Here is a 71,562-nt window from a genome sequence, read left to right as displayed (position 1 = left end):
ATAAGATACCCAGTATTAAATTTTCTTATCATAGACAATATATTTTTCAAGCGAATGCAGTTCACTATTTGGTAAGCACATAGTTCTCCAAAATCCCCATTGGGTCACTTTGGTGTTTCTGACAGCCTGGAGCAGAGGCTTGAGCTATGTTTAATGTGTATTTACACTGACCTGTAGACTTTGCAGTTCTTGCAAAATCTATTGTGTTCACCTTCCCCCCCCCCCCCCCCCCCCCGATTCACGGAGGTAGAAGGCATAATGTCCAACCTGGCTTCCAAAGTTTCTCACCTAATTTCTGCTCCTTGGTGGAGCCGCAGCAGTTGCAGCGGAGTGCTGTAAGAGAAAGTGAGCGGGGTTTAAGTGTTGGGTGATCTGGGTCAAGGTATGTACCTTCTGAACAGAAACGGCAGGTGCAGGAAGCATTAGCTCAAGTAACTCTACAGGCCTTAGCTTGTGTTCAGCCTAAGACACTATGAATTAATCTATGTGTATAGCTGCAGAAGGATCTGTGCTTTAGCCTGGCACAGGCAGCATCAGCGAAAAGGTCAGCCGGTGGTCAGCATCACGCTTCACTCGTTCATCAGCGCAAAGCCGAATGCTTCCAGAGACTGAACTTTCATGCCCCAAGGAGCATTTTTAAGGTATGTGTTATCTATTTGTGAAATCCAGTTTTCAAAAGGCAAAATAGACATTTCTGAAGCATTTCTTCCTAGCCACGGTAATTTAACATTCCTGCGACTCAGTTCAGAGTTGTGAGTGCACCGAGCGGAGCGAACACAGCTTGGTGCTTGGGCTGTGCCGTTGGCAGCTGAAATCATCTAGTCATGACTTGCAAACTAAGTGTTATGAAATCACAGATACTGGATAAACACGAAACATCTGGCTTTCATCCCTTAAAACACCACCTTTTTGACTGTAAGGAAGCGCTCGCAGTAACACTGATTTGAACTGAAGATCGTGAAGTGAACGTACGAGTGTGTAAAGATGCTTACGGACCTCTGCGCTCGAGGCATCGGCAGGTAATCACCCCAAGACACAGGCGATCCCTCCAGAAATCGCAGAACTGACGCAGAGCCACGATTTGTGCTCGGACACTCACCCAGCTAATGGGATTATTGTCAAGCCAGGGACAAATGTCATGCACTTCAGGAGCTGGTCTTCGGTAACGCGGCGAGGAATCTGCTGGAACAAGCACTGCAATGTCAGGGTGTAACCGTACACGAAAGAAAAGTCAAACTAATGGCTTGTTGATGCTGAAAAGGGACCGTCCTGTCACTCAGCCGCTCGCTCCTGATGCTTCCCTTGAACTCGCACTCAACTGACCTTGCCCTGGGCCAGGCTGCAGAGCAAAACAGGAATTAAAAACAACTCCACATACACAGAGAATAGATTTTTTGGCAGTTTGCTCCCTCACTGGAGTTTCCCCAAATGCTTTGTTTTTACAGCTGATGATTTTTGGGTTTGAAATATGTGTGAGTGTCTTTGGGACCACGCGTTGGATGTGGTCCTGCCCTCATTTCAGCTCGTAGCAAAAGCCACATGAACTGCAGCAAGAACAGGCTTGTTTTATGGCTTACAGCCTGGAAATACTGTACTCAACACAGCATGACTTTCCAAAACTGGATGTGATCGACAGCACCGCCGTAGCATTTGGTTGGGTTAGATGGCCAAATAATCTGTGGAGAAGCCAAATACAGACATGTTTTCTTTATAGTTAGTAAAAATGCTTGGAAAAAAAACCTGGTGAAGAGCTGACAAATTTTTGGAACTCAGAACGTAATGCACATGCAGTAGAGTCAACTGTCTACTGGCATAAAGGGGTGAAATACTCTCAAAGTGAATAGAAATATTTCAGATAACAATAGCAGGGAATTTGCCCAGCTGTGTTTCAGCTGCTGCCACGCAAACCCCCAGTGAATCGGGCTTTCTCCAAAGACACTGTCCAAGCTCTGCAGTGTCCATAAGTAGGAATACCTATTTATTCTATCTTGAAACGAAAAGTGCATGGGACTTAGACGAACAAATTACTGTGCTTAGTGAATGTGAGCAGAATGTTTTGAAGTTACTTACTCCGGCTGGACTTGTAGATGAAGCAGGAGAAAACCCACCTTGGCTTAAAACTCAAGGAAAAGTACCTATCTTTTTATTTATTTCACCTTGCAACTCTGATGGACTTAAAAACAAACCTCTGGTAATGTCTTTGGGTATTTGTCTAAGCCCATAAAAATAATCTTAGCCCTAGAGGGCTTACAGTCAAAATGGTTACCTTGCAGCTAGCTGCCTGCGCACATACGAACTGGTGCGTAGCGCCAGCTGAAACGGTGTGATAGTTCACCTCTGCGTGTATTCGCAGGGCTGATGTCTTAAAAAAACCAGCCAGGTATGGATAATAAAATCTGTCACTGCTGTGGGGTTTGTAGGAAGGTCTGTTTCAAAATCCTTTTACCACCTGCACCTGTAATCACAGAAGAATCTTTTAGTAATGCATCTTCAGACAAATGCAGGGAATGGAGAAGCGCACCCAGCAAGACAGCTCTATCTGATCCCGTTCCTCCCTGAGCAGTCAGCTGACAAGCTTTCTCACACTTGTGTGAAATGGTAATGTGGAAGGGGGATACTGTGGCTCCAGTCCCTCCTGACATTTTCAATGCATTTCCCAGTCCTGCTTTTCCATCCTGCAGTGTAAAATTAATTTTGGCAAAATCTTGAATGAATTAAACTGCAACACAGCGATCTCCTTGCTCAACTCATATTTGCTGTCTGCCTGATTTATGTTGAAAAGAGGCACTTGGGCATGCCAATTATCCTGTCTTTTATTTGCCTTGTGCATTGAGCCTTTGGCTACTAGAATTAAACTGGAAAATGCAATTAAAAGCATTAGCTGTAGCAAACATACCACAAAATATCATTATATGCTTGACAATGTTCTTCTTCATATTGTTAATCCCTGCAGATCTACCTGTGCTATTAGATTTCATATATGGATTTTATTTTTCTCAAAAGACTACATTAATTGGAATGAGCAAGTTGCATGCCTAATTGCAGAAGAAGAGAAATGGAAGATGTCGCTATACTGGAAAACCTCACCTGACTTTTCTTGGTGAATATTGCCTGAACTTGAATTGAGCAAACATTATTCAAGCTTCAAAATGTTTGCAGATACCTAGACAATGTTATTAGATAAATAAACGTTTGGCTGGGTGCACATGGAAATAATTGCATATAAACAAAGCTCTCTTCAGCTGTGCTGAAAAGTACAGAGGGGAAGCTCAGGTGATGGTGATCTGGGCAGATCCTTCCTGTCGCACACCTCAGCGGGGAGCACGGGCTCGTGAGCCACGCTGGTCATACCCGCTGAGGAGCAACATCAGATAAGGGGAGTGCAAATGTCCCTCGCTCTTCATTCTCAAGTTAAAATAAATGATCAAAGAAAAGGAAAATCCTAAGACAGAATGTGGTTACAGTAAGTTGGAAAGCCAGGAAATGCAGCCCTCTTCAACACAGCACGCAGATTCCTGTGGCTATTTCCCTGTGGAAGCATTTGGGAGGAAAAAAAAAGATGAAAGAGACAGGGATGGTATTAACCCTGCAAACTCAGGTTACTTGCCTTACCAGCGAGTCTGAGAATCCAAGAATGCCTAATGCTAACGCCTCTAAACGCACTGAGCTTTATGGCCTTCTTTATGGTGAGAACATACATTAGAGTCGTATGAATTGCTCACAAAACACTTTAAAAATACGTCTCTCGACCTCTGGTAGAAACACACCATTGCGAGAGAGACTCGTTGCCTCTTTATTGATAAGGCCTCACAGAAACCCCTGTCACCCTCGGTTTAAACCTTCTCTCCACCTGTGGCTGCCACCAAGAAAGTGTTTTCACAGAAGACAACCATCTAAAGCACGAAGAGGTACATGCAGGAGAAATAAACGGGTAAGAAAGAAAGATGAATCTGCAGAAGTCAAGCTCTGTGGTGACATATCTGCATCTCCAGTTAGGTGATGCAAGGCAGGTAGGCTGGCACCTCTGCAGAGTTTAAACAGATCCGGCTGGAAAAAGGGGATTTTTTTAATTAGCCAGGGCCTGCATTGCCAGCCCTGCATGCCATGCTGCATGCAAACCTGTTAAATACCTGATGCACTGAATCCCAACAAAAATAAAAAGCTGAAATTACAGGCATACAGCGGAAGAACACTGTTTTTAAGAATGGTAGTGTCAGGAGCGGTGGTATCTCTGTGAGTGATTTGATTGCAACATTTTACCCCTTGTTAGTCCTGATAAGGATTGTAAAAGAGCTGTATAAACCCAGGCAACCTTGCCGAGCTGAACTCGTTTCGCTTAATGATTATTGCTCAAGACGGATCAGAGAGAAAACGTAAACAAAACTTTCTACACTCAGGGCAAATGAAACTTCAGATACACACAGTACTCCAAAGCAGCTGAAAGTACTCTTTTCCTTAATGGTAAGAGATTCGATTTGAGCTGGGGAAAGCTGGATTCCTCCAGCAAGGTTTTGAAGAGCAAAACTGTCCTGATTTGCACAAGTTCCTAACATTTCCCAAGACTTCTTTCTGCTGGTTTTGTAGGAGCGATGCTGACCTCTCCCTTACGGCAGCTCCAGAAGGGCACGGCAGCTCAGGCTGAGTCAGAAAACAGAGTATTTGGGTCAACCTCCTTCCTTACGAGCAGCAGACTCGTTTAATGTTTGAAGCACTCTTTACTGAAAGCACACTGGCTTATTTCTTCTCAAACATTTCAGGGAGCGGGAAACAAATCGAGTGATGGGGTGGAGTCGATAAGGTGCAGCAGTCCCGTGTTCTTCTTTCCTTGGCTGATTAATTTATCGATCTTGCAGTAAGCACCAAGTCTGAAAGATTTGACCTTACCTACCTGTGTTACAGATTGCCTGTTTGAAAGAGAACGGTAAAATCCCATTTATGCCAGGTTGGTTTGTTCCGGCTACTACTCTCCTTGCTCTGGTGTCAAGAGAGACTCCCTCACCAGCCCGTTAGATAAAACAACTATAAATACATGGGAAAAAGTTTTATAAAGCCTCGCCTGAGTTAGTTGCATCCCTAGTCAAACCCGACTGCGACAAAGCTCAAGACATGCCGGGTGCTCACGGAACCTTATGGCTGGGGCTGCGGCAACCCGCCGCGGGGGTCTTGGGGCTCCCTCTCCGTCAGCCACGGGCCCAGAGCTCCCTAGGACAACATCCGTCTCTCTGTTGGCTACAGCAGACTCTAGCTACGGTCCTAAAATGCCAATATGTCAGCTAATTTCTTCCTTATTAAATAGCTAAGCCTCCTCAGTTGCTGTCAGGAATATAATATTTTCAGAGGACTCCCCACGCTCCCAAGCCTGCAGCAGCTTGGGTGTTGTAGGACGTTGCTCAGGAAGACCACAGCAGGCCTGCCCAGTCGGCGCGGGTGCCAGCTCACGATGGTGTGTTTGTGTACTAAAATCCTGGCCTGAATAAACACTGCTGACGCTCAGGTGAACTGCTGAGGTGTGCAGTGCCTTGCACAGGCGAGCTGTAGAAGTCATACAGCTGAAGCGAAACGCGTGCAGCTGAGCACCGGGCTCGTCGTGATTCCCGGCCTTAGGCTGCTCCAGCTCCATTCGGGAGTGGAAGAGGGGCTCCCCAGGCTAAAAACTAGCAGTTTCGATTAAACTCACAATCTCTTCCTGCAAGGCTTGATGAGTAAACGCCCTCATTGTTTTGTCTCGCTGTTTATGAAGAGCTGGCGCACGCCCAGGCGCTGCTCAGGAGGGAACGGAGAAGTGACACAAGCGGTGGAATTCCCCACCGTCCTACCTGGGAGCCAACAGCCGCCACGGGAGAGCTGCTGCTGCCAGCCCAGCTGGTCCCCAACCCTTACTGGTTGTGTTGTTTTTCAAACTTTCCTCCCCCTCCAAATGCCCTTCTTCCCACGTCGCAAAGATCCCCTGGCTCCTGAGACAGTACTTAGGGCAAGGATGAGGTATTAACAGGAAAAGCACCTTCTGCTTTAACTTGTTTTTCATCTGGAAAATAAGTGACTGCAAAACTCTGTTACGGCCCTTGGCACATATTAGCTTTTAATGATTTCTGTGCCCTGATTGATTTGGGAGTGGAAAGGTTTTGCTCCCAACTCCAGCTCTGGAAACTGAGATTGGGTCAAGCTGAGTTACTTGCACTCCTGCAAGTAAAAGGCCCCAAAGAGGAGGAGGTGCTGAGCCAACCCTGCTGCCCTTCGCTGGTTACAGGTTGGTAAACAAGTCTGCTGAGGAAGTTTTAGGAGGAAGAGCACTCAGCTGTGTTGGCTCTGCTGGGTTAATATGCAAACAGTAAACGACTTTTCACAGCTCAGGAGATGTGCCACGGTAAGAATAAACTCTACTCAGGATAAAGTTGCATTTGAAGGCGACGCTGAAAAGCAAGTTGAAACGGGGATTTACATTTTGAGGTAAAGGCCCAAAGAGACAGGATGGGTGGCTGATGTAAGTAAGCATGTGCATCCGCCTCAAGGTGACAGGTTAGCAGAACTTTTTAGTTCTTGCTTAAACTCAGGCACTCCCTTGGAAGCTCAATCAGGTGAAAAGATCACCGGCCGCGAAATCAAAATGATGACACTCATCAAAATAGAAGGCCTGAGCCCAAATTCACGCCAATAGCATAATTTTAGTCTGAGTAAAAAGAACATTACAAGCCTAGAGTCAGTCTGTAATCTTAACGAAGTGGTTCTAGGTTTGTACTATTGCAACATATATATGCATATACATATGTGTGTATAAATAAATATTAACAGAATTTATAATGAGCAGTTCCTAAGAGTGTGCTTAAAAATATACCTTGGCTCAGGCTAAAAGCTTCTGTTTCACCAGCTTCACCGTATCGCTCAGGGCGAGCCATGCCATCGCATAGGCCATTTTCACATTTATAGCCCTGTCTTTGATTTTCATAACTCTGCTGTGGAGTTGGACAACACCCGAGGAAGTCTACGTCTGTGTCCAGAGAGAGTCCTGTCGGTATGCTAACCGCTGTGGGGTTTAACATTACATACAAATCCACGATGCACTCTCTGATTAATCGCCTGGAATCTGAGCAGATCGTACAGGACTTGAACTAAGCAGCTGGCTCTTCGTGCTCAAAACCAGGCTTAGACTGTGCTGCAATGCTTTGCGATGACTGTAAACGAACTAATAGCATCTTCCCTCCCTTGACCGTCCACGCACACGATCAAAAGCAGGATTTGAGATGTAATGGTATGATATTTTATCTGGTAAGCTCTGTTCTACTTCTCCAGATAAAATGGCAATGCAAAATGGGAATGCAAAAGGAAATACAGAAGTTTTTGGAGCCCCGGCGCTGGGCACAGCCCCTGACCCCTCAGACTCAGCCTCTCTGGCTGCGGCAGGGAGGTGAGATGGCGTTTCTGACTCCTTTGCATGCTTTTCAGCATAGGATTTTCTTTGGGGGGGAGGGAAAACCCCCTCAGAAGTAGATACAGTCATACTGAACGTATGCTGCTGCCTTGCTGTGCCGTTTCATAATGGGAACTTTCCTGTTTCATAACGGGATGTTTGCATCGCAGGGATGAAAGCGCTGGAGCAGATGATGCGATGGCAGCTAACTCAGCGTGGCGCATGTGCATGTGGCCAGACGGTGCAAAACATCAAAGGTAACCTCATCTGATGGCTAAAATAACCCAAACCTCAACTGCTGCCCATGCCAAGTAACGCTGGCTCCCAGGGGCCCCAGAGCAGAGCATTGGGGCTGCTTTGCCAGCGGGGCTCTCGGAGAGGCCCTCTCCTCCTCCCAGCATCAGGAGCAGGGTGTACAAGACCCATAAAAATCGCCTTTTTCTTCCAAGGACTTGCCTGATGCACCATTAAAAGAGCAGAAATGCCATGGCACAAGGGCAGAAACCCCCCATTTCTCCAGGTATTACCCTTGGGGGGTTGAAATGAACCATTTCCATGGGCGCTCACAGCTCTCTGTAGATTTTTGGAGATGCTGCTATGCCTCCACGCGTCCCTCGGTGACAAAGCCAGATGTATAAGAAAGCAACAGAGTTAGTTCTGAAAATGCAGGCCCCCCCCAACCACGTAGCCGTGCCCTGGGCACAGCGAGGCAGACTTCTCCTCCATGTGCTCCCTCACCCTTTCGCTTCTGCAGACCAGACGCCTGCAGCGAGACCCGAATAACCTCACACACCCAAGCGGTTTGAAAAATTCAAACTAATAGCAGCTAGATCGCCTGAAAAAAATCCTTATGACGTGCCAAGGACTGAAAGTGATTCATGTGGAACCAGAGGAACGGTTCTGGGGTGGGTTTTTATTGCAAGAAATGTGAGTAATTTCCCATTAGCGTGAGCTTTATGCCTTGTCCATGCATGAATTCACAAGCCAGGGGCTGGGTTGCCACAAATGTTTTGCTGCAGTTCCCGCGATAATGCTTTCGGTTTTACGGTGTGTTTTTAGAAACGTGCTGGACCTTTTCAAACGAGCCCTTGTTTTAAATGCTCCCTCTGCTGGATAGAGTGTGAATTATTACATTTTAATTAAAAACCTCAGACTAAAATTCGGTTGTAATGGAATTACTAGGTTGAGAGTAAAAATTCCCTTTCCTTATTCCTCCACCATACTCCGAATCCCACATCTCGATGGCACTGAGCGTACTGCACCTGCCCGAATATCGGCACAGTGTTTGTGGGAGAAGTTGTTTTCTATAACACCAATTATTATTGCTTTTTAAAATCTCTTATATAAAATACATTCTCTCCTTTAACAAACTCTGCCTCTCCTCTATCCCTAGACTGTCTTATCATGGGCAGTGCTGCTGTTTAGGAGATTCTCCTTCAGAAAAGAACAAGGGTTGTGATGGAAATATTTAGTGTTCTCTTGCTTACACAAAGCCAGAAAGAGTTATTCAAAATCTAGTTTCTGTAAAAACAAGTTTTAAAGGAGCCATTGCAGGGTTTCTTTTTTGTTTTCTTTTGCCTGTCTTCCTGATGAAGAGTAGATAAACACTTTAAAATGCTGCAGAAAATCATTGTGAAAAATTATTAAATTTATGTTAGGGGCAAAACTTAGCCTTATATTAATGATGCGCTGCCAACTATTTAAACAACATTTATAAAAGAAAGGAATGGATTGGTGCCAGAAAAAAAATGGAATTAAGAACAAGGACAAAACGTGTGCCTCTTCTGGGGATGAGCAAAATACAACGTGGCCCAGCTCCAAAGAGTTTTCCAAGTGCGAGGAGAGGAGCAGCGCCCGGCCGGGAGGGATGGAGGCGAAGGGCAGGGTCAGCAGGCCGCGGGGTGCTGAGGCGGGTGGCTGTATGGATGTGGAGACGCGGGGCCGTGCGGGCTGTCGGGCCGTGGGGTGGAGGGACACCTGGGTCACAGCCCCCCCCGAACCGCTGCTGCTCCCGACCCACGGTCGAGGGTAGGGGCTGGGAAACGGGGTGCTGCAGGGGGAACAGGGAACGGCGGCTCCGGCGGCAGCGAGGGCTCCAGGGCCGTCAGGGATGCACTGGGCACCAAGCTTGTCTCTCCCGTGAGTTTTGACGTGTCAGCCAGCCCCTCGTGCGTGTCTCGTACTCAACAGCACCGCAGTTCTGCAAACAAAGTGTGCTGCACCTCTGGATTAATGCTTGAGTTGAGATGCCTCGCGCGCTCATCTAACGCCGTCTGCGGGTGTGGTTCATTGAGGATTTTGTGCCAGACGCGTTGCCGGTCCTCAGGAGGCAGCTCAGTGCCTGCGGACGCGCCGCACAGATGGCAGCGAGTCCTTCAGCGGGTGCTCGCTGTGCATCCTCCCGCAACGGCTCCCGGCACGGGCATCGCCCTCGTCTTGCCAAGCCATGTACAGTCAGACTTTTTACTAAACCTAAGAAAACGTGACTGGAAAAAAAGGTTCTATGAGGCCCAGCCTGTTTTTAATGCGTTCAGTTTAATGCGTGACTCCTGCTGACTTGAAAATGGGCTTTGCAGTCTTGTGAAGCTTTTTTCCCCAGCGCTTTTTTCAGCAGGAGGGAAGCTTTACGCTCCGTGAAAGTCACAGGACCCTGCTGGACAAAGCGGCAGACCCCCACCATTAGGATATTTCCACAGTAATGCTGCTATGACCACTAATACATGAGAGAGCAGGGGAAGAAAATGAGTGACAGTTCGGAAGGAAAGAATGTGAAAGGCAGGCAAATAGGAATGGAAGCAGAACTAGGACTTCCACTGGCTAAACCAGATTCCAAACATACGAACAATCTGTAAATGTGTTTATAGATCAGAACGGAGAACACGAGCTCCACTGTCTTATGTTGAAAGAGAGGAACAGCAGCAGGGCAGGCATCGTCCACTGTTCAGCACCAGCGAACGCGGTCACCATTAATCATTTGACCGACATGAAGTCAGAGGAGGTGACCCTCTCAGCGCACGGGCAAGCTTTCCTGCCTTGAAAACAACCACCTTGGCTTTGGTTCAGCGTTTCTTCAGGAATTCTGAGGTCTCCCGTTTTCTTTCACTGACCTCTGCTAAGTGAAAACTCAAATTGGGAATGTTTTACATTGGAAAATAAAATCAGCGGTCCTGGGGAAACAAACAAACAAACAAAATCACAGATATATTTCACTTTATTTATTTGTTCTTCATTTTGATAGCACATCTCCATCACAGTTGCCAATTAGATCTTTCCCCTGCACTGGGAAAGAAGCAAAAATGGTCACGCATAAGATGTTGAATGCATTCCCATCAAGTACGTTGTACTTTGGTTTTTTGAACATCATAAATAAGAGAACATGAAACCAGCTGGTTTTGGATTTTTTTAACAACAACATCGTTGTTACAGATCATAGCAGCTTAAAAGGTTTGACACAGGCTAACCTACTTCTAATATTTTTATTTGAAAAATATTCTAATAAAATTTGGTAAGAGATTAAACAAAATACAGAGGCCCAAACACTACAAAATAACATTTTAAAGATCAAAGTATTTCTTTTTAGTTTGTAGGGCTTAAAACCCACAATGGCCTTTCTGCTTTGGCTAGGGAAGCGATTTTGGATTTACTTAGATGAAAGTTAGGAAATTCAACTTGTGATAATTTTTTTTATGCACCATGAAACATCTTTAAATGAGTCGGGCTTTCAGAAATGCCAAACACCCATCCCTTAAGAGGGAGACAAAACCTCCATTTATTCCTGCAAATATTGGTGAAAATTCTGGGGACCTGCTAATATAGTTCCCAGGTCTATGAAAACAGAATACAAATGACTATAGGTTCTGTTATGTGAGCTTTTTGGTTTTTTTTTAAAGCTTACATTTGAATGCTTTGAAGGCCGTCAGGAAGAAGATATTCTTGCAATGGATGAAGTCTAATTGTAGGAGGAGGACAAAAAAAAAAGCAATCTTCAAAAAAGTAGTTAGCCATGCTTGTTGATTTAATGAAAAGATAAGTAGACAAATTTATTGACTATCTTCTTTTAGAAGACTGACTGTTACTGTGCACAGGTGAAATATTGTTACAAATACTTGATCTGATCCTAAAATGTGCAAAGTGCCCTACGCTGTTTTGTGAAACAACCAAGGAATGAAGGTGTTGGCTATGCCCGAGGAGACACTTTAGGAGATGTAGGACATAAAGAAATTGGGGTGTTGTAACGTGCATTAACCTTAATCTCTTGCTAGCAGGCACCAGCGCTGTGTAACCGTGCCTGCCGGCCCCGGCTCAGCTCTCAGCTGCGCTAGCAGGACCTCAGCTCAGCTGGAAACAACCCAAAACTTTCAACTTTATGTGCAAAAGAGAACAAAGTAGGGGAAAGCTGATTTTGGACTAACATTTACTTCAAGGTTCACACTGAATATTAATCAAGTGTCTTGTGCGGCTATATACTAAAAGGTCTTTTCATATGTTGTAGGATCCATCATGTATCTTTGCAGCTATCGTGCTTAGACCATATAGCTGTATGATAAAAGTGGTCGAGATATTTTGACAGAACTAGTTAATACTGTCACATCTCATCCAAGTTGTGCTGCGACCTTGGATGTCACGTCAAGCTGGTGATGACTTAGTAAACACATTGAGTCCAGTTATATACTTACTACCACTTCTTGTGCCAAGACTGTAATGTGCTTCAGTGCATGAAGGAAATTTACAGCTGACTCCATGAATATATATTCCAGCTCTCCATTTCATTTCAGTTAAAAAAACCCAGCAGTAATTATATTATAGCTTCACAGCAGATATTTGTAACTTAGATATGAACAAATGCTGATCTAAAGCTTTGCAGACAGCTCTCAGGCAAACTTAATTGTTACAGAATTTATAGGAATATTAACCACCTTTTTTCCAGTATGACAGCTACTACTATCTTTTAATGACTGCAGAAGGATATAAATTACGTCTTCTCCGACATGAATTTACTCTTTAAGTGGGAAAGCCAGTACGAAGCTTGTTGTTATGACTGAGTGTAATGATTTTTTTTTTTTTTTTTGACTCTCTAAGTCACAGTTTAAAGTCAGGGAAATAGAGCTGTCTCCATACAGTGGAAAGGGCTCCGGAGCAGATTAGTAATTTGTGTTTTGCATGGACATAACTTTGGTTGCTATCTGTTTTAAGTGTAAATTATACCTACTGAAGTTGTGTTTATGGAGCAAGGGAGGAAAGAGGGTTTAAATCCAGAAAAAAAAATTTGAATTGTTCTGCAGTGTTAATTGGATATCTTCACCAAAATTTATTCTGATTCAGATTGTCACTCGGCTGCTCTAATTCCACCAAGTCTTTGTAACGATCTAGATGGAAGACGACTCTAAGCCACTGCTGAAAAAGCTTTGGCTTGTGACCTCCATGTGAACTTATGCCCAGAAATGAGTTTCAGCCAGCACGACTGAGCCAACTTTGAGGCTGAATTCAACAAAGCCATTCTCTTATTTAATTTAAATACCAGTGAAAGCGGACTGTTCTGTAAATATTTTAAATGACTGAAGGCAGTCTGATCTACCCGTACCTTGTGCTTTTTTAAAAGAACTTTTCAGAATCCCACCGTAAGAAACCCTTTAATGAAGTTGCCTTTGTCATGACGTCCCAGTGGCCAAGAAGCCTCACCTAACAGTACAGGAGCCAGGACCGTGATGAGCTAACTGCCCAGGAGGACCCATCGTGGGCCAGGCTGCTCTGAGCCAGCTATTAGAGAAGGACGGAAAGTCAAAAGCTATGGGAGCTGTTCAGTGCCTGCCAGCCACCATCCCATCCCTGTGCTTCAACGCCTGTGAATTCAGCTTCACAGCTCCTTTGTGAGGTAGGAAATTACTGCTCCCTCGCTTGCAGAAGAAAGTGGGGCATAAGGAGATGAAGTTGTTCTACTGGGGTCCCACAAGAAGTCTGTGGTAAAACCGACAATGAATTTAATCCACTAATTCTCTCTTCTTTACTAGAAACACTGGGCTTTTGACACAACCTTCCTTTCTGCAAGCAGTAACCATCCTGGACAACACACACTGTTGCAAGTGGTTTCACTTCCCCGTCCTTCCTGTCTGGCTCAAACTGTTGATACTTGTTGCACAACAGTGACATCATCTTACCTAGCATTTTGGGTCAGTCTACAAGACAGATAAAGTTCAACTGCAAAGCTCAGATTTAAATCTTCTGTATAGATTAGAGCCCACTTCTATTTGCTTGCTTCCCTCCTTCCAGGAAGCATGAAATATAATAAACACTATAAGCACAAAAGAAAAGTAAATAAACAAAACCCACTATTAATTACAAACATTAGTGCAAACCACACAGTAGATTTTTGTTTTTTTAGTATGCTCAGTATTTTCTGTAAGGAGGTCATGAAGCTGAGGTTTTAAATGTTCTTTAGCCAAATAAGTAGTCAGCTTTGAAACTCACATAAACAATCTGGATTCTGCTGCTACGCACAGTATTTTATCCTATATATTTGTATGTATGCTGTAATACTTTTTATTGAAAATATATTTAGTCCTGTGCTTTTATAAAATATAAATAACTAAAAAGCAATAAACACTGAATTCCAAAGCTGAATTACATGTTTGGCTAGGAGACTTGTCTAGCATCATCTTAACTGCCTAGAAGAGGCTTTTTTTAAAAAAAAAAAAACCAAACAAAAAACCCCGAGCCATTTGTCTATGTGCCAAAAAGCCAACACCTAAATCCATGCTTGACATTCAAATGCATGGCTCTGCTGTCAAGGTGAGAGTGCTCACACTCACACTGTCTTTGACATCAAGTGCTCAGCACTGTTGAAAAGCAGCTCCCATTTTTACATATTCAGATGTAGGTGTTTTGGCTTTACCTCACATCATTTGAAAATTGTGGCCTTTGTGCCTAATGAAGAGTCAAAGATTGAAAGTCATGGCCAGTTAAGAATGCTACAGGAATGCTGATCTCCCTGCTCAAATGTGCTCAACATTTGTTACATTTGACAATAGTCATCTGAAAGAAGGAGGGGGGGTGTGGAAATCAAAGTTTGAAAAAAGTGTTTCTTTGCTGAGCAAGGCCAGTCAAGCTAGTAAATGCTGTAATTAGTGGTCTGTAACCCCCAGCAGCTGCAGCTGAAGGGATGAAGTCTGAATTTGGAAAAGTGCACTTTTTGTTTGCTCTTCAGCAAGAACAGACACCAGAGTCGAGCACCCCGTGTCTTCTTAGAGAGACTCTCTGTTCAGAGGTTTTCATCCAGCCATTTGATATAGCTGTTTCTGGTCTGAACGCCCGCGGAGAAATCAGTAGGCCAAATGGTGAATATCATACAGCCATGAAAGCAGTCATCGAAGTGATCGAGCGTGACTTCCACGCCGGCGTTCTCCAAGCGCTTGGCGTACATCACCCCGTCGTCTCGCAGGACGTCATTCTCGCAGGTCAGGATGTAAGTCTTTGGCTGCAGCTGCAGAGTTTCATTTTCCGCGAGGAGTGGGACTGCTCGTACATCAAGCAGCGCTGGTATCTCCTGGATGATTTCAGCCTTGCCTGTGGTTTGTATTACAGGCTTGTAGTTCTTTTTGAATGATGAAGGCAGTAGAGATGTCCAGTTCAGACGTCCTCTGAAAGAGAGAGCTTGGCCAACGTCAAGAGCAGTGTGGTTGTTAATCAGCAGTGAGTGAGCCAAGTCGTAATTACCATTGAAATAATCTATCCAGTAGTTGATCATGACATAACGAGGAAGAACGGGCATATTCATGTTCTGCTGATAAGAAGGTGTATTGAAGTCAAATGCCTGAAGGACTGGATAAATCAGAGCCTGCAGTTTCGGTTTGATGGTCAGTTGCTCATCTTTGCTAAGCTGTGGGAAAAATACAGGATAGAATTCGAATTATAAAGAAAAGAAACATTACAGTATCAACCTTGAACTTCACACAAGCAATCATTTGACACTTTTAGGCCAAATTCTGCTCTTACGCAGATAATGTTGCTCTTTTGTCTGAAATATTAGCAGCCTGATCTTTTTCTTCTCTTGTAAGGATGGCCATTGGGGCAGAGCCAGTATCCCATCTCCAATAGAAATCAGTGGCAGCAGTTTATTGAAGGGCGTAAGAAGAAAAAAAAGGTGTAGAGTGGCATTTTTCTAACACAGTTCCCAGTTTAACAATTTGCAACTGAGCGACTTCCTGAATCAAAGGAGCTATTCTTGCTTTTAACAGTTTTTCGTGGGTATTTCTCTTCGATGAATTTATAAAATTATTTTTTCAGCATCTACAAACTGTTGGCATCCAGAGTTTTCTCTAGCAAAGGCTCACTGTGTGCAGAAGCACCTCTCTGTGAACCTGCCATCCGCATTTGATTTCAGCCTACCAACTGTACATTTGGTGTCCCCTAATTCTTTTACTGGAAGAATCAGCAAACACTTGTTTTGCTTCATCTTATGCACAAGATAAAGAGTTCTCTATCATATCTCATATTGTCTGCCTCTTTTTCAGGCTGAAGAATCTTTCTGTATTTAACCTCTCCCTGAAAGAGTCCTACATCACTGATTTAAAAAGAATTATGCATCAGGGAAACAAATTAGGATTGCTGTTTCCAAAACATGGATCTATCATGTTTATCAATATTGAAGTTTTTAGTGTAATTGTCCCTTATTAATTGTTTCACCCGAATTCAGTATTGCAAGGTTGTCATGATAATCAGTTGCCTGGATGCAGTATCCGCTTTCTTATCACCAATGGTTATGGCAATACGAAAAAGCTAATAATAATATTTCACTCAACTGTGAAAAATATTATTACTTGCCCCAGGCTGCCTTTAAAATCTTTACTAGATTAAATTCAGATTACATTTAAACTGCAGATACACAAAAGAAATTTCCTTAAAATTGTGAAATGCTACAGGAAGACAATTTAACAGAAGAATTAAGCTTCATTTATTATAGATTTTGTCCTTCATTTGTATGTGAAAGAAATAAAAACATATCTTCAGAGACAAGCATCTGAAAACAGGAAGCTAAATTGACAAATTACACATGTACCTAGTTACCTACTTAGAAAAATAAAAAAATTCACCAGCAAAAAGGGGTAAAAATGTCATTTAGCTGCTTGCTCTTAAAATCTGGCCCATAACAACTCGTAACTGTAGTAAGACATCGCAAGCTATATGAATTATGTTCCAATTGACTCGTTTTTCTTCTGCAAAGTGACTAGATGCTGGCTTTCTACCATTCTTTAGGGTTGGCACATCACCTTGTGATGACACGGCACAAAGAATCCGTCAACCTACGTGCATCACTGAATTGGGGACTGTCGCAGTGTACTACGTGACAGACACTGGAGGTTACCTGCTGACACACAGCAGCTGCCAAATTTCCTCCTGCACTATCGCCAGAAATTGCAATTCGACTTGGGTCAACTGAATACTCAGCTAAGACGTCAGGCTGCAAAAAATGCTTAGTAGCACGAAGAGCATCATGGAATTGCTCGGGGAAGCACACCTCTGGTACCAGCCTGTATCTGCAAAAGAAAAGAGGTGAGAAACAAGTATTACCGTGAGTGTATCTCTCAGGCTTAATAGGCACTATCAGGTATTCCTTAATGGCAAATAACTATTTCATTAGGGTAAGTTCTATGGGAAAAATAGGAGGTGTGTAATACTTATGTAAGACTTAATCTTATAATTAATACTTTAATTCTGAAAGATTAATGGAAACCTACTAGATATGAATAATTCCAAGATGTATGAAATTGTGCAGCACTTTCTAGGATTTCCCAATGGAGAATTTCATCATACATTATAAAAATGAATGAATATTTAAATCACCCTTGGCAAGGGAGTTATTATAATCAGACTGTTTTTAATCCAAATCCCCACCTTAACTAGTACCAGGGACAATGTCATATATGCCCAACAGATTCTGCTGAACCTAAGCAGTTCTGTTCCCCCAATTTCTACCAGTGCTCAGAAGAGAACGAACCTTGCTATACATTTGTGCAGCGAAAAGAACAATAGCCAAGGAGGGAAGTAATACCAATTTGCTCCAATGCAACAGATTGAATAATTCCCCTCCTTTATCGAGGAGTGGAGCAGGAATATACCCATCTGCACAGGTGGAGAGACTGAAGTGCAGAGAGCAAACAGTCTGCCCAGGAACAGTCAGCAGCTGAATCCCATTCATGAGAATTTCTCAGTTTCTAAATAACAGTGCAGGAGAAGTCTGTTCATATTTACTGAATAATTTGCAGTCTGAGAGTTGTTACTGGGCCTTATGGTACAGCACATATCTTCTGTTTGTAGCTTTTCAATCAACAGATTTTACATATTCTCAGTAGAGCCGAGCAAAACAAGCAAAACAAAATCCAGTTTTCTGATGCAAAACATTTCCTTCAGAATCTAAGCTAAAAAAAAAAGTCATATGCAGAATAAATTTTAAACTTAGGTTACACAAAAAGTGTTTCAAGCTCCAAATCTGACCTGCTTTCAGAAAGCAATCTATATATTGCATCAACTATAAAGGAGTATGAGGGAGTCCTGTGGGAACTCCTTGCAAAACTAGGTAACAGACCATCCATATATCATGAAAGCGCGATGTGCAATTAAACAAATGACAAATCTAATTAGACTTTACTAATTGAATACAAATGCCTTGACTGAGAGATATAATGGCTAAGGAGAAGAGGTAAACAATAACTCAGAGAAAAAAGGCAGAATCATACCACCATAAATCAGAAAAGGAATAACAAGGGACTTTTCAATACTGTGATTGCTGCTCGTCTGAAATAACCAACAACTTTTCATTGTTTCTACTAATAAACCACAAACTAGTAAAAAAAGCAACCCTTTAAAGTATGCTGTAATAAGTATTGAATGAGTAACATCAACTCCGTATAATTAAGTTGCAATTAGATTGCAGAGCTTGGTATGTAATCAACTGCAGGTGAGAAACTTGAGTAGTTATATCAAGTGATTTGGTTTGCAAAAGAAAATATTGAAGTTGACAATAAGGATGGGAAAAGTACCAATTGGGGTGGAGTCACCTAGGTAATGTCGTTAGCTAGTCAAGAGGTTTGTTTACCTTGCAATTGCTCAGCGAGTTAAAAAAGCAGCCCTGCTTCTCTGTTGTCTGGCACCCTGGCAGTCATCTGCTCCTGAGTGGAGCACAGGGCTTAAATGAGATGACTGGAGCAGCGGGAGATTGAGGGAGCAGCAGGGAACTGCCAGACTCCACGGTGTACTCTGCTTTAATGAGCAACGGTAAAACGATTTGATAATTTTTATGTTGCAGACCCTTGCTCAATATGACTTAGAAACTGTTGTTTATAGACAGACTTGAGGGGGTTCCAATGTATATATTTTATTATTTAATAGTGTTTATTATTTTAGCATGTTAAATATTGTGTATTAAATATTATCTTATTTATATAAAAATACACCTTGCAGCAGTGGGAGTGGCCACTGAGGATGGGAAAAATCCCTCTTGCTACATGGGGAGGCACAGAGATATGGTTCAGCCTTCCTTCACATATATATCTTATCCAAATGTGCTTGGGTTTTTTGTTTGGTTTTGTTTGTTTTTAAAGTTGACAAGAAGTTGCACTTGGGGGATCTCAGGTTTTCACTGCATTCCTTACATGTAGATACAATTGCAAGATGCACTAAAATTTGCATTTTAGTCTTTGTCCAACTGGATTAAGTGCTACTCTCATTTCCCACATTTCTGCCTTCTAAAATAATTAAAAACCCAAATGCATTTTTGATATTATTCCAATTTTTTGTAATTTTAAAAGGATAAAAACATAAGACTAGTAAAATAATTATTGTTCAAATAAAAGCCTTACACACAAGCCAATAACAAGGGAGAAGCTAAAAGAACGTTACCTATTTCTAATACCTTAAGATTACTTGATCAGTTTTAGATTACTCACTCAACTGAGACAATGACAGCGTTGAGAGATTCGGCCATGATTCTGCAGAGATTGTTATAAAGGCTTGTTCCTGGAACGAAAGGACATGGTGTTAGGGACATATGAGTCCATTTATGTCAATAGTCAGAGCTGTACGTAAGCCTTCTCAGAAAATATAAAGGCACGATACAAATATAAGCAAAGTAAATGAGATCAGCTTGCAATAGATGAAGTGCCAAATACATATTGTAGCAGAAGGAGCATAATTCATGCCTTGAGACGTCCTGCAGCCTAATGCTTTCTTTCTCATCTGTTTCTTGGTGACTCGGGGCATGTCATTTCATCCACCCATCACAATTCTCTCGGTTGGGCAAAATTTAAGGTATCCAGTGGCTTGGGGGCATTAGCAGCCAGAGACAGTTATCACTGCATGAGTCACTGCTTGTTGTTCATTTTGTTATAGCATTTATTGCTCAGATTCAAATGAGCTGCCTTATTAACGTCAACTGAACTACTCATTTAAGGGAGGATTAATCACAGCTATCCTATTTATCAATGGACTGATTTTCTTTAATTTTATTCCTTTCCAGTTACTTAATTGTTGGTTCCCGGTACTATAAAATATACTAAGACACTAAGCGTTTTCTAAAGTATCTAGTCTTAGAATTTAATATTTAGCTGTAATGTTTGTGCCATTAACTTCTGCATCTTGGACTTGAGGATATAGCATCTGACATTGCTAAATTATAGTCATCCAAACAAAGAGTAGTAATTTAATATAAACTTTTTGCACAGCAAGAGTCACATGCAAACTGTTACAAAACAAATGCGGTAGGCAGGAGACTAATAAACATCTCTTAGGCCTAAGAAAACCCATCTCAAAGCACAATTCCTCTGTAGGAAGAGGAGAAAAATTTTAAACTGCTATAGGACGACACGACAAAGAGACTGGGATTTCCAAAGGCACGTGAAAGTCAGATTTAAGTTATTTAGGAATCTAAATCTCACTGAAATCCTGGTCTAAGTGACTTATGCATGCACAGTCCAAATGCAATGAATACAGTCTTTGTTTTGGAACATTTCAGAAAACCCCATTAATGTTTTTTTTTTTTCTACAGATGAAGCCATAGAACGTATCAGGGCTGTATGGACTGTCACGGGAGCAATGGGGAAGGAAAAGGAGGAAGACTCCCGTCTGATCTGGATCTTGAAGCAGCCATGAGAACCACACGCCCTTTCTCCTCCCCAGGCTTTTCTCCTGTACGATGTGGAAGGATCAGCGGTTAGCTTATCGCTGTTGATAGCTATACCTTACTTTCTCTGATCACGTTTGTGGCTTCCAAGTTAACTGGCATAAATAGCATTAATTTCCAAGGCAATTTCTGCTGGTGGTGGCAGTGATCCCCTAAGGGAGGGGGCCAGACCATGGGATGGGAACCCACCTCTACCCATTTCCTTCATCACGCTGCCTGTTGTCTGTGACCAGCTGCATGCATTCACAAATATGAGTTATTTAAGAGCCAAACGTTAGCAATGCTGTTACATGCAGTGTTGTTCAGCTCGCTCTTCTGCCAATTATTCTGTGAAAATGGGGAAAAGTCCCTACATGTAGTCACTGGATGCTGATCACCAAGAATCAACATTTGCACATGACCGTAGAAAACAGGAGACTGGCCGAAACAGCCCATCCAGGCATCTCAGGAATTCAAACAATAAGCTATTTTTTCCTCTCAGGATGTAACAAAATGAACTTTTTTCTCCTTTTACAGCTCATGTGCAGATAAGATATGTATTTTTGCTGAGTGTTCATGATATTTTTCTCCCCTCTCTCCTTAGAGCTGATCCACCAGAGTGGAGACAGTTACTACTGAATTCAGGTACGTCTTAGAAAAATTGTCATCCCCAGCAGGAAAAAGAGCTTTTGGCTTTTCCTGCTAGGGGAAAACTAGACCAGAATCTTATTTAATTACTGGTAGACACATACTTGCACTTGCCAAGGCCCAGCCCCCTCCATGGATGTAAACAACGCTGCGCTTGAGCCTTTCATCTCGCTTCGCAGGAGGTGCAAACACTCTGACTTCCACACTGTCAAAAACAGCATCCGTGATGTTAATGTCTTCAGAGGAGACAGACTTCAGCTTGTCAAAGGTAGAAATCAAATAATTCAGAACTATCAAGTGATGGCTGAGTCTCAGATAGTGAATCAGGTGACACTAGACAAAAAAAAGAAAAAAGGAGATTTCTGTTACTTCAGAGCATATCATACGCTACTGCATTAATGCTTAATGCAACCGTCTTCAAAGGGCAGATCTTATATGAAAATGAATACAGATTCTTAGAATATTCACCAGAAAATGAATGATTATCAAAGACCTCTAATGCTTTTCAAGCTGTATCAAAACAAAACCCTGTCCATAAAAGATTCTCTGTTGTCAAAATAAATCAAACCACGAGCACTACATGGATTAAGACAACTGTGAATGAGCACTCAGCTCCTTGCCTTTGAAAGACACCTCCCAAAGGAGATGAACCTCACCATCATGCTCCACTACGGGACCTGTGAAGCTCCTCAGACCGGTGCCAGCAGAAGGCAATACCAGACAGGCAAAGTTTTTGTGGTGGTATCAAAAATGCAAAGTATTCCTCTTGTTGCACCCCAACAAGTAAGTCTTTCCACTTCCAAATTAAGAAAGTTCTCAAGGATTGCAAAGAAATTTGAAAACAGGAATGGTCTTAAAGGAATATAATGTTTGTTTATTGGCTTGTCCTGGATTTACCTGCTGAATTGGGAAGGATCTGAAAGGCTATCTAACAACCATGGCAGGTTAGGGACTTTTTTTTCTAACTCCAGAGACTAAAGTGCATTACTTTTTTTGTGGGGATGTATAAAACACTACAAAAATGAAGAATGATCTGATCTTTGTCCTCTTTAATTACTGGCAGTCACATTCTTGCCCTTGCCAAGGCGCAGCCTCCTCTGTGGATGCAAACATCAGTGGTTTGAGCCTTAAAACACTCAAGGGGTTGTGTGTGGACAAGCCCCATGGCACCTAACAGTACACTGTTTAATCCAAGTGTTTGGTACCCATATGTAAAATAAAAGGTCACAGCTGACAGTTCAAAGGACAGGTCCTATATGAAAATGAATACAGATTCTTAGAATATTCACCAGAAAATGAATTATTATCAAAGACCTCTAATGCTTTTAAAGCTATATTAAAATGAAACCCTGTCCATAGAAGATTCTCTGTTGTCAAAATAAATCAAACCATGAGCACTACATGGATCAAGACAACTGTGAATAAGCACTCAGATCCTTGCCCCTTTGGCTATCCATGGTTTTTGTTGTTATAATGTTTATTTTTTTAAACTTTGCCCTGAATAGATTAAAAACCTGTTTCTCTCGGCAAACAGTACTGGGATCCAAAGCACTCCTCCAGCCTAAACGGTGATGACCTGCTCCCCATGGATCACCTGCAGACTGTTGGTAGTACATACTTGTTCCCATTCCCTAGGTGGTGCAAACGGGGCGGCAAAGGGTAAGCCAAGGACTGCAGGGACTACTGCCATGTCCCGACTGGCCATTAAAAAGTAGTGGAGGGTCTTTCCCTTTCCATAAAGTTAATCTCTATCCTAGTGATAAAGGCTGGAAAGTGGATAATCAGCTAAGCCTTTTGTAAAACTTCCTCAGCCAGGGCACTGGAGTTGGGAGGTAAAATTAATACATATACCTAATGTACACCTGCAGGACCACTACCATAAGGAAAACTGTCAGCTGTGACCTTTTATTTTACGTACAGGTACCAAATACTTGGCATAAAAGGTGCCATGGGGCTTGTCTACACACCATCACTTTACTGTTTCAATTTTGCCAGTACCACTACTGTGGTGCAAAATGGCTAGCATGAATTAAAGATGCTGACACCTGCGAGCGAGCGCGGTCACCCAGGTACCGGTCTAACCACGTCCACGTTGTGAAGAACGGATACTTGCCATCGTTTAACCTGCACAAAAAACTAAGTGGAAGCCAAGTCTAGTTTCTCGTGACAGACATGATTTTGCAAATAAGAGTTTCACAGTCCCTTTCTGGTTTCTATTGACTGGTCGCAAGGACAGCTACTTCATTTTCTTGACCGAGGTTTCTTTACCGTACTTGTGCAGTACTGTTTTCACAGCCGCTTTCCGTGCCAAGTTTCAGCTGCTCTGCCAGGAGCGTCTGCTCACGGCGAAGGAAGGGCTAATGGAGGCAAACACACCCCTCCGGAGGAAAAGCAAATTTTGAAGCATTCAGCAGTATCCATGCCAAAGAAGATTTGTCTCCCTAGGACTAAAGCCCCAGCTCCTCACGTGACAATCTGTCATCATTAGTTTGAATGTAAAAAAGATTAAATACCGGCTTTCAGTTAGGTGCTATATAGACAGGGCCCTGCACAGCCCCACTTCCAGTGCAGATTGCTGTAGAAAAAAATACAAGCTTTGACATTTAAAAAAAAAAAAATCTATGCCAAATATAATGGGCTGCTATGCAAGCAGGGAGAGGAATCCACTTCCAAACCAAGAATTTACAAAAATTACTTTCTTTTCTTGCTTTAGCTTGTGGTAATGTCACCCTGCTGAGATAGTTTGGTGGGAGTCCAAATTTTAAAATGTTTGCTGCTTTTTGGATGGAATATCATTTCTTTAGACTGCGAGGCTTTTCTCTGGGAGAAGAAACACGAAGTATCCACCCGGCGGGAGGAGATGCCGAACTCACAAGGCTGTTTGTATTTTTGAGTTTCCGATCATGCTTTTCTCCCACTGCTACTTAAAAATTCCCACAGGAAAACCCAGTTTGTGCTTGAAAACGGAAGAGAAATACATCCATTCATAACTGGGCAGACAATCTGTTGGGCTGCCACTGATGTAACCAGCTACAGATCTGATCCTCTCTGTGTCCTGTGGAGGCTCCTGAGGAAGGTAACCGCTGGGAATCAATTTTAGAAATACCACCAGGGAAAACAACATTTTTTTGTAGATATTTTTTTTTAGCCTGACTGTGTTGCAATAGACATCCCAATTTAGTTTCCTCCCACTTTAATTCACATTCTTTGTAGACGAGATTACCACGTGTTCCCTGGAATCAGAAATGTTTTATTTTCAAGGCTAGTTAGTGCTGTTTACCGAGAAGTGTTTTGCTCTGTTCTTTAAACCCCAGGGCACCGTGGCCATCTGCAGATTATCACATGCTTTTATGCCTTTTATTTTCCTATAAGAGACAACTCTTTCCAAGAAACCAAAAAACCCAAAAGCCTGGAAGAGATGCTTTGTACACTGGGGCACAAAGGCAACAGTCCTAATTTTTTTAGTAGGCATAGGCAGTTTTTTGCCAAGCACTTATCAGACAGATTCTTTGGAAGTATATCTGTCTAATCAGCGTATTTGGTTGTCATTTATAAGGATTGCACTTTTTGCTGGCAAAGAGCTAGTCTTGTCCAAAGTTCTTACAAATAAAGTTCTTCTATATTTTTTTCTCTATAAATAAATATTTAAAATAGATATCTAATATCTTATCTCTCTGTACTGTAACTACTGGCAGAAGAAGACGTGTTTAATGGTTGGCTAACTCCCTTCTAGGACTACGATGCCACTCAAGGGCAGACCTGCCCATCCTGTTGTGCATGCTTCCCTGGCACTTTCTGGTGTTGGCATTAACAAATGTGAAGCCTCAGAGTATCATCTTGCTGCACCACCTCAATATGAGCCCAGCAAAAACACGACAAGCAACATTAAACTTCAGCCAGATCACCATCTTACTGATAACCCAAGACAAGAAAGAGGGAGTCGGGGGAAGGACGGGACCAGCCCTTTTGGCAGGAGTCCGCAGCTGGGTTGGCTTAAACCCATCATAAAAACTGTATTTCGTCATCTCATGTGAGCAATAATGGGTTTGATCTTTGCTGATATTGCTGTGACAACATGCAGGACTGTTGCAGGTCAAATATAGGACTTAAATATATGGGAATTATGTGTGCATGTATATGCATGTGGAAGAGAAGAGAGAAACAGTGATGTCCTCTGGTGAAAAGGAAGAGAAGACAGTGCTGCAGTAATAAAACCTAGTGAAAACAAAGAGAAGGCAGAAGGACAAGGGGGAAGTTAAGAAATTAAGAGACTACAGAAAAAAGACAAATTCACAGAAAAAAGGAGGCAGTATAAAGATGAAAGTCCTGTGGGCAATTAGCTCAGCCACAGGCACGGCGCATCACTCAGTCTGGGTGTTTTGTCTAGCCCCAAGTTTTCCCACGTAACGACTGGTTTTCTGCATCCGTCTGAATACACGTTTGTTTTCTGAACAGGTAACTCTGGGGAAACACGGCCGGTGAACATCACGGCATTATAGGCCGGACCGAGTAATGGACACGCACTGAGAGCTCGCTGCTGGGGAGCAGGAGGACCCCAAGAGGGGAGTGCTACCGAGGCAAATGTTGAGTATTTTGCTGGCGTTTGAGCCAATTCAGCAAATCATCACCGTGGACGTACTACAGTAGCCCTACTGACAATCTATTGGTCTTTTCTGATTGTGGCTTTTTGGGGCCGTTGGCTCCCCGTGACCCACGGGTGCCTCGGCAGCACTGTGATTTGCACTCACACTGTAATGCTCCCCAGCTCTCCAACAAGTCAGGCAAAGCAACCACTACAGCCATGTCTCCTCCTCTTTTACCAGGACATCCCCATAACAGGGGTTTTGAGGTAGGGACAACCTAGGGACCCCCTCGAGACTAAACTGTTCAAAGCTGCCACCTTCCTCCTGGTAAACTCTTCGGTGAGGGGTACCAGATATTGATTTAATTGATGTACGAGAAAATTTTCAACAAGTGAAGAAAGGAGTCAGGGTTGTGATTAAAATCAGACAGAATGAGCAGAGAACTGCTCTAGAGAGGCACCATTACTTCACCTTTAATCACCAATATCTGTCCCTAAACTATCAGGACTCTTCTATTGGCTCCTCAGCTGGTAATTTACTGAAGGATCTTGAACGCTCACTGCTTTTATGCTTAGCTCCCTCATGGACTTGTACACCATATTTGTCATACATTCTGTATTACAAAGAAAAAATATTCAAAGAAGTTTTTCTGCTGCTACTGTCTATTAACCTCTAACAGCACCCAGCACGTTGCGATTCTTTGTCCTCGCATGACTTCTGTAGCTGACACCATCTGGCTTCACATCTCTGACCTTTAGCCATGAAATTATTGCAACAGGTCGCATTCAGACGGCGCACAAAGGCAGCGTGCCTCCGAAGACAAGCCGAATGCATCAGCTGCTTCCTCTGCTGCCTGCGCGGCTGGTCAGCCCCAAGGTCCTGCACTGACCTTTCCGGCCTCGGCAGGATCGGTAATTAAGCAAACAGCTAAAGCTCTTTTTTCATACAACGCTACTCGGGACTAAGCCAAATCTCACTCATGACTCAAATGAGTAATGATGCTGGAATTGGGCAACTGAACTGTCCTACCTTAAAAGATGCAGACACTATTGTCAATTCTGGCATCACTTTGCAAAACACATTTCTATAAAATTAGAGTCCAAAATGCCAACTACAATATCTGTAGTCAATAACAGAGATTAGTGAAAAATAAACAAGAGCATTTCCCCATTTACCTGGGTGCAGAACATATTGTTTTGTGTGTATTTCAGGCAGTTTATCCTGTTTAAAGGTGAATGTCTATTTTTTTTATTTTATAGAACCACTTCTCCATGCAGATGCATTATTGCCCAGTAAAGAATATGTATTTTTAACGGTTATATAAAGACAGCCCTCAAAGACAAGTGTTCTTAGTTTTATGAATTTCCTTTAGAACTGAAAAGAAACCAAGATGACTGTTATACAGTTTATTAATTACAAGCAGAAACTAGATTACATTTTAGTGTAAGGTTTTGTGCATATACCTATTCACCTGTGATGATCTGCTTCTATACTAGAGAGAGGCAAAAATTATCTGCTACTGCAAACAGGACTTCCAGTGTGGTTCAGTTTCTGCTCAGGTGCCACTGCTGTGAGACCTACCTGCCACAACTGACAACTTGGTTTACCGTAAACCAATTCCAAGACTGTGTTCGTGCATCAACAACTTACTTGGCTGGCTACAACTATGATTTACGTGTGTCCAGAAGTCACATACTCTGAGATATATAAGTAGAGAGATAGTAAAACGTTAGAAACGACTAATTACTGTTTTCTTTAATCCTGAACATTGATGCCCCATGTCCCAGATTTTATTCTGAAAGCGAGTGGCAGAGAAGCATGAAGGAATCACTTGGCTGATAAGGACAAATATGAGGATAGTTTTCTCCCCTGTACAGCTGCCTATCTTCTTCCATACATGTCTATCTGATGGCCTCTACGCCAATCCATTTGTCCTTCCAAACCTCTGCTAACAGCTGTCCCAGTTCCAAAAAATCCCTTCTTCCTTGCCATGCACCAGAATGGCAAGTATCTTGATAGCGATGTTCAGAAATAGCTTACTTCAAAGGGCTTATTAAATAAACATATGCTGTTCTCTTTACTCCGGTAAGGGAGAGTGGTTAGAGGAAGAAGTGAGAAACGTCTGTATCAATCCTGCAGTTCACAGCAGAATTATGAAATGTTGATTTAGACACTTCTTGACAGATGTCACGTAAAACAATAACTATGGTTTAATCTATGGCTCAATCCCATAATTAATTTTATATGGTTGTCCAAATTTCAGTGAAGCTGAGTTCTGACATACCTGTATACATATGCATGTATACAGTTTTTAATTTCTGATCTAAAATTGTGTTGTAACACAGATTTCTGTAGAAATGTTACCAAGTCCCATTGAGACATACGAGAGGGGCAAATTACTCTCATTCTCAGTTAAGTACTTTCATATCAAGTCATTAATATTATTAAAGTCTAATTTTCTCTGGTTTCATTCATCAATTTAAGATCAGGATAACAGTATCAGTCCCCTTCTGTAGTATGTTTTGAAACCTACTTACAGAAACTACCCTATAAGCATTATGCATTTTTTTAACCATGTTATTATACTTGAACGTTTGTTGGACTGTCTCATGCTGAGCCAAGACACTGAGTCAGTCCCAAGCTTGTAAAAAAAAGTTTGTAGCTGACTGGGACAAAACTCTACATGGAAATGCAAAACCTTATCATTAGTACCCTGAAAGCCAGTGACAGCCTTATTATGTTTTATTGGTAGTGATTATTAATGCACTGAGAAAACAAACACAAATTATCCCCAAGATGAAGTTGTCATGCTTAATTGTCAGTCTTCACAAATCTATTGCAAAATAAACAAAAGACAATTAATTGTATTTGAAGCACATGAAGTTTGTTTCATGGTCTCGGAAAAAAAGGATTATGGTGTATTTCAGAGATTTTAAAATCAGAAATGTACTTCTGTCTGCTATCAAACCTACAAAGGAAAGTAATAAATAGCAAGCTGAAAATACATTCAGAAGTGGGTGAAAGTTCAATGGTCACATTTAGAGAACTGCTAAACCATTTGGTCTTGCAATAGCCGGTAGAGGAAGCAAGGAAAAAGCTGAGCTCTACCAAAGGACATACACTTTACTTTATATATACACACGAAAGCTGTCTAACAAAGTAAACACTCGTGCTTAACTTTTACAACCCTAGCTTCAGTTCTCACAGTTCTTTCTTAACGGCAGTCATTCATTTCTGACTTTGTGTTGTCTCTCAGCGGTGGAAAGACTTCTGAACACTTGGAAAGCACTTTCTCTTGGGAAAGAAATGCCCCAAGGCTCACCTGGCGTGTGATTCAGGGCACCTCTAACACCTCGCTTCTTCATGCTTCCGTGTAAAACTCACTTGTTTCTTCCTTTGGTTTGTAAGCTACATTACAAGAACTGTTACTTGTTTAGCAATTTTTCTCACTATTGAAGTTTTATTTCTAAGGCCAGAGATGTAAACAACTAAGAAATTACCACTTGTCCCTAACAGAGACTTGCCCACCCCAGAGAGGAGGGACAGATGTGGGCCCCTCCGCCCTGCCTGCCAGTTTGTCCAGCTGCCAGGCTGTGTCCTGCCAGCTCCTCTTGGGATCATGACCTCTAGAATATCCTAAAAGAGAAACCTTTCAGCCTCCAAGCTGAAGAATTCATCTGACTATGCCCGACATACCACATAAACAAACTGAATGTGCACATAGGCCAGTAGCAATATAGCCACAGTCATATAATCTTCTAAAGATAGGTCTCCTTCAGCTAGAGGTTATGGCCTTGATTCAGGTGTTCTGGCTGAAACTGCGACAATGTGTTTTGCAAGCAGTGTGTCGGGGGGCATCATGGCCTTTCCATCCATGCTTATCAATGATTTTGGGCAGGCTGAGCACTTGCTGTTCAGTTACTTGAGTTCACTGGAGCAAGTGAACGGCAAGCCATAGATTTTACTGAAGAATGAAGCTATTGTAGGTCGTATCTGCATAATTCTCATAGCAGACACAGGGGAGGGTATGCAAGCAAACAGATTTTATCTTTTCATCTTAGAGATATGCTTTGATTCAGCAATACATTTGGACCATGAGAAGATGCTCCAGTGGCTCAGACAAGTGGTCTATCTACTCCCAGACTCCAACAGCGGCAACTGAAGAAGCTATTCAGGCAGAATATACAAGTCTGGACCCTGTGCGGTCCACTCTCCTCATGCTTCCCAGCATCTGCAACTACTGTATTAGGAACGTAGAAGGTACATTCCCATATAGTCCTTCTGAACTTAGGAGCCCTCTGTCCATTCATTCATTTGATCCCTTTTTGAGTTGATGTCCTCATCCACTCAAAGTACAAGTTTTTGCACATTTCAGAACCAACTTAGTAAACTGAAATGCTGCCAGGAAATAAAAGAAATAAAAATAAAAAAGACAAACCCTCCAGCCTTTCACATACATAGTACCTTACAGCAGGCCTGACCATGACAGATCAGTCCTTGTAAAACACAAGACCATCCTAGAAGAAAGTGAAGTTCACAGCTAAAGCCAATATCAGAAAGTTTGTGGTGTCTGATCTGTTTCACCTCGGCAGAAAATGAGGGAGACATCGTGAAGTGACATAACTGTCATGTGTGTTTTGTGACGAAATCAAGCATTCAGAGAGTTTTGTTTAGTAATACAATTCCAAATCAAGGCAGTTTAACATTTGAAAGAGCTTCCCTATGTCTTCTTTTCCTAAGGCATACTTAATGTATCAGAATAAACCCCTTTTTTTTTTTTTTTTGACCAAAAGCCTGCAAGTTGGAAACCAGACTAAACCACATCTAATAAGCTCTGCACCATCAAACCCAAAGCGAAGACTGGATGCCAGCTTTACTGAAATGCACACGCTCGATTTACTGACCAGGACGAAACCACGAGCAGCCTGGGGCCACCCTGCCCGGAGCTGCTGCTGCTGGTTCCACCTCGGCAGGCAGAGCACCGCATCCGAACCCAACGCCATTGCCTGCTCCCGCCTGCGGTACCGACCGGCTACCCGGAGACCGGCCCCAGCTCCCGCCCGCCGCCGACGCGGATGCCAATGATGCGGCGAGTCCCCCCCAACGCGGATCTCCGGATGTGGCGGCTCCCCCTCGGGCCCCGGGGACCCCGGGACCGGGCTGCGGGGTGCGGAACCTCCCGCCTCCGGCACTGGGGCGCGCACCGAGCGCGGCGGGGGAGGGGGGGGAGGGTGTCTGTCCGCCTCTCTAGAGCCGGGGCCGTAACGCCGGCGGGGCCGGGCGCCGCCTTACCGTCTGCTGCACTGCCCGGAAGGTGGCATCCAGCAGCATCAGCTTCCAGGGGTCCGACACGGTGCCGGGCAGCGGCAGGTACACGTAGTAGGCAGACAGGGCGGCCAGCGCCGTCAGCAGCACCCAGGCGGCCCGCATCGCGACCGCGGCCACCCCCCGCGCTGCGCGGGGCCGGCTCCCCGCGGGGAGCTCGCCTCCTCAGGACCGGCCTCCCTCAGAGGAAGTGCCGGCGTTTCCGTCCCCGCCGCCCCGGCCCGCCGGCTGTGTGCCAGCACCGGGTGGCGGCCGCCTTATCTGCGCCTCGCCTCCGCGCCCGCGCAGCGCCGCCCCGCCCGCCCGCCGAGGAGGCCGCACCGCGGAGCTGGCAGCTCCTCTCGGCGGGGGACGCCTCGCTTCTGGGCCCCTGAGGGAAGCGCCGGCCGGGGGTCCCTCAGGGGAAGAGGCTGGCCTCGCCCGCCGATCCACGCGTGGATGCCTTGCCCACGGCCGTGGGCTGGCGGAGCCCCTCCGTGCCGCGCTAGGCCGCCAAAGGCCGCCCGGATCTGCAGTGCCTCCTCTGCCTCCCCGTGCCCACACCCAGGCCCGCGTCCCTGCCCCGCCGTGGGCTGGCAAAAGCGTCTGTGGTGGTGAGTGGGGCCACGGCCCGCGGGCACGCCCCACGGGTTCTCATTCTCAGGTGGCCACGCCAGAAGATGGGCACGACGGCATCTCCTTCCCGGCAGAAAACGGGAACATCGTGTCCAGGCAGAGTTTGCCCTTCTCCCCTGAGCCCGAGGCTGTGGAGGCGAGATGAAGGCTGTAGTGGGATCAACTCCAGTCGATCCAGGAGGATCACAGATCCACTGTGTTTCTGGGAGGAACTCGGGGACACACTTATTTTAGCTGAAGAAACCGTACTGTTTCCCATTTAACACCGGAAAACAATTTCAGAAGGGAGATTATTATTTTTTTAAAGTATGTTTATTTTGTGATTCTATTTTGGACTGGGAATTTGCGGGGTTTTTCTACCCTAGGCCAGTAACAAATTTTGGTTTAAGGCAAAGTACCTAAGAGAAGAAAATTCTCTAAATAAGTCTCTTTCATCCCCAACATGCAGGAAATATAAACATTATAAAGTTCAGCCTTGACACAAATGACTACTTAATTCTTAGTCACAGAGCTATCTTCAGCAAATTCAAATATTTATTTAAATAGCCAGATTCACATGCACTATGAATCTAATGCAGAAAAAAGAATGAGCACTAATTTTAACAATAACATTACTTTAAAAAATGAACACATAATACCAAAAAGTCACATAGAAATATAAATAGAGTCCTGGAAAGGACAAGTTTCCTTTAAAAATGGACATGAAAAGGTAATAAAAGAAAAATATGTTTCCAAGAAGTGAAAGGTCAGCTTTTAAGCCAGCTTTATGGGAACTGAAGTCAAACCTTGCTGATTCTAAAGGCTGCAGAAGAAGGTTTCTGCACTTTGTGAGGAAATAAGACTCTCAAGCATCTTTAACCTTTTTTCATAACGGCAGCAGATGGAATTTCTGTAATTTTCACAGTCAGTTTTGAGTAGCATATGGATGTGAAAGGGCTGTTAGGAAACAAGCTTTGTCAAGAAAGCAGCACAAGGTGAGGTTCCTGAGGTCTCAACCCTTTTTTTTTGTGCTCGCACCTTCTCTTTTACTTTGCCCCCTGCTCCCTGCCTCCTTTCCTTTGCATACTCCCGTTCCCTTGCTTTCCCAAGCATCTGCCCCTGAACTCCGCACCCGGGATCCTTCAGTGTCATAATTTGTACCTGTCTCTTTCAACAAAAATCATTGCTCCCAAACCTCTGACAAATCTGGGTCTAGTCCCACTCCTCTCATCTACTTGTCTCTTCAAAAAATGGCTGGATGGATTTTTTCTGATGTTTCTCATGTTCCCACTGACTCCCACATACATTTTGTGCTTGATCTCCCCCCCTTCCTCACATTTTGAAAGCTCCTGCTCTGGCTAAACTGAATCAATAGCTCTTTGAGGAATCTCTTTTTTTTTCCAGCTGCTCATAAAGAAGTCGGTTGAAAAAAAAACCCCACTATTGTCTGAGAAAGATTCCCTTCTTAAAAAAAAAACAAACCAAAACCAACACAAAGCCACAACAAATTAGATAAATTAAAATCCAAAATGCTTGAAAAATATCTAGGGGACAAGCAGTCTGTGTGTAAACTCACACCCTGAAGCCGAGAAATGGTTGCTAGACAGCCAAACTCCAGAGCCAACGAGGGCACCAAGGTCTTTTTCAGGCCTCTCGGGCTTCCATCAGCATCTTCTCCTCTTTAATCTCCTGGGTGTTACTGCAAGAGAAAACTGTTTATTAAGTAAGTGTTATACTCTTGGGTTACCAGTGTCTAGATAACTGGAAGGAACAGCAAGTTTTGACTGTGTGTTACATTTTACACCACAAAAAATAATAGGTGTTTATTTCAGAGGCTTTTATAAGGAAAGCGCTTAGATTTTTAAATGTCAGACATATAAAGAATGGTAATTATTTTTGTCAGTCCTGATCTAACCTTTAGTGAGAATAAATGCACTTGATTAAAAAAAAAATAAAAAAATCTTAGCCACTTTTCTTAAGTGATTACTACCTAAAATTTGTCTGTCAGTCCTGGGAAGGATAGCTTAAGGGGGTTCATCAGAATACCCTAGTTGCTTTATGAGATTGTAATTCTGGATTTTCAAGTATATTCTAAAAATGGCTAATGCCCAAGCCACTCTCCATATCCATAGTGAGCCCATATTTATGTACTGAATGTTTAGGTCTCACATTTTTTTAAACCTTTAACTGAGAAGTGATGCATGTACCACCTGTTAATCTTCAGCCCTGATAAATATACTTCTGTCTTCGCAGCCACAACGTTTTATATTGCTTTTCTGAGGATCTAGAGGTTAAGTGGAAATTAATGTACAATCACCAGTATCTTTTCCAGAAACTATACTGCAGAACTTGGGCCAAACCTAGCAGAAACCTGGTCCCTGGTTCAGGCTGTGAGGGAAACCGAAGACCTGGCTGAAAAGGACTTTGTAAGAACGCAAAGAAAGGAGAGAACAGGGCAAAAGCCAGTGAAGGTTGTCCTGGCCTGGAACTGCAAAATGATGGCCCGAATTGGTACTTCAGGGTGCCAAAGGGACCCAGGTTAGGCTGTATTTTGACTGAAAGTCATTGTTGCACTTACTCAACGTGAAATACAGTAATTGTAGGACCATGTAGTAATCGGCTGACTCAAGTGTCAAAATTGGAATGACCTTCTTGGTTTCCAGGCTGTCGTTCTGAAATCTCTTCCTCAAGAAAATAATCCTAATTTACACGTACCTCACCAGGACGTCTTTATTCACATAAACAACAATTCCTATCATCTTTTTCTGCTTTTTTCCTATTCTGTTTTCCTTCAAAATCATGAAAAATCAATGGACTCTTACTGGTACTAATGGCTGCTGAATCAGTCATGAAAATACTGAACTAATAAAAATCTGTAGTATAAAAGAATGCGTGAGATCTAAGGACTCAATTTGGCATATAACAATTTAGCCTATAATAGAAAGTTCTATAAATAAATAACACGTATCTCATTCTTTTTACATCGAGCTAGTGAAGCATTAAGCTAAATCAGGTTTCCGTGATGCTGAGTCCATATGAAAGAATTCCTTTCCAGATCAGAAAGTTTTAGTATTGGAGAAAATTGAAAATGAAAGTAAAGTGTTTGGTATGATTAATTTGGTTTTGGGTTGGTGCCACTGAGTCAGCTGATTGACTTTCACCTTTACCAGTCCCATTTTCTCCTGCCAGCCCTTTCCCCTCGTTTCCTATAAACTGATTATTCTGAATATACATATATGCACACGAATATCCTCCGCAAGGCAGAGCTGACTCAATTATTAATAGCATGAATGTTTTTACGGCGGCCACACTAATTATTTATCCTCCCTTTTGCGTAGTGCCCAAAGGAGGTCTGAAGGACAGCTGGACACGCCGTGCCCTGCCGACCCACGGCACGACGCTCTGCATCGGGACACGGTGAGGGGAGCGGCGACAGGGAGGCCCGGCGGGCTGAGGGGAGCCGAGCTAAGGGAAGCCGCCGAAGGACAAGCCCCTCGCACAGGCCGTTAACTGCGATCTCCGTACGGCCGCGGAGCATCTGTTAAAGCGGCTCTGGAGCTCCCCGGGACGCGGCCTGCCCCGGCCGGGAGCCCAACAGCGCCCCAGGCCGGCCGCGCCGCCGCCGCCGCTCCATCCGGGCCTCTCGGCCGCGGCCGTTGGAAGCGTTCGAAACTCTCCAGCAGCCAATCAGCGCAGAGCGCCCCTACCCATTCAGCAACCTGCTCTCGGGTGCCGCAGCAAGCCCTGTTCGTCTGGCCGGGAAACTTCCCGCCACCAATAGGAGACGGTCCATCTATGAGAGGCAGGTACAACATCCAATCAGAGAGGGAAGCGGGCGAAGCGCTGTGCAAAAAGGGAGGGGAAGAGGGCGGGACATGTCGGAGAGATGCCGAATGAGATGGCGGTTTACAGAGGGGCGGTGGGGTTGGCAGCCAATACGCGGCGTGCTTAGTGCGGTGGCTCGCTTTTTGAATTGGTGGCGGCGGCCGCTCATGGCGGAGGTTGTTTTTGCGGTTGGTGGCAGGTGGCAGCGGCGGTGAGGGTGCAGCCGGCCCCGGGCGTCGGGAGCGGGCGGGCGTGGGGACACGGAGCGGCGTGGCCGGGATGGGGCTGGGGGAGGCCGAGCCCGGGGAGGACCGCGGTGGGTGCGGGCGGCCCGCCCTGGCCTGGCCTGGTCTGGGGCGGGGCCGGCTGAGGAGGGTCGGGGGCTCTGTCTAGGGCACCTGCGGGGCCCGGGGGCTCTTGGGGCAGCCCCGCTGCTCGGCGCCGCTCTGGGCCTTCCTTAGGCCGCTAGCGGTCTCCTCCGGGCAGAGCGGGGGCCCAGGCCCGCTGGCACCTGCTAGCTGATGCGGTGAGAGTAGCTGGCGGTGCCTAATCTTACGTCCGGCCGCCTCCCAGCAGGGCGGCTTGGTCACGCTCCTGGGTGGCCCCTCGGGAGGGAAATGGGCGTCAGGGGAAGCTTTTTAATGCCTCCTTGCTTTAAAACACATATTTCACTGTGTGGATGTTTTGTGACCTTCAGGCTTTCTGCAAAGTATTGGGTGGTGGTTTGTAAGTGTAATGCTGTAAGGGCGTTTGGGTCTGTCTGAATCCTGTAGTGATGGTGTTCTGCCTTCTCTTTCTTTATGTGAGGGGAAACTGTTATGTTCACGTCTTCTGCGTGCTGCTTGTTAACTTCTGTATCTTGGTATTCTCACTGTGTAAGTCTAGTGGCTAGTACTATGTTATTAATTAATATGTGACCATTAAAACAGGAAATATTTTTCTTTCAAATACACCCAGAATGGAACCCCATAAATAAATAAATTGGAAAAGCCATAAAGATAATCAATGCCTAACCCAAAGTATGGGCTTCTCCCAAATATACTGTGAAGTTCTCTGTAAGTATATGTTCACGTACATGTTATTAGGCATAACAGCAGCAGCATGACAGGAATCATATCGATGTCTCAGTCTTTTTAAAAATAATCTGTAGGATTGAAATTTACCCTTATCTGGAGGTTTTTGTTTTGTTTTGGTTTTTTTCTCCTGATTTTACATATAACTGTCTGTGTGGTAATCATTACTAATAATACGGTTTGAATCTTCCAAGATTGTTTCCCACCACCCTCACTGACAAAGAAGAGGTAATTGTATAAGTTCCCAGTGGTATCTTTATAACCTTCTGGACAGGTGATCCCTAAAGACTCGTTCTGGTTAAAATTACTCTCTCCTCTTGCTAGGTCTCAAGCTATTCTGAGATAAACTAGCTGGGTGACTGGGACTTACTACTAGGAAACTTAATTCTGTGGAGCCTGCACAGCTGTGCGTGACATTCGAATTGCAACTAAAGAGGCAATCTTGATAACTGAATATGCCTAGAATTATGATAGATTTGTAGTGTTGACTTATTGCTCATCACTATATTAGGAACTTACCTGATGTTTTATGAAGTCATGAATCCTGCTGAAGGGTCTCAAACATGATCTCCTAAACTCTAGAAGATAAACTCTTTTCTGTATTGCCATTATGCCAAAACACCCATTGTTTTTTGTCTTCTGGTTTTTTCTTTGCTCTGTAATTGGACAGGCATTGCACAACTTGAAAAATAGTGTGTGCTGTTCTCTAAGAGTTTTACTACCTCGTGAGTCCTCTTTCAGATAACATATTCTTTGGGTGGATACAGTTTTAAAGGGGCATTTACAGTCATGAGGAGAATGACTTCAGTTAAAGTGATACAGAGAGTTATGCTACAGCAATTTAGATACAGCGGGTATTCTAGGTAACTTCTGATATCACTGTGCAAATATTTCAATTTACGTGAATGATGAATCACAGGAAATGCATGTTTCTTGCCTCACGCACAAAAGAAAATGTGCTGCATGTTGGGCAGGTGTCTTAGAACAAATCTAGTACAAGATTCAGGTAGCTACCTGTACAAAATACGAGAGGAATAAGAATTCTGCCTTTGCAGAATGTGACAGGTTTGTTTGGTCAGGGAGAGCACAGATATATTCTGTGAGAAGGCAGAAGACCTCTTTATCTGATGATGAATGGATACTTCTACTGTATTGTAGTTAATGTAGGAGAATGGACTAGACCATACAGATAGACATATATATGCTTATTAACTTTGTAGAGACTCTCATGCATTTTGAGAAACCTAATTTTTCTTTGAGTAAATACTGCTTGTTCTACTCCCTAGGCAGTCATTTTATGTGACCACATTAACTCTAGCCAGTTCCCCTAAAAAAATCAAACTTTAGCAAGATGCTTTGTGTACCCTAATTCTTCTGCTAACGTTTCACTTTAACAATGCTAACCTTGGTCTCAAATCTAGCTTATAATAGTTTATCACTGAAGCAAACAAGTGCTTTTAGTTTGTTTTTGTTTTGAGATGAATTTTTTTAAAATTAACATTAGGGTTAGTGCTTCCCTGCTGTTCTGAGTTGAAGTACCTTCTTTGCAGCTTTCTGTGCAAATGAATTATTTCTGTAGTAAGCGGCCTGCTCAAAACCATTTCTGTAATAGGTTTGTTGTCATCCTTTCTACTGATTCTACAATTCCTAATGCTCTTTCAGAACTACTCTATCAGTGTGAGTGGGATTTTAATAAGAGTCTAAGTGTTTTGTTTGCAGAAGTCTGAAGTCACTTCTGACTGCCTTAGTCAGAAAACTCTTATTAATGAGCCCTTTGCAACTGTAACTTAGCTTAGCACATCTGTCTCCTAGCTGTTGAAGAAAGAAACAAGACATAATCATGGCTGACAACAGTACGCTGGTGTCTGAAACCGGGAGGAGCCTCTTGGCTGATACTTCTGTTCTTGATTCAAAAATTATCGAAACCTCCAAAGAGAATGTATTTCCTGGATCTGTTTTGGATGTTGAAGGTAATGGGAGAAGCTTATTTTAAGACTACTATGTTTTCATAACGACTAGTTACTTTGTAGGCATTTGGTAGTTTTGAAAAACCAAAATTGCTTTGCTGAACTACAGAACTGTGTGGATGGTAGCCATAAGGGTGTTGGTTTGGCATCCTTTCACCAGCAAAGGAACTGTCTTAATTTTTAACTCATCTTGTTATAAAAAATCAGCCTTATAGCCATGAAATCAAATGATTCTTCTGGCTATCATATAGAAAGCTGTTAGTTCCATTTGATGCCTCTTCTGTGGAATAAATCATTTCAGGTGATATTTTGACACAGTGTTTGGAAACTACAGCTGCTCTGTTGTGTAGGATTACAGGTAGTCCTCAGAGACATGAATAGTCTTGAGCTTGAAATTAATTCAAGAACAAATCTTGACATTAAAAAACCAATGACAAAGGTATCTTTGTTTTCCTGCAGTGCAGGAGCCAAAATCTGGTGGCAGTCTTTTGGTCCAAATGACATGGAGGCAACACTTGTCTCTTCCTCCTGATATTTTGAAAGCTTATTAATACATGAATAAAAAGAACAAAATACCTAACTTCAGTTCCAATATTCCTTGGTAAAACTGAGCAGTTACTAGTAAGTGATGGACCTTGTCAGCCGGGAACACAGAAACTAGAAAAGATACCAGCTGTTTATTTTCCAGCAAGTCTTGGTAACCAGTTCTGCTAGAAGCATTAAGTCAATTTTGTTGGTTTTCATTCATAATTTTTTTCTTTTCCCCTCACCCTTGCTGACTCTTCTTGCATGTTCTTCCTTTGACTATAAGGGAACTGGTCACGAATTGCAGGACCTGTTTCACCATATACTAGAAAGTTTAGGTTCTATGGTCAATTGGGTATGTCTTAATTAAAGGACATGCTTCTTGAAGTAGCTTTTGTTCTCAGGCTTGTTCCTGATAAACAAGATATCTTGAAAGGATGTGGTCTGCCTGTGTTCTTCTATACATTATTGATTGGTTTTTAGACCTAATATGGATTTTTCTATTAAAATATGAATATTATCCTTGTTCCTCTATAAACAGAAGAAATGCCTCAAATAGAAACAAGAGTGGTTTTGGTTCAAGAAGCAGGGAAACGTGAGGAGCTTTTGAAAGCCTTGGAGGTATGTGGGTCTAAGATAAGAGTCACTGGAACGAGATGGAATGCTTTTGGACTTCTAGTAACCAATTTGGTTCTATACTAAAGTTCTCCTCTTCCACAGACCATTAAGATAATGGAAGTACCAGTTATAAAGATAAAGGAAACTAGTCCTGGTAAATCAGAAGAAAAACTAATAAAAAGTATTATTCATATGGTATGTCATGCAATTAAGCACGTGATTGCATGCAGCATGTTGTACTTCACTGGGTCTGAAATGTGCACATGCTTTAATTTTTATTAATTGGGTGTAATGGTAACAATGTATGCTAATATTTGATGGTGTCACTTAAAGCTTGTCAAAGTTGTTGCTTTTTACAAACACTTTCTCAAATATGGAAGTAATACCTGCAGCTCTTAATCAGTGGTGTTTTCTAACAGGGGGATAGAAATACCAATGGAGACGTTTGATTGCATGTTTATATTGAGGCAACACATAAGTTTGTGCTATGAACTGACTTCATAATTGGTTAATTTACTTCTCTTTCAATTGAATGCTGTGTTTAAACTTAAGTGTAAGAAGTGGTTCTCCATTTCTTGATGTGAAAAACCTAGAAAATAATATTTGGAACTAATGATTGAAATTGGAACAGACCAAATTTTTAGAGCCCTTAATATATCAAGCGATGAACAAAATCGACTTCTGTTGTTTAGATCTTTATACAGCATGGAGCTTGCTCTTGCAAGCTGGATGCTGCTACTTAGTAGCATCCAGAAGTACCTTAAGCTGTTCCGACAGTCTGAAATTTCATTTCTATTTTGTGCTTAGCTTTGGTTTTTTCTATTTGTATATATTTCCAATACTATGAGTGTGAACTGATATGTAAACTGCTAAAGTAACTGGAATTGTTATTCTTCAGAAGCAGGAATTGCTTTAAGAAATTTTTTTAGGTGCAGTTCATAGCTATTCTTATGCTAGAGAACAGTCATCTCATTCAGCTTTCACAAATCCTAAGAGTCTGTATGTGTTGAAATCTGAATCATACATTTTTCTAATGGTCCAAAATAAAAATCAGTTGAATTTTGACGGTAGTGCAAGTATGTTGCCCAAACAATGCTTTCCCCTTCATCCCCATAATCAAGGAAATTAAAGTACCCTACATAAAGACAGACACAATAGAAGAGCTTGGAGATGCTGATTCCCCAGAATTTGAGACTATCTTCGTTGTATCAGACTTCCAAGATTCTACCTTTAACAACCTCTGCAAAGCAGATTGCCGTGTCATTGGCCCTCCAGTAGTACTGCACTGTGCACAAAAAGGAGAGGTATGTGCTTTATGTTGAAATCAGCTGAGTAGTTCTCTGGTGCGGTGAATTCTAAATGTTAAGTATTCAAAATAAAATCTATTTTGCTTTGCCAATCAATCATAAGCATTCTTAGCAAGAGAATTTTAAGAAAAGCAAGTTTCTAATACTGTGTTAGAATATTGCATGTAGTGAGAAAGCGCAGGCAGACAGTAGTAAGGCTACAACTACTGCAGTAGTTGTGGGAGTTGTTGACCCACTGGTGGGGATTGTGCTGTTAGAAAAGGCAGCGTGCAAATGATGCTCCAGCAGATGCTTTATGTTTCCAGAGGTTGTTGTGTAGAGGGGATGGATTGGGGAGGAAACAAAGGGTGGAGTGCTACCTACGGTAAGAGAGGATGCTCTAGTTACTTTATCAGAATGCTGGTGGGTCTGGAGCTGAGGTATAACTGAATACACAGGCTTGGACTAGTGTCTGATGCATTTTTATACTAGGAACAATAGTACTGTATTAAAGATAATACTATAACTTTAATGAAAGCAGTATGCTTTTGACTAATAAGCTTACTTCTTATTTTCAGGCTTTACCTTTCTCCTGTCGTCCACTGTACTGTGCAAGTATGTTGAACTTGGTACTGTGCTTTACAGGATTCAGAAAGAAAGATGAATTAGTAAGACATTTTCCTTTGGATTGGTAAAACTGTTTTAAATTTATTTTGAAAATACTCTTCTGTTCTATCACCCATGGGATTTAACCATGACTAGAGCTCCTGTATGGGGAATGAGTTGTTTGTTCTTTTGTTTTGTTGTGTGTCCAGAGGCAGTGATATTTGAGGATGGGAACAAAACTGTTTCCTTGTCCAAGTCATTTTGTCCATGCCATTTTTGGTCACTTTTTTGTTGAACGACATTAAACCGCCCTAATTCAGTAGGGCTTAAAGGTTTGTAGATTTAGGCTTCAGATAAGATGATGTTTACCCAATAGCGTCCTCTTATTTGCACAAGTAGTAGTGTGGTCAGATAAAGCTTTGTAGTCTCATTCAGAGCATTTGCGGACATGCTATCAGGACTTTAGTCTTGACAGATCTAGGTATGAAGTGGTTTGATACTCTAGCACTTTGACATTTCAGTGATGCAGTTGGCAGCTAATTTCCCTGTTGGACACCTGGGAATCAACAACTTCATTTGAGTGCTGGTGGGGGAAGCACAAAAAATCCAACAACAGACCAAAAAAAAAAAACCCAACCAAAACAAAAGCCTTTGCCCAGTATAAGAGATAATTAAGTTTGATCTGTTAGATTGAAATTGGACAAGTCGCAATCTTATGTGAATTCTGGCAACTGCCCCTTCAGGTAGAATTGACTAAATCAATGAGGATAACATGCCTCAGATCTATTGTGCATGAAAAAGTGAAGGCATTGTGTATGATGATCATGAGAGTGCTGGTGGCTTGGGTAGTCTTCCTCAAGCTGCACAGCAAGGCTCTATTAAATGTTAAAAAAAAAAAGTTAATAGTTCTTCTGATGTATCAGCTAGATCACCTTCTGTAGATGTGAACAAGCTGTTTTAAGAACAAATCAGGGCATTTCTATTCCTAGACATTTACTGTAACCTCCTGTAGCTTCCTTTGTAAACTATTTTTGTACTGCTCTCACCCTGCACTGTACACTTAAAGATATACTGAAAACTTATTTCATCTTTATTTTTCAGGTTAAGCTAGTGACCTTGGTTCATCACATGGGTGGGATTATTCGAAGGGACTTCAGCTCAAAAGTTACTCATCTGGTGGCTAGCTCAACACATGGAGACAAATTTAGAGTATGTATGCTTGAGTTGGTACTTCATTGAAACTTTCAGAATTTGGCTCTTGTAGACTAGATTTGTAAGTTACACTTCAGCTCATAAATTGCTGTCTTTTTGCTGTACTAACAACAATGACTTGTAATTGTGAGTTTATCTCTGTCTGGTGTTGCGCTTTGACATGTTTTTGTCTCTGGCAATTTATATTATTTAGATCTCTAACTGCAGAGAGTTTGAAATAGGCTAGTAAATAATGAGAACCAAAATGTTTAAGTACTTAAGTAGTGATAACATCAGTACTTAAGACATTGATGAACAAATGTTCATCAATGAACAAGTGTTTATATATCAACAGAGGTAACTTGTAAAAAACTTCAGCATTCAATTTGTGTGCAACTTCTTTTAAAAATTACTTTAAACTGTTATATATGAGCATTCAAATCTTCCTTTATATTTAAATATGGGTTTTCTTGGTTAATGGGTTTGGGTGGGTGTTTTGTGTGGGTTTTTTTTTTCCTGACAACACCAAAAGGGAATCCTTTAGTACATGGATGTCTAATTGACAAGTAAATATGAATTTTTAGTTATTTGTACCATGCAATATGATACGGCAACGCACATGTCCCTTGACTCTCCCTTGTTTGAATTCTTAGCAGGCTGTTGCTTTTTTCCTAGTCTGTCTTTCGAATCTTCCAATTGGAAGAGAAGACCTACTTTCTCACGCTGTTCAAACACTCCTTTCTGCCCACTCCAAGGGAGAAAGTAGGAAAACTTTAAAATCTCTCTCTCAAGCAGTCATAGATGTTACCTTTGGAATAGTAGCTTTTTCTCTGGTAAAAGTAGGCTGGGATGTTTGTCTTCACATAAACTATCAAAAGCAGAAAAAAGATCCCATATTCCACTGGAACAGAGATTTGGTTTTGTGTTTTTGTGAGCGATGAAGGATATCGGACAAACAAAATGGTGCACTTCTGAGTAAGTGTCAAAATAGCTAATGATCTGATGATCTAGTCACTGAAGAATGAGTGAATATTTTCTGACTCTTGGGGGTTACAGTTGGATATGATTCTTGAAGGAACATGTTCACTTTTTGCAGTATCTGTCTTGAAAAGTAAAAGCAAGGTTAGAATTTTTTCTTGGCATGGGAAAGACTTAAATGGAAACACTTGGTACAACTTGTGCTTTTCCTGTTTTGTAGATTGCCGTAAGTCTTGGTACTCCTATCATGAAAGCTGAGTGGATTTATAAGGCTTGGGAGAAAAGGAATGAAATGTAGGTGTTTGTTTTCCTTCCACCTTAACCTTGCATCCTGTTCACCCGTAGTGTTGTGAGTTTCTGTTTAAATAGTGATGTAGCACTGATTTAGTGACCTTTTTGTCCATCTTTTTCCCCCTTTTTCCCCCCCAGTGATTTCTGTGCAGCTGATGATGACTTTAGAAATCAGTTCAAGGTTCCTCCCTTCCAGGATTGCATGTTAAGTTTCCTTGGATTCTCTGATGATGAGAGAGCTAACATGGAAGAAATGACAGAAATGCAAGGTTATTGTTTATGAAAGTTGACCTGTGGAAAGAATGGGGTTTATAGCTGATAAATACTTCACTGAAGCTGAAATGCTGGATCATGAATCCTGAAGCATGAATGAAGACTGCAACTTGGAGAGCTATAAATTGATTTTTTAGATGTTGGTGTATGCGTAAGTTCTGGTAGCTGCTGAAGACTTCAAAATTCCTAGGCTGATTGAAACTAGACAATTTAAAAAGAAGTAATTATAGGATGCTTGAAGATATCCTGGAATACTTGCTACATAATATGTATATTCTGCTTCAGTTTCATAATCAGCTTTGTAGTATGTAACTCTACATAATTCACAGAAAGCACCTACAATGTTTACAACTTTGATATGAATAATCACTGGTAAAACACTTGATTGGAAGCGTTCCATTTTTCAAGTGTAGTACAATATTAATAATCACATTGACAGTAATGATGTAACAGATAACTTACAAGTCTCCAGCAGTGTATTGCCAGAGTTGCATGTAACAGAACTATAGAAATGGGAATGGAGCAAGCTTGTATTGTCAAGGCCTTCTCAAGAGATTAAAGCTGGCTGGGTTTGCTTCTCCCCCCCTGCCCCGTTTACCTAAAGCTACTTAAGAGATTGTGACATGCACAGGTTCTAGCTTGTGGGTGTCTTTAGGGAGAGTATTCCTGGTTTACTCTTCCAAGAAACAAGAAAAGCTTTCCAGAATGCTGCATTTATTGCCAGGCAGGTTTAAGTGCTCTCTGAACTCTGTGTACTCTTGACTTTTCAAGGTCTACTTTACTACTGCATGCTATGTGCTATTTCCTAAGAACTGTCCACTACTGATAATATCTAGGGTGCTATGTAAGCCCAACAAATGATTGGCTCACTGAAGAGTTCATCTCTCTTTGGCCCTTGTCCCATTAATACGTGCCACAGAACTATCAAGTGAACTACTAACTTCTAACAATAATATTCTTCAGTCTTGCTAATTTACCTTTTTTATCTAGGAGGACATTATTTACCAGTTGGTGATGAAAGGTGTACGCACTTAGTGGTTGAAGAAAGTACAGTAAAAGATCTTCCATTTGAGCCTTTAAAAAAGCTTTATGTTGTAAAGCAAGAGGTTAGTATTGACAAATTCTTGAAATAATATTGCTGTGTAGTACTTGGTACGTGAGATTTTTTTTCTCTTCAGAATAAGCTACATGTTTGCATTTAGTATGCTGTCTTACTATTATATATATTATTTTGAATATTTTCAACTTTGGGTGAAGCCCTGTAATGTGTTCTTAATGTGTGTTTTCTTTTTTCCTTTAGTGGTTCTGGGGAAGCATTCAGATGGATGCCAGAGCTGGAGAGTCCATGTATTTATTTGAGAAGGTATGTTGACCTTTCTCACATGTATTTGGTGGTAAAATTAGCATGTGTGATAGTATGTGTAGGGCCAGAGATGAAATATTTTTAAAGCAGCATTGAAGTTCCAGATAATCCATTATAAATTTCATACATAGAATACTAATTTGGAAAAAAGCTTGTTTCTGCTTGTCAAAGGTTGAGTTTATTTTTAGTCAAACAAAATACTAGTGTTATTTCCAGTTTAAAAAAAAAAACAAAAAACAACTTCAGCCATTTTCCCTTGGCTTCCCTAAGAAGGGTTGTGTTGTGTGCTGATCTCTACCATTAACTTACCTTCGTACTGACTTGAGCTGGTCACAGCAGGTAGAAACACTGAACTAAACTTTCTTTTACTACAGTCAGAGAGTCCTGGCCTCAAGAAGTCTGTGTCGCTACTTTCTCTGAATACTCCAAACAGCAATCGTAAAAGACGCCGACTAAAAGAAACTCTCGCACAGCTGACTAGAGAAACAGACATGTCGCCCTTTCCTCCTCGTAAGCGCCCATCGGCTGAACATTCGCTTTCAATTGGGTCCTTGCTGGATATTTCCAACACTCCAGAGTCGGGCACTGCCAGCGGAGGTAGAGCTAAAATCTGTCATTCAGGCGCACTTGCAATGTTTAAGAGCTTTCTCTGTATGAGTGGTAATGGTAGTGGTAGGGAAGCCTTACAGGTTTTGCTACAGATCTCCTAAGTAATTCCAGGCTTTCTCCTTTTTGAGGCATGCAGAAGCAGAATTGGAGTGAAGAGTTCAGACAGAGAGAGGCCAGGCTGCCTCTTGTCATCACAGTAAGCATGTTCATACCCACCGGAAAACAGGGAAAAGATATAGAGTTGATAAATATGAAGTACAGTGTTACTCCAAAATGCTTCAAATACTCTGCTGAAAATCTGCAGCAAATAAGCAACATAGTTAACAGTAAATCATCTAAAAGCCTCTCCAATAGGATACTTGGAGAAAGGAGGACAAAGATTTTTTTCTAAAGGAGTTAAAGGGAAAATTCCTGCAAAGCCTGCTTCTCCTCCTAGATCTTTGAAAAGTTCTGCTGAGGTAACACAGTTTGTGACAGCAAACTATCACGTCTAAAACTTCACAAGGGTATAAATCACCAACTGGTTTTCATGGGTTAGTTGGCAAAGAGCTTTTAGTGTCTCTGCACATGGCTCTTGTGGAAGAGAGGAAACTGCAAAATTGTGGATTAGTCTAAAGCTAATACCTGAGGACTTTTTTTGTGTTTAAAAAAGCCCCAGTTCCATCATACAGAGGAGGTATCTGGAGTTATTACTGCTTTTAAAAAGCCCCTGTATACAAGTCAAACAAGTAATCTCAGTGAGGCACAACCTGTTAGTGATAATTCAGAAGGAATACAGGAAAGACCAGGTTACTCTTAAAGACCAACTTTCTTAGATGATGCTAGTGGTCTGTAAACCCCTGGTACAGAAGTTTCTTCTAATCCAACATCAGCAGACAGTTCCAGATAAAGTGCTATTTTGAAAACAACAGGTAAGGTATTTTTTTCATAGTAACTGTGACAGCAATGAATTTTGACATCAGAATGAGTGAGTACAGGTCTCTGAGGTCCAATACATGAAAAAGTATTTAAAACTAATGGACTGCTCCAGGTCCACCTTGGCTTTAGCTTTAAGAGAAGTTACTTTCTTGTGTCTTTCCCCCCTCCTAATAGGATGAAATGCAAGTCTTGCATGTGAGGACTGATTTTAATAAATGGTTTGAGCTACATACCTAATGCAAGGATGGTAGGCAGCTGAAAGATAATTGTTTACGTGGCAAAGTGAAAGTAGGAAAGTACTTTTGTACATAATGTATAAATAATGTTCAGCACCTAATCCTCACTTCCTATTAAAAATATTAGTGTTAAGTCACTGACCTGTCCATAAATGGCTTACTAGTTTTAGACTGATTTTGAGCAATAATATATTACTGTTGGTCTATAAGCTGTTATAAAGAAAGCCATTTTCTATGAAGAGCTCTGATAATTATAGAATAACCCACAGAATAGCATTTCAAAAGAAGAAAAAAAAAAAAGCTGTCTTCCCTTAACTCTGACGGCTTTTTTTCTGTCTTTGAGCATGAGCTTCTTTTTTTAGAGACTCTATTGTAATAAAGCTCTGTTTTCTTTTGGGAATATCTCTTCATTAGAAACACCAAAATCCTGTGCAAGACCTTCCAAAAACTCAACGCCTCTTCCACTAAAGCAGTCTGCAAGGTGGCAGGTTGCAAAGGAATTGTATCAGACAGAAAGTAACTATGTTGATATTCTAACAACAATCATTCAGGTAAGCTGGTTTTAAAGCAAGTACAGGCCAATTGTAATAAGACATCTAGTGTTTACATCATGATTATTTTCAGCCTGTGATCTGCAGGCTTTTGAGGGCATGGGTGCATCAAAGGTTCATAAAAAGATGACAATGTAAACAGTGTCATGTAATTTTACTAACATATAAAAATGTTTAGTATCTGTTAATAATAAAGGCTGGAAAATACAATTTCTAGTTTGGGATCTGCAGAGGAATTGTAGTTTGTATGGAAATTCCAAGCGTCGGGAAAATAGAATCTTCATGAATCAGATTTTTCAGATATTAGTGAATAAAGAGAGATGGTGGTGGGGGGGGGGAAATGTGGGGTGGTTTTTTTTTAATTATTCCAAGAAGAGCAGAATAGCAAATGGCTCACAGAAAGAGCTTAATTTCTAGAAAGTTTGTTTCCATTGCAGCTGATTATCTACTTAAAGAATGAGCTAAGATGTATGTCAGTAGAAAAGTAGATGAAAGGGAGTTATACTGTAGTGATGTATCTAACTCAGTGTTTGTATCTTAAAATCACTCCTCCATAACCCATTCTTGCTAAATGGGAGTATCTCAAGATTGCGACTGCAGGAAAGTATGTTCTGGAAGGAAGACACTGTTGCTTTCATAACTATTTCTAACACAATGTGTGGTGGTTGGGAGGCCATTAACATTTTTGTCTAATTCATCAGTTATTTCAGGTTCCGTTGGAGAAAGAAGGACAACTTGGAGGACCAATCCTTGCACAGGAAGAGATTAAGACCATATTTGGCAGCATTCCAGATATTCTTGATGTGCATATTAAAATCAAGGCAAGCTGCAACTTCTCCCCTGCAGGGGAAGCTTTGATACAGCCTTTGAATCTTTTCTGCATGCTTTAAGTTCTATCTGCTGGATAGGTGTAGATTCATCCTGGTGCTGTTACATACCGTTCAACCTATGGAATTATGTGCAAATCCAAAGTAATGCTTTAAGATTTGACACTTATTTATAAATAATTTATAAATATCTGAAGTCTGAGTATTGTGCATGTAACTAATGCCATTCATGAACTGGCTTCTCTTTTTCCCATTTTAATTCTTCCTGTAGGAGGTTTTCTGTAACTGAGACAAAACTGATCATAAGGGCCAGTGGTATCAAATAGTAGGCTGAGTCTCACTCTTGCTTATAACATGTGTTTCTATTAAAGCAGTAAGCAAGGATTCTTGGAAGGATAGCTAAAGCTACTGAATTAAAAAAAAAAAACCCAACGAAAGAATAAAAAAAAACCTGGTGTTTTCCTGGGCTTTAGACATGCTCATATAAGGAGGCCTCTGTCATTCAATACGAAAAACTAATCCCTCCTTAAATGGCTTAGAACCAATTGTCAGAAACTACTGAGTCATAACACTGGCTCACACTTCAACCTCTGAAGCAGTTGGCCTGTTACTGAGGCCTAGTAAGACCTGATTAGAATTCTCTATGAGATTTGTTTTCTTGAGGCTTGCTTTATTTTACATATTTTGATCTGGATTGTAAGCGCCTTCTGAAGCCATTTCTGGGTGTCACAGTAGACTACAATGCAAGTCTTACTCAAATATGAAATTATAAAATCTCCTTCCAATAATGGCATATGTCTATTCCTGTCTGCATTTCACAGTAGGCACTGAAAATAGAAGGACTTTCAGACTCCCTGCAACTCAGTAGTTTGTTTTTTTGTTGTTTTTGGTTTCTTTTACTAATCATTGGGATCCAGTCTAGTTAATCACGATAGATATTATGTGCCCACTGAGACAGAGATGAAAGTAGAGCATGTGTGTCCGCGTGTTAAGTAGGATTCACCTGCAGCATGCATTGTAGACAAAGTTGCTTAGGTGTAGTGGTTGTGGTTTTCCTTCATCTTTGGTATAATATAGATAAGTGGCAGCAACAAACCAATATTAATGGTGAATCCTTTTCACTTAAGGTGAATCCTGAACCTTCAGCTGTGCCCTTCTGTCCTTGTGATTAGCTGACAGTGAATAAGCCTGTATCAGCTTGATAAGGATCAAGCTTAACAGCTTGGTCTCATTTTCCTTGACACCATGGTGCAGCAAGTGAGGGAAATCTATGCTAGTTGTATTTCAAGCCTATCTTATGGACTTAAGGTCCTGTATCAGTCGTGTGCTCCTAATTAGAATTGGATCAACTGTCTTCTGTGTATACTTCTTTAGCAATCATTTGGGATATGTTCTGTAATGAGTTGGATACAGCAGTGTCATTTTGTTGCGGAGTTGGCTAGGGCTGATAACACTGCTAGGCTCTGCTTGCATTGATTTGAAACTATATATTCAGTAAGCCAGAGGTCTCTTCCTTTCAACTTTCAGTAGGCTGAAGGGGCTTAATGTGAAATTGTACTGCTTTTAGAATTGCCTGCTTTGTTAGCATGGAAACACACAGCTAATTATATGTGTTTTGCAGCACTCTGATCCCATCTTACAGCTTTATGCGGTTTATTCTCATCTCATTTTCTTTCCCCCCTATCCCTCCATGTATTGTAGGAAGACCTGGAAGATCTTATGATTAATTGGACTGAGAACAAAAGTATTGGTGATATCATTCTTAAATATGTAAGTTTCTGTTTGTTTTTTTTATGCATTAGAGCTATTATGAGCTATTATCTTGCCATTTGTAGGAGCTAGCAAAGACAAGCAAAGCACTACTGAGTGAGAACAACACTAACTTGTATCATTGTATTTTTGGTTTAAACTTTTCAGTTGAGTTAGATGATATACTTTGTATAGGTAGTCCATGTCAAGTTTAAGTGTATGTGTCTGTCCACTTGTATGAGGGAGTAAAACTCGAAATAGATATGGTTTGAGACATGCTTTTTCTCAGACATTAAAAGTGGCTCTTCCTGTAACCTTAGCTATCTGCTGCCTCTGATTAATAGTAAATAACTAGGAAAATAATGTTTTGTGGAAACTTCTTGTGTTCTTTATTCAGGACAGTGAATAAGGACTCCTTGTTTTCCCAAGTACAGAATGTGCAGAACAGGAAAGCTAGGTCTGGGACTGCAATGCATTTTAACATAAGTAGTCTGCTAGGTATTTTGTGCTTTTGCTGACCTGATCATTTTGAGGCAAAGAGTGTTTGACATTCAAGAGTTTTGGGTCTAAGGTATTATTTCCTGGTGGTTTAGTGTGTTTTAAAGGTGATTGCAGTAACTGGAGAAAATACCTGTCTGAAATTTCCAAAATTCTCACCAAAAGCATCTTGCTAGGCAAGAATCTGCCTTTTACTTGAGCTGCTCAGCAGCTTCTAAGATTGTTACGTGTGTACTTGATGTTTCTGAGAGCAATCTGCATCTAATCAGCAGCATTGAATCTTGGGCATCTGGCATGCAAAAACGTCTTAACTTGTTCTGTGAACATGCATGGGTTTACAACACATTTTTTATTTTTTTTTTATTGAAATGTGCCTTTGAGCAGCTTTGTATGGCTCAGGGCATACGAACATATGTACAATGCTATATAATATGTAAAGCAGAGCTGTAACAGTTGTTTCTTTCAGTCAAAAGACTTGTTGAAAACATACCCTCCATTTGTGAATTTCTTTGAAATGAGCAAGGAGACTATAACTAGATGTGAAAAACAGAAGCCAAGGTTTCATGCCTTCCTAAAGGTAAGTGTCTGCAGAACTAAGTCTGAGTAGAACGCGGAGACCGTTATCAAGTAAACTACTTAATGCAGTAGATGGCAGAATGAGGAATTTTGGAAACTTGGGGAACATCTCTTGGTGAGACAGAAATAGGAAGGATTTGAAATTCAGTCCCTTGAGCTTCTCATAAGATTCTTTCATAAGAGGTCCAGGCTTTCAAGGTAACTTGATTATCTGCATTTGTGGCTGGAAAAAGTGCATTCTGATTACTTTCTCCCAAAACATGCCTTCTCTTTTCTGTAAAGATAACTACAGCTGCTGCTTTTTATTGGTCCCCCTCCCTGTGTTTAAAAGACTTGTATTTCTGAAATAGCTTTTAACTCACTTTCGGCAGCTGTGAAGTTCCAGGGAGGTAGAATCTCTCAACATTCTTGTGACTAATGAATAGGAGATCTAACAGGAAGATGATCTTCAAAGAAAGAGTTATCTGAAGATGAGTCTTAAGACTCTTGAGCTCTTCAGATAAAGGTATATAGTTGATTAATAGTGCAGCATAGCTTTAACTCCTATATCTAACAAATGTCTCTCAAATAGTGGAGTAATCAAACTGACAGATTTCAGCTCATGTTTTCTGAGGTACCAGGAATTATATGGAAGTATTAATAACTAAAAGATGGGGAAATGAATAAGAGAACAGGCTGCCGTCCTGTGTCCCACTCCACATTAGCATTGGCATCTGAAACAAGGACTGAGGGGTTGATAATACAGACAATTTAAAATTCCAGGAACATAAATCGTGTGATAAATACTACACAGATTTCAATATAAGATTTTTTTAACGTGATCTGTTAATGACTGAGTATCTGTGGTAAACAATTCAAACTTTTATGGTAATGTTAATTTCAAGGAAGATAATTATTCTCCTAGTTTGTGATTTTTGTGCAGTTTTTTTGTGTGTATGGAGAAAAAAAAAACCAAAACATTTCCTTTCTCCCCTTTTTTTTTCCCCAGATAAACCAAGCTAAACCTGAATGTGGCCGCCAAAGCCTAGCTGAACTCCTTATCCGTCCTGTTCAAAGGCTGCCTAGTGTTGCTCTACTACTAAATGGTAATCTAGTGATGTATTTTTTTATTAGTTTGTCTGTGAAGGTGTTAAAACCAAGATAATATCTGCTTTTGGTCATAATTAGCAACAGCTTTTGTCATAAACCAGGTCTGATTCTGGGAGTTAATTATGCTTAATGGCAATCAGCAAAACCAAATACTGAAGAAAGCATACTTCTGGCTAAATTTTACTTGTTCATGTATTTGTCTGCAGGATACAGGTAGAGGAAAAGTTTGCTCTGACAACAGTTTTGTCTCTTCAAATACAAATATGATTGAGATTCAAATGCAGCTAGCATAAACTAGAGAGCAATTTGTATTGACAAGGCTTACAGCTTCATGTGTTCCACCTGGTATCAACCACTAGCTGTAATAATTATGTTAATAAAAATAATAAAAAACCATACCACCAACTTCTGCTTTACTTAGAAAAAGACTTCTATGCTTATTTCTGCACTTCAACAAAACCAGCATGTGGTCTTGTTGATTTTTTTTAATAGTTTGAGGGTTTCATTTTGTATTGTAGGTGGATTTTTTCTTAATGAGATGATGCATGGACAACTGCTGCTCAGCCCACTTCCCCACTTAATCAAGGCTATTTGATTCTATTTGGACTCCAGGATAGCTGTGGGTTTTTTTCCAGTTATCTGACTTACAGTTTAAACTTCAATTTTTCATATTTCTTTTCAGGCACTTGTAATGTATGGATTTTTTTTTTAATTGTAGATATTAAGAAGCATACAGCAGAAGAGAACCCAGATAAAGTAACTCTAGAGAGAGCTATTGAATCATTAAAGGAAGTGATGACGTAAGTGATGCTCATTCTATGAAACGTACTGTTATACATTTAGAACTCTCTGTTCCTTCTAAATTGCTCTTAGTGTGGTTTTGCCATAACTTCAGTCTCCATGTAAGCATACATAGTTGTAAGTGTTCTTCAGTCTCCCTTTGGCCACTGTTGCTGCTTTGGTGTTCTGTGCCAGAGCTGTTGAAGGAGCCTGTGGCGTTGTTACCCAGCATTTCCAGCTGAGCCTCTGCTGACTCCTTGCCTCAGCACAAAGCTGAGCCTCCTGAGTCCTCTGTTCTGTCCCAGCTTTTATTTCGTTCTATTCTCTCCAGAATGGGAGAGATCTGTTTTGTCTTTAAATCTTACTTCTATGCATGTACCCATTGAAAGGGCATACTATTGGTGGAAGATTAGTTTCTCTTCTGGTTCTGTATTAGCTATTGGCACCATTCCATGAGTTAATTAGCTGAAGGCTGAAGCTGTTTAGATTGTAAGTCTCACCTCTTTTGAAGTGTAGCGTATGTCTCCAGCAATGAGACCTCCTGTTTTAATTGGGTGAATGTTTATCCAATTTTAACAGCAACAACTTTTAATTTGTAATTATTCTTGGATCTGCTTCTTGGTGAGCTGCAGCCCTGACTTCTGGGGATAAAATGCAGGCTGCAAAGAACCACATTGGGTTGATCTCTAGTTCAAAATCTTATGGAGCAGGGGAGGGCAATTTAGATATTAACTGAATGGTGCATCAACTACTGATAACATGACAAAAATATTGTTCTAGGTCTGAAGTTTCCTATGTGCTTAACATGTATTTGGATACTTCAGTGAGCAAGGGTGGTTGATTTTTGTATTTTCCAGTGCTGCTTTGTAAACTAGATCTCTAAATATTTAGCTTCATTATTTTTGTATGTCTTAAATACAGTGCATTCATGTACTATTGCTTGATATTGAAGATAAATATATTGTGCTTCCCTCAGACATATTAATGAAGACAAAAGAAAAACAGAGGCACAAAAGCAGTTCTTTGACGTTGTCTATGAAGTTGACGGGTGTCCAGTAAGTAATTTCTCTGTAAAATGACTGTGCACTAGTTTGCTCCCTTTGCATTTTAACCTCCTGTACTTCTGCAATGGTGCTGGTTTAAACAGATTTCCAGTGTTAAGCTGTAAGCAAGCAGTAATCCAGCCCTTGAACTAAATGCTTAACGAGCTTTTTACTTCTATTGCTTAGGCCAATCTCTTGTCCTCTCATCGAAGCTTAGTTCAGCGTTTGGAAACTGTAGCACTTGGCGATGACCTCTGTGACAGGGGAGAGCAGGTCACACTTTTTCTGTTCAATGATTGCCTAGAGGTAAGATGACTATAGAAGTACATCTAATGAACTGCATCATAAAATACTTGACACTACCTATGAATATAAACAAGTAAAATTTAAAAACTTTGAGGCAGAATCCAATGTTGTGGAAAGCTGATAGCTCAACACATGCTGATGTTGCCTTTCCGTTAGGTATTGTATAAGCCAACACAAGTAGCTAGCCACTTCTGGACGGTTGACAAGTGTTAATGTAGCCTTTAATGTCTTGTAGCCCGATCAAAAATTTAAAAGCAGCTTAATATGTTAAGAAATAAATGTTTATGTGAATAACACTTTGAGTAGTACCAATGGATGAAAAAGTGCTGGAATCCTTGGCTCAGCAGGATGTTTGTCCTTCTAAACTTTAGTCATATTTAATGTGAGTAAATAGTGGGCCTCTGGGGTAGGTCTGTCTGTGCTTAGGCTACAAAAACTGCAAAATGTGTAAAAACTTTCTAAATGCCCTAGACTAACATTATGTTAGGAAGAACTAGGAGGGAAAAATGATCTAACTGGGTTTTGCAGACTTATGTGGAGAAACTGAGGTTGTAAAGGACATGTTATGAAAGTACATGTTACTGTCTACAGCAGTAAAGAACAGTGTCTTCATAGAAGACCAACTCTAAAATAATCCAGAATTAGTGCTGTCTTAAGTAGCACTTAGAAGCCTATTGTTGTGACTAGTGATGAACTCTTCCTGGGAGTCAAGTTGACTTGGCTTCATCACTCCTTATAAAGGAAGGAAAGGAAAATGAAAACACTTTTAATGAAGCTTCTTGGCTTATCTCTTGTACAAGATAACAAGCAACTAAAGATACCTTACTTAAAAAAACATATAAGACACCTGTGTGTTAATGTAAAGTAAAAATTGACTGACCGACCTCCACTGCAAAACCTACTTGATGGCTGCGTGCACAAACAACAGCAGGTGATGTTTCTAGGACATAACACACCACAGCCTAAGTTGGTTCATGCATATAGACATTGTCTTTTCTGTTTAACTCTAGACTACCTTGTGTTAGGTTTCAAAGGGCTCTTGCTTGTTGTGCAGGATAGAATTTAGGTCAGTAATGCCAAATTACTTCCCCTCTTGATACATTTTTTTTTTTAAATTATCTTTGCATTGAGTGTATTGATGCTAAGTAACACATATTGCCCGGCCACTTGAGCTGTGGACAGTGAATAGTAAGATAAGAGTTCCTTAAAGATTTGTGTGGTAGAGTAAATAGAGTAAAAAAAAACTCTTTAGAGTATTTTTCTGTAGCAATGCTTTTGTTGGTGCCTTCCTGTATACTAGAAGGTAAAAGAATAAAAGAGAAACAAAAGAATGGCAATAGACTGTCTAACTTTAACCTTTGCCTTCTGTTTAATTGCAGATTGCAAGGAAACGGCATAAAGTCATTGGTGCTTTCAAGAGTCCGCATGGCCACACAAGGCCTCCTGCGTCTCTCAAGCATGTTGTTCTCATGCCTCTCTCCCAGATCAAGAAAGTCCTAGACATCAGGGAGACAGAAGGTCTGTATATTTTGAAGTGCTGTGATAGCTAATGAAAGCTGTGGTTCAGAGTATAAAGAATGAAGGTTTGTTTTTGTGGGATAGAACGCTAATGTATATTTATTGTATGGTGTGTTAGGTATGTGATTTTTAGTATAAGCTTCTGTTTGAAGCTCTGTATGAGCTTGAGAATTCCTTGCATTGACACCTTCTGCCTTTTCAGAATTGCTGCAGGATGCTGAATTTGGCAGAACTACTAGATGGCATTAGCATAAGCCAACCAAATGGCAGTGTGAGTTAAACAGAGGAGTACACTTGACAGCTCTGGATTTACAAAACAAAAACAAAACCCCCAAACTTCAGCACATTAAACTGACCAGGGACAAGTGCTGTGGCTGTGAATCCAAATCTTCATTTAGCTGGTGATAATGATGCTCATGAGGAGCTGTACTTAGCATCTTGAAAGAAAGATTTAGATTACTTAATTTCTATGGCTGCTGTGCTATATTGAGCCTGTAGGGGTCTTACTGAGGTAATGCATTGCTACAGCAAAACAATTCATGCTACAATACTGTTCCAGCCTTGCTGGTGACCTCTAAAGAAGTCTAGTCAGACTAGTTTCTAGATCTACACCTAGAAAGATAGGTTTGATATTTCACTATAGGTGATGGTATGCATGTCATACTTGTTCTGCTCTGTGTTCTCTGAAGTACCTGAACATAGAAACTCAATAAAATACAGAAATGGCAAAGAGGGTTAGGTAGTAAACAAGATGCCTACCTGCATTTTGAAATGGTACTTCAGGGTTTCTCTTTTAAGAATTCTCTTTAAATTACTGTGCAGCACTAAAGTTTACTTTGAGACTTAAGCAATGGGAGCCATTTGTAAGCATACCATTTAATATTTGCTAAGAACTTTAGTATGCAAATCTTGGGAGACGTCAGCTACTCTCTCTTCTGTACACTCTTACAGGACTGCTTTTCCAGTGCTGCTTTTCTGAATTGGCCATGGGTTGTTTTTTCTTTCTCTTTCTCTCAACTGTGTTTAACATGCTTCAGCTGTATCTGCTATAAAGGGCTATCAGCAATGGATTAATTTTCTGCTACCAAGAGAGCAATCTTTGTCAAGCTTAAACAGTAAAACCATTGTAACTTGACTATTTTAATGTGTCATTTATAGTACTGATGTCTCTGTTGTTTTTTTTTCTACTCTACAAAATAGGGTAAATGTTGTTTTCCTTGTTCTCTGATAAAGAAATGATCTGTCCAACACTTCAGGAGTTGGAGAATGAAATTGATGTTTACTGCTATATGCAGTAGAGACTGACTAGTCTGCAGACTATAGCGTGCAGATTATTTGGTGAATAAACAACTGTTGCATGAACAGCTGATTGTAGCCTCTTGATGAAGGATGCAGACAGAACTGATGCTCTTGCAAGTGATACAACAGCTGTTGTGTAAATAAAGATAAAATCCATGCACCAAATCATATTGTCCCTAACTCTAGCTCCTGGCAGATGGAGGGTTAACTCTTCTGAAGGCTCCCCCCCCCCCCCCCCCAAATTATATGAAGAAGTATTATTCTTTGTCTTAACTCCTTTTCTCTTTTTTGATAAACTGTAGATTGCCATAAAGCTTTTGCCTTAGTTGTGCGGCCACCTACAGAACTTAACAACAAGCTACTCAGCTTCCAGATGACAACTGAAGAACCTCCTAAAGAAGATTGGTTGAAGATGTTGTGTCGGCATGTGGCTAACACTATTTGTAAAGCAGATGCAGTAAGTACTCTGGAACCCTGTTGCCAATTGGAAATATTTCTCTTGAAGCTAAAGAACTTGTTAATAGTGGATGTGCATGAGGTGAAGTAGAGCAGAAAACATCTGTGCTAACATGTCTGCAAGTGAGTGGTTAAAAGGTGGAAATGGAAACAGCCTGGAAGTTAGCTCCTACAGAAGCTACTAAGTACTTAAAAATCAAGAATTGTGCCCTTCCCCATCACAAATTAATTATAAATAATTTAAACTCTGCACTGCAGCGCTAAACAGAATTGCCTTCAGCTTATTTCTTTCACAGCTATGTTTCAATTTACAATCCCAGCATTATGAATCATATATTTTGGTTTAACTCTGTTAGGTTGAATTCTTTGTTCTACACCTTATCTGCATGGGGACCATAATGCTAAAGACATGAAACATCTTCCTGCTACAGACAGCAGCCTACAACCTTAAAACAAGGAAATAAAGGAGGCACTGGCCTCCTCACATTTTTAGAAGTTCTATGTGTGGGTTTTCCACAGCCAGAAAGCTACTAGTTTGAAGAGTATATCCTCTCCAATCAGGGCAAGAGACTTTCAGCTAATGTTCTAATTATGTAAGAGTGTATGCATGCGTCATCCAAATTCACTGCAAACAATATACAGTGTATATAGCTGAAACAACTTGAGTTTAAATTAGAAATGTTTCATGTTCTGCATTGTACTCTGACTGTGCAATATTTGGTCATCTGTGATTTTTAGACTTGCTTGTTACAGGAGAAGTAGTTAAGTAATCAAAATAGCATCTTAGTTTAATTTGGCTTGTCGTCATTCATCATGACTTATAAGAAACTTGGCTTTGTACTTTTCCTTCCTTTTTAGATACTGAGTAGAAAAAGTACCAAGTCAGAAGTGTTAATTTACTTTAATCTGTCTGCCTATCTTCAGTCTCTTGTGTTACGTATAACACAAAGGAATGGAAAAATGTTGGCTTTTTAATATAAATTAAATCTTTGTGTAATAAAAGTATCATTCTTTTCTGCCCCAGGACTTTGAGAATCATACGCTGACAAATTGTAACCTACTATGCTGAATCTCATTACTTATAATTTCTGTAACTACTGCTTTGTACCAACTATATAATATTTCTTTCCTGCTGATTTAAATGTCAAATTGAGCTTCAATTTGAGCACACTTCCCCTTTTCCCTGGTTTCCAAGAACTCTGTAGCATCAAGAATGAGCTGGCATTGACTTTGCCACATGGTGGCAGTGAAGGCTTTAACTACTATTAGACACTAGGAATAACTATACAGCGTGCTGTCTGCTGTCCTTAGGATTTTTTTCCCAACTTTTTTTTTTGTCAACTGCTGTTTCTCAAAACAAAAACCCCAAAACACCACCACCTCCCCCCCAACAACTTCCCACTGCCATGCATGTCCCTCCCTGCCAAGTTTTATAAGTAGCTAGCCAGACGTTGCTTTGCATGCGCTAGAGTTTAAGAAGGAGGTGTGAACATCCATCCCCCCCCCCGCCCCAAACCCACCAAAACTTGTGGCTGTTTTGAAACATGTACTGAGCTTAAGCCAAAAGGTTTAGGCTTAATGTTTGGCAGCTGGAGCTATCAAGATTTCACTTCAGAAGAGTGCTAAATGTCAGTGAAACAAAGGGGTATACACGTTGTGAAACTTCCCAGATATACTTCAGAACTACTGCTGTTACTTTGGTCAACCCTGAACTTGAAACCGAATCAAACAAACCAAATACAAAACTCCTGATTAAGTGGTTTCATTAAGTTAACTGCTGGTGCAATCATCTCAGGAAATGGCATGAAAGCAAATACCTGCTTAACCGTATGTTAAGAGTTAAATATGGAGGAATATGGCACTTAAAACCTCTGAATCTCACCTAATGAACTAGCGAATGATATTTTGACAGGTGTTCATGTTTGTCAACCATTATTAAGACTTTTTTTTGTCTATAGGAAAATCTCATTTATACTGCTGATCCTGATTCAGTTGAAGTAAATACTAAGGACATGGACAGTACTTTAAGCAGAGCATCCAGGGCAATAAAGAAAACATCAAAAAAGGTAAGATACTACGAAGATAGTGCTTTACAGTAAAACCCACTTTAGTCAGGGAATTGTGTTAGTATTCCCGTTTCAGGTATTTTGTAGCGCTTATGGTAGTGGCAGGAAAAACTTAATCTGAACTAAAACTCATAACTATAAGCGCCTTAAAGAAGGTGGGAGAGTGTTTAAGGTTTTGACTGAGTAGTTTTGGAGTAACTGTGTATAGTCTTAAGTATGATGTGGTCATTTTTGAGTCTGTTATGGAGCTTATTCTTAGTTTAATATTTTGAGTCTTTGAAATATATTACAAAAAACCCCCCCAGCCCTTCAGCTTTAGCTGTTCTTAGCATATGGAATGGGGTTCTAAAGCTTCAAGTACCTTCAAAAGTAGGATGTGTGTAGAGTGTGCATGCCCTGGTAGTAAAATAGACTTTGAAATAGTAAGGAAGTAAGTGCTGAATGGTGGTGTCTACCTGCATACAGTTTCCTTTGTGCGTGGCTTAGCTGCTCTCAACTATTGGACTGAGGAGCTGTGTCCTATTCTGCGAAGAGGACCTACCTGGGAGGCAGGAGGGGAAGGCTGCCTGTCTGCTCTGTCATGTTGGCTGTGCACTGGATTTGGTTCTGCTAAAGTTTGGCGTGTGAGGAGGAGTGGCAGAGAATGATGCAGCAAGGAGGAATCTATTCCCCTTTCTCAGCAGCCTTGCAGCAGGCTTACTGTGTTCATGATGATAATACTGTTTCTTAGAGAAAACTGTGGAGGCTGCTGTAGTTTGGAAGCTGCTGAAGACTAAATAGAGAGCAACTTAAAGGGGGGGGCGGGGGCTGACTTTGAACCCAAGGAATGTGGGAAGCCTAGTTGACTAAACCTTGTTTTGAGTTCTCGTTGCATCTCTGCTCCCCTCACCCCCAAGTTATCGTCATATTTGGACAGAGCAAGAAGAGCAGAGTCGATGGGGAGCCTTAAAAATCAGATAACCTTGTTGGGTGGGTGTTAGGCTAGTTTTGATAGAGTCATATTAACATTTGATGTGTCCTACAGATGTTCAAAATTTGTATGGTAGCCTATATTGTAGTAGTTATTACAGCCTGATTTTTTTTGTCAGTGTATAACTGCTGAAACTTCCAACTCCTCAGGTTACAAGAGCATTTTCTTTCTCAAAAACACCAAAGAGAGCTCTTCGAAGGGCTTTAATGTCACATAGTGCAACAGAAGGAAGAAGTCCCAGCTCAGCTAACGAGAGTTATATAGGCAGCCGACTGACTAGTACGTCATCATTAGCGGTAAGTGATTTGGCTGTGCAGGCCAAATAAGTAACCTTTTTTTAATACCATGGTTGTTTTAATGTCTGGTGTTGATCTTTAACAATTTCAAGATCCACAGTGGAAAAAATTATTTTTAACTACAGTTATAGATGTGTTATTTTCTGAGCAAGAGTTGTTTAATGAGGAGGCTTACTTGCTGCAAATGCAGAAAAATCTGCTGTATGTACTAGAAACTGGGAGTTGCCTTGTTCAATTAAGTTGGGGAAAAAACCCCACCTTCTTTTGCCAGAGATGGAATATGTATTCTCTACTGAGAGAGTGAGAAACTTCCAACACAGTCTTATGTTGGTTCATGCTTTTGATTTTGGACAATATGTATTTACAAACGTGGTGTACAACCCTGAGTAGTATGGTGAACATATCAGTGCAAGTAGTGAGATGATAGACATCCTGTGAAACAAACTGGGAAGGAAGGGTAGAGAAATACAGGTGCTGTAGCCTGAGAGGTTTCTAAAAAGGCAAGGGAATTATCTCCTTACACAAGAAAACTTGGTAAAATAATACCTTGTTCTACATACTGCAACTCTTCTGCTATGCCTGGCTACCTGTTGCAGCTTTCTTCTGGTGCATTAGGTCAAACTCAGTTTTCTGGTACAGGATAGTAAAGCAGATGAGATTCGGAGGAATTTTTTCATCATCTTCGCTTTTATTCTAGTGTTTGAGCAAATCTGTATGCTGAATAGAGATCTGCTTTAAAGTGTGTTGTTTATAGGACAGAAGGTCAAGAACAGGATTTCCTGTGTATCTTTCTACTACTGCCTGATATGTCAGTACCTTAATATAGAGATCATTCAATATGTTTGAGTGGCCATTAAATTGTACAACATAAAGATATTGCCCTGCTCTCCCACATGAGAAAATATGAATTAATAAGGGAGGAAGTATCACAGGGGACTCCCTTGCTTTAGAGGAAACAAACAAACAAACAAAAAATCTACCAGTGTGGCTATATACTGCTTCTCTGTAGAGATTTCTTTTTCCCTTCAATTATCATTGCTCCACCAATTGTTTTTGAATTCTAATAGTCTGTCTTCATTTTGCTACAGCACTGTATCTCATTTCTTGTGAAAATGCAAGTCATGCACTTTTCCCTCTGTGTGTCAATCTCAAAAAAAAACAAAACCTTTTTTCCCACAAAATGATAGGAACTTATATTAGTAAAACCTATTTTCCTATTTCAAATTCTTCTCAGAGTTCTTGGACCTCCAAGGTAGTAAGCTGCAGCTTGGCAGTAGATCATATGTTGTGTGTGATGTTGTGTGTGTGGTTTTATTGTTGGGTTTTGTTGTTTGTTTTTTTTTTTTTGTTTAAACCTATCCCACACACCACTGAACTTTGCATAAAGCCTTTTTTGGTTGAATTGCAAGGTTGAAGGGAAAAGAGGTTTGAATTTCAGGCCTTCAAGTTGGGATACTGGCGCAGTTCTTGAGTAGGAAACTAAAGCTGCAGGAAACCTGTCTGAGTCTGTTGAAAGAGTCAAAGCTGTTACTCAGACGTATGGTTTTATTTAAATAAAATCCTGGCCTGTGCTTATGTGGGGATTTTCTGGTGCAGACAAACTATAGAGTAAAAAATATCAGTAAAACTTAGATGCTTGGGAATTTTTTCTTGTTTGGACTAACTCTTGAACCCCTTCCTAATTGTAGATTGCTCGTTCATCTTCTACGTGCAGCCTAAATGGATCTGTCAAATGTGGTGTTAATGTTCATCGCTCCAGTTCTGTTGACTGGAGCTCTCAAAATTCCAGGCCTCGACCTGTGCTGTGTCGACCTGGCTCTCCAAATATTCGTCTTTCAAATGCTATAGAAGAAAAAACCTCTTCCAACTTGGAAAGCTTAAATGGTCAAGCCTTGGACAGATCATGTCCTATCCCTATTATTATTACCACTTGTGGTGATGCTGGAGATAATAACCAGTGCGGTGCTGAAAAATTGTGTACATCAAAGCCTGACTGTTAATGCCAATCTTGCATGAAGTGAGCAAAAAATTTTGATTCTTCTAATGTAAGACAGCATGGTACAACTACATAAGGCCCTAGAATCCACAAAGTGTTTTAAATGGTGTTGGATTGTTCTTTGACTTGTTCTAATGCATGGGGTTGGAGTCAACACTCACACGTGGTCTCGTTCTATTTCTGGTTCTAGGTGCAACCTTAATTCTCTCACAAATCCTTTTAACTTTAATTTTTCTGAGGTTTTTTTCTTAATTCATTTCTATACAACTGAATTACTACTAGTTTCAGTTCAGTTGTCCAAGTGGCAGTGTATGTCACTAGCCAGAGTTCTGAGGACTTTAATAACTTGGTTGCAGCTAATTTTAGCTATGGTTTTAAGGTTTGGTTCCCCTACCTGTAAATAGAAAAAAAGATCCTATATAAAATACTTTAGAATCTAATAAGAGCTGCTATATAAGAGGAGTTTAGGATTTCATTTTCAAATATTGCCTATGACTGCAAAAGGTACACGTGCCATAAACAGGCATTAGACTTCATAGTGAAGTGATATATCCTTACCTGCTCAAAATATCCCTATTTAAAAGATTCTGAAAGTGTGCAGGTGCAGCAAGCTGCCTAACTACCATGACCTGTTTATATGCTGAAAAGCTTGGCTGTACTATAAAGAGCAACAGAAGATTGCTTGTGAAAGTATCTTGAGGTCTAATGTAAAAAGAATATAAAATCTCAGCTGATGCAGAGAGGTTAACTTTTTAGTGCTGCATATTGATGCGTTGGTTTCACTGTAATTTTAAGTCTCAGAAGCAGCCTATGCTCCTAGCGCCAGGAAAGCCAGCTTCTTGCCTAGTTTGTGCCCATCCAGGCGCAGCTAAAGCAAGCTTTGACAAATCATTGCAATGCCTATTGCCTTCTGTAGCCAAGGTGGCATGTGTTCAGCATCTAACTTGGGGCTCAAAGCTGGTAAGAATCCAGAAAGTTGTAGGTTCTGAGGGGAGCTCTATTTCTCTAAGAGATTATGATAATGTATCTTGCCTTCAATTTGGAGAGAGATTATTAGTGCAAAAAGTGTGATGCAAGATGTATGCTAATACTTGGTTAACAGCTACTCTTCACAAACATGTTCTTGCATGCTGAATCTCTCAAGGCTGGTAACAAAGAAAGATTTTTCTTCCACATTTTTTTTAAAATATGTATTTTCTACTCACTTGGTGCTGTTTAACTTTGCTGTTCAAAATCTAGACATGCTGAATCATTAATTTCGAAAGCTGCCAATCTTAAATGTCTTCTGTACCATTGCATTCCTTATACTATGTATCCAGGTTGAGAAATAACTACTGCGCTATTGACATTAGCTAATAAATGATTGAATAACTTTTTTTTTTCTTCCCCAACAGGGTATTCCTTCTCCTTCCTTGGTCAGTCTTCCCTCAATCTTTGAAAAAAGGAGTCATACATTAAGTCGATCAACAACCCACTTGATATGAAGCAGGTTTAAAGTACTATGCTGTATTGTAGTGACTGACAAGCAGCTGGCTGTTCAAATGACCTGTTACTGACATTAATGGTACCATAGTCATTAACACTTAGCAATGATTAGCAAAATGTTAGATAACACTAAGTTAATCACAAGGGGGTTTAGTTGCATTGAAGCAGATCAGCTAATCAGTGGAATAAGTGACTTGGTCTTCATTTAAGACACAGTATTCCCTTGCACAAACTTATTTCCTCACCAGCACAACGGAGGCATTTTCTTCTATGGAAACCGTCCTCTCTAGGCAATAAACTAGTTTGTCAGATTTTGAAATGAAGATGATGTTCACATAACTTACTGCTAGTTTGGATGACTTATGCTTGCCTAACTTCATCTATTGGCAGAGCACTCTAATGTTTGAATTGTTGATTTCTTAAAGAGATGCATTATGAAGTACCTGACCTTTCAAGTATGGCAGTTAACCTGTTGTACAGCTGCTTATTCCAGATATTTTATAGATGTAGATGTTTGGAAAAAAAAAATAGAATTGACTTTCTGTGATTATGGTCTTCTGCAGCCTTGCTGTAACACAGTGGTATGTTACGTGGGTTTATTTGAACAGCAAGTTTAAAGACTATGACTAGCTTTGACCACCAAAAATTGAATTCTTTGAATTTCTTTGAAGTGGAAGTTTGAGGAAAATAATTATACCCCCTTTTAGTAGGGCTGTTAAACAAACCTCCAACCCCCCCCACCTTCCACATACTTGGTTAACAAATCATTATTTAATGCATGGGATTATTGGTGTGACATTGTAACTTGAGGGCCCAATTTTGGTGTGTTAAATTTCAGGTGTAGTACTCCTGAGGCTTTTACCTGGCTTTCTCATGTATTGTATTGTGTCTTCCTTCAAAACTATGTGTTCACTTCTTTCATCTCCTTTGAACAGTTAATATGATGCAATGCTATCTCAGGAACTATCTAAATATGTATATTTCTGCATTTCATGGACGGTTTAACTGTCTGCATTAACAGGAGTTCTCAACTTCTGGTTTCTTTTTAACCACCAGTGTCTTGTCTTATGTCTATGTGTAACTAGTGATGCTTCTGAACGTGTCAAACTTAACTGTTTTTTATATTTCTTCTTGCCAATCCAAGCAATGTAAATAAACTGTGTAAAGTAACACTGCTCCTGGTTTTGCTAAACAGGCTTTTGAGAGTCTACTTTGTCTTTTCATGTAAAAAATGTTGAATTGTGCTCCAGCTTACAGTTATACTCTGACTAGCTATATAGCCCTTCCTAATAAAGTATACAACTTGGTAGGTCTGAATCTGCCAGAACACAACTCTTTTCCCTTATATATTCACCTTTCTCCTCTCTTCCCCTGGATACATGTATCCATGGGGTTGTTTTGTCCTTATCCATATGCACTGACTTACATAATAAAGTGGCTCTAGGAAATAAACTATTCAATAAATATTATGCTAAAAAATCAACAACAACTTTTTTTGTTTCTTTTTTGTTATTTTTGGAAGAGCATCTTCAACCTGGTAAACTCCATGCAAACTTAGGATCAAATCAGCCTATTGTTATTCCTCTGGTTGTCTTTAATTTCCAAATTACTTGTATTTAGCTTCTCTCTCAAGTTCACTTACACTCAAAACCAATTGAACCTCTACTGTATCACCTAATCTTGTCATTACCACTACTGCACAGCTCTGTTGTTGCTAAATGACTGGAAAAGGATTGTTTAGAGGCTTGAGTCCTGCTGCTCTTCAGGTGTTGCGTATATAACTTTCTCATGGAGGAACTAGTTCTGCTCAGCCTTGCTGCCTCTTGAAGGAAAAGAATGAGGAAGACTATGCCTGCCTCCAGTATGATGACTCCTGCATTCTGGATGCATTATTATCTTAACCTCTTTTTATTAAAAAATAGTGTACTGTTAAAAAAGTCAATCTTATGGTAGGACTAAGAGAAAAATGGCCATTTGGTCTCCTTGTCACTAAATGAGATGATTTAAAACAGACACTGTATTCATTACATGTCTACTGCTCCTTGACTACACTCCAAGGTGATGTGCTCTAGCACAGTTAAGTAAAGGCATGCTTAGTCCCAAATTGGTGAGAGGATACACTGTCACTGAGTATCTTGGGGTGTTACTGAAACCCCTAACTCCGTTTTGGATGATGACTGTCAGAGGAGCAGAAGTTTTTCAGTGAGATAGAGAGAAGTGAAAACAGTGAGATTTTAGGTTAAAATAACAAGCTGATAGGTAATAATTAACACTGATTTGCTGATTTGACAGCTTGTTCTGTCTAATTACCCAGAGTGATGTAACAAGTCTTTTGGATTCTGGAGGAAAAAAGTAGGAATCGTCTGACCCAATTTTAGTAAGGCATGGTCTTGCATGACAGTATTATAAGTTTGCTAGCAGAGAGGAAACTAGTGAGCGAATACAAAACTGGCTGATCTTTACTCATGGGACAGCAAATCTTGTTAGTAACCACTGTGGTCATATTGAGTGGGGCTCCACGGGGGTCTGCTCAGTGTTTCTATTGACTGAGTGGATAATGGAGTGGGAGAGTGTGCTTATTAGTTGTACAGCTGTCACACAGCAGCGAGAAACTTGAGTACATGACAGAACAGGGTCAGAGGTGGAAGTGAGCTCTATCAGTTAGAGAGGTGCTCCAGAGTAACAGAAACATGCAAAAATAAGACATTTTTGCAAATGAGAGACCTTTTCCCTTTCCAACATGAAATGCACATGTTGTAGCATTAAAACAAGTAGATAATTTTGGGGGGTATTTTCGTTGGTGGTGTTTTAAATTTTAGGTAAGGTTGGTTCTCAAAACCGCAATTTTAAACAGTAATATTTGTACCATCTAGCCGCTATAGGATGTGCCTTGTTGAGTAACAGTAGTCGTCTGGTTTTGTACAATACCTAACTTCAGTCATGATACAGACAGTTCAAATCTCCTGAATAATTTTTTAAACTTCAATTCAGTGAGTTAGTTAAGTATAATTTCTTAAGTCTTTATGCTGAGATTTCTGTATCAGTAAAACTATAGGATCTGTTCTGCAACTCTTTAAGGAACAAACTTTGGGGTTAAAAGGGCCTTTCTTTCTAACCTAGCTCTCATCCACTTGCCACTCTGCCGAAGAGTTAGCCAGCCCACATTCAGCACACAGAATTATTTTCATTCGGAAAGACTGGAACTCTGAAGAGAAGGTCAAAAGATGATCTTTGTTTAAAACACAACCTTCTCTTCCTGCAGGCTGTACAAAATCAAACAGCTCAATGAGCTCACGCTCATTGCTACAAGAATCCTTACTCTTAACCGGTCTTCTAAATTGGTGCCTCTTAAAATTGAAGAACAGCTGTCAGAGGAAACGGTCTTCTATTGGGTGGTGTTAGGTGGGAATGTCTCGCTCTCCTGATCCAAACTTTCAAGGAGAAAGCAGCTTTCTAGCAGCATGTCTGCTCGCTTCCCTTGTTACTATGTGTATCTTGAGGTTCAGGGTAGCAGTGCTCCAAGAAGAAAATTCCTTTGAGTAGGCATGCTATATGTATGTTGCCATGGAGTTTATTTAAGTATGCCCTTCAACATTTCGAGAAAATCATGTGTTGTGTTATCAAGCTATCTTTGTTACTAGTTGAACTATGGAATAGTGCTCAAGTTTATACTATAAATGGTGTTTAAGAAGCATGTATAGCTATTGGGTGGGAGGGAGCGTGTAGACTAAAGCTTGTACTGCGGCAGGGTGATGTATAAGGATGATGTTTGCTTGCTTAAAAAATTAGAAAAAAACCCCACTGAGATATTAAAGAAGCCAGCAATTGGCCAGGAGACCGGAGGAAGTCTGGAACACAGGTTGGAGCTGAACTCTTCTTGTGCTGAGATCTGAATCACGTGAACGTCCTCACGTAGCTTTGTCTGGGCTTGAGTGGTCCTGCCATTCATGAACCTATACCTGGAATTCATAAACATCCACTCATGGCAAGCTATTAAAGCATTTATGGACCAAGATGATTAATCTTTTATAGGTTTTTGTTCAAAGAGGAAAGGTGGAGAGATTACAGCTGCTTGAGAGCATCTGTTTGTGAATCTGTTGTAGATTCAACAGGACGGCTTGACCCGTATTTTGCAGAAAAATAGTTGCTGTTTCAAAAATAGGAACTGAAAACTCCGCGGTGAGATGGATGTTTACAACCTCTGAAAGCCAGCCATCAGAGACAAAACAGGGGCTAGCTAGAATGTACTTTAAAAACACAAAAGCTGTTGAGAGCTTAAAATGTTGGCTGAGTGCTCTATGCAGCTGACATTGGAAGGGTGAAGGCAAACTGGTGCCACGTTCTTTGCCTTGGGACCGGTTTTAAGCGCAGAGCCAGAAACCCGCTCTCTCCCATCAGTAACGAAAGCTAAAATGGAAATGAGAGCACCATGAAAACAAACTAATTAAACATCTAGTGAAATAGATGTAACACTGTCAGACATTAAGCAAACAAAAGTCATTTTTAGATAAGAACATTACCACTATTTAGGGCTGAATTTTCAGCTGGCACAGAGTATTCTGTCAGCCTCTACACAAATGCAACCATGCATTTGTATGCCTAATTTAGGCAGTTAGAAGTGCAATTACCACCCTACCTGCAAATTGTAATTAGTTTAAGCTGTCTTGGTGCCCTTATCAGCTGATCCACACACTGACACTGACTTTAAGTATAGAGTCTGCTGGTAGTGGGAGCTACCCTCTGTTGTTGAAACAAGTTATTATATATATAAATACATATATGTTTGAAGTAGTGAAAAAAGGTACTTGCAAAGAGATGTGAAGTATCCTTTTATTTTTATGCTATGTAGGGAGGCCTGCTGCAGGTACTTTATACTGGTGAAATTAAGCAATTAAAGTTCTCATATTAATATGGGTAAAAAGAGGAGAACCGTTATAACCTCTTGTTCTCCCTCCAGCATCTCAATTTCTTTGAGGACTGAGAAAGAAGGAAGTGGCTTTTGGCTTAATGCTGGAGAGCCCAGCTTTGCAGCTCAGCTTACCAGGAGCGCCGTAGAGCCCATCCTGTTTTAGGGGAAGTAAAATCTCGTGCCTACCAAAGCCCAGGAGCAGGCTGTGGTCTGCCTCGCAGGCTCGGGTTTCCCTGGTACCCATGAAGACTGGGTAAAGGATGACTTTTTGCACTTCTCTTCCACCACTTCTTTCTCCATCCAGAGATGGAAGACAGTGCAAGAGCCTGGTAAGCACGCTATCAATTTATTAATGGCTTCTTTAAAATGGGATTGACTGGAATGTAAATTGTGTTACCTGAGCTCTCGGAGATTTTGTTTCGTATATAGTTAAAAATGCTAATGTTTATTTGTCGGTGTTTGGAGATACTAACTACCTCTCATAAATATTCAATTTCTGTCTTTACCCAACCAGTCAGGAATTCGTTGCCTATGTTGGCTTGTAAGCTCCTACATGCTTTCTGCTGCTCTGTGATGGCAAAGCAGATATTTCAGTAGTTTCTCCAATGTTTCAGCCTGGAGGGAATGTAAATATATAAGCATAAATGATTTTGAAAATGTGCCTTTCTTCTGTGTTTCAATGGCTCGTGCATCAGAGTTGGTATGGCTGACAAATCAGCAGTGATTGCTAATTAAAAAGCTGAATATATTAAGGAGTTTCACACATCTATTTCTTTCTCAGATTGAAACCCTAGCTGTATGAGTGAGTGCTAGTGAAACTCTAATGGATACAGTCTAATTACTTGCCATTTTTGCTTTGACTTAACAGTTCATGAATTACAGTAACTCTGACTGACAGATCATTGCTGATTACTAATTAAATGGCAGAATTCGGTTTTATGCACCTCCAGCTTTTACCCCCACAAAAAGTGACACTCCATATCTTAACAAAAAAAGCTTTCTCTCTGCTTGTTTGTTGATATGTAAAAGCTGATGGTCTCATCCCTCCAGAAAACAAAAATTCTTAGGGCACGTTTAACAATCGTGGTGGATAAATATATTTCAAAGATAAAGTTACTGCTGTGTTGCTTATAAAGGAGGCTTTGGAGAAAAACTGTTCAAGGCATATAACAACTCAGCATGTATCCTGGCACTCTCATTCTCTTACAGATCGCCTCAACCCTCGTGTAGTGAGCACAAAGAACAATAGCGTTTTTAGTCCTTTATCTGCGGGAGGGGACAATTCATTCCCTGCCATAGGCACTCCCTAAGTCACCCAGACACTAGAACAAATGCAGGAATGGAGTCTCTTTCCTTTTCTTTCTCTTCATTTACCTTTTCTGTTCAACATACATACCCAGAATTTATTCTGGTTCTTGACAGGATTACTACTCTTCTAATATGTGACATGTTTTAATTTGTGATTGTGATCTGTAGAAAAGAGCTGTTGGGGTTGGGGGTTCTTCTTGTGATGATGGTGTCCCTCTGTGACAGTGGGTAGAGTTATGGAGAGCTGGTAAACGGTGTAACTCTGCTATAACTTTTCTCACTAAATGGCCAGAAATATTCAGTTCTATTCCAGACTTTAAATCAAGAATAAGGGCTCATTAGAAATGCTACAGATCTTTTCAAATCAACACATTAG

The 71,562-nt window shown here is 41.0% G+C and overlaps 2 protein-coding genes across 2 annotated transcripts; one reads left to right on the top strand and one right to left on the bottom strand.

Moving 5' to 3' along the window:
- Positions 1-14,093: 14,093 nt before the first annotated feature.
- On the bottom strand, positions 14,094-31,659 carry NCEH1 (neutral cholesterol ester hydrolase 1). Its single transcript, XM_075761544.1, has 5 exons — positions 31,079-31,659; positions 21,308-21,536; positions 19,345-19,414; positions 16,764-16,935; positions 14,094-15,278 (listed from the first exon to the last, which is right to left on the bottom strand). Exons 1-5 carry the CDS (start codon positions 31,214-31,216, stop codon positions 14,661-14,663), a joined length of 1,227 nt encoding a protein of 408 aa, XP_075617659.1. The 5' UTR covers positions 31,217-31,659; the 3' UTR covers positions 14,094-14,660.
- A 3,976-nt stretch (positions 31,660-35,635) lies between these two features.
- Positions 35,636-63,503, top strand: ECT2 (epithelial cell transforming 2). Its single transcript, XM_075761543.1, has 25 exons — positions 35,636-35,741; positions 38,416-38,573; positions 39,637-39,716; positions 39,816-39,908; positions 40,835-41,017; positions 41,578-41,667; positions 42,707-42,814; positions 43,995-44,068; positions 44,204-44,334; positions 45,329-45,444; positions 45,639-45,701; positions 46,076-46,298; positions 47,879-48,015; positions 48,717-48,836; positions 50,544-50,612; positions 51,556-51,666; positions 52,654-52,750; positions 53,473-53,554; positions 54,511-54,589; positions 54,764-54,883; positions 56,263-56,401; positions 58,003-58,157; positions 60,115-60,222; positions 61,342-61,488; positions 63,177-63,503. The coding sequence occupies exons 2-25, from the start codon at positions 38,444-38,446 to the stop codon at positions 63,486-63,488; spliced, it is 2,967 nt and encodes a 988-aa protein (XP_075617658.1). The 5' UTR covers positions 35,636-35,741; positions 38,416-38,443; the 3' UTR covers positions 63,489-63,503.
- Positions 63,504-71,562: the final 8,059 nt, after the last annotated feature.

This window comes from Balearica regulorum, chromosome 9, assembly GCF_011004875.1.
Source record: "Balearica regulorum gibbericeps isolate bBalReg1 chromosome 9, bBalReg1.pri, whole genome shotgun sequence".
In the NCBI taxonomy this organism is placed as follows: domain Eukaryota; kingdom Metazoa; phylum Chordata; class Aves; order Gruiformes; family Gruidae; genus Balearica; species Balearica regulorum.
Note: the sequence above shows the minus strand (reverse complement) of the source record. Positions and strands in the feature narration are given on the sequence as shown.

Excerpts from the sequence above, each read along its gene's own strand:
- ECT2 (XM_075761543.1), top strand. The coding sequence starts at position 38,444 with ATGGCTGACAACAGTACGCTGGTGTCTGAAACCGGGAGGAGCCTCTTG. Across the intron at positions 58,158-60,114 it reads CTATTTGTAAAGCAGATGCA|GAAAATCTCATTTATACTGC; the intron begins GTAAGTACTCTG and ends TTTTGTCTATAG. Across the intron at positions 61,489-63,176 it reads CTAGTACGTCATCATTAGCG|ATTGCTCGTTCATCTTCTAC; the intron begins GTAAGTGATTTG and ends TCCTAATTGTAG.
- NCEH1 (XM_075761544.1), bottom strand. The coding sequence starts at position 31,216 with ATGCGGGCCGCCTGGGTGCTGCTGACGGCGCTGGCCGCCCTGTCTGCC. Across the intron at positions 19,415-21,307 it reads CTGGGCCTTGGCAAGTGCAA|GAACAAGCCTTTATAACAAT; the intron begins GTATGTGTCTAC and ends CTTTCGTTCCAG. Across the intron at positions 16,936-19,344 it reads GCTGTCATTGTCTCAGTTGA|ATACAGGCTGGTACCAGAGG; the intron begins GTGAGTAATCTA and ends TTTCTTTTGCAG.